The sequence below is a fragment of the Semicossyphus pulcher genome, unplaced genomic scaffold (assembly GCF_022749685.1).
Source record: "Semicossyphus pulcher isolate SPU_LCO1_2020_fin unplaced genomic scaffold, fSemPul1.0.p SCAF_11, whole genome shotgun sequence".
Taxonomy (NCBI): Eukaryota; Metazoa; Chordata; class Actinopteri; order Labriformes; family Labridae; genus Semicossyphus; species Semicossyphus pulcher.
The window spans coordinates 13,312,048-13,363,382 of record NW_027211615.1 but is presented as its reverse complement, the minus strand read 5'-3'; the positions used below and the strand labels follow the sequence as shown (position 1 = coordinate 13,363,382).

General features: G+C 41.0%; 1 protein-coding gene across 3 annotated transcripts; it reads right to left on the bottom strand.

Annotated features, from left to right (window-relative positions):
- Window positions 1–19,520: 19,520 nt before the first annotated feature.
- On the bottom strand, window positions 19,521–49,600 carry kcnk2b (potassium channel, subfamily K, member 2b). Of its 3 annotated transcripts, none has more exons than XM_069657513.1 (6): window positions 49,397–49,600; window positions 38,096–38,213; window positions 32,605–32,765; window positions 26,432–26,645; window positions 23,592–23,734; window positions 19,521–19,877 (listed from the first exon to the last, which is right to left on the bottom strand). In XM_069657513.1, the coding sequence occupies exons 1-6, from the start codon at window positions 49,583–49,585 to the stop codon at window positions 19,521–19,523; spliced, it is 1,182 nt and encodes a 393-aa protein (XP_069513614.1). In that variant the 5' UTR covers window positions 49,586–49,600. The 3 variants fall into 3 exon arrangements, with proteins under 3 accessions (XP_069513614.1, XP_069513615.1, XP_069513616.1); XM_069657514.1 differs by having other exon boundaries at window positions 26,450–26,645; XM_069657515.1 differs by having other exon boundaries at window positions 26,459–26,645.
- Between the last annotated feature and the right edge of the window lie 1,735 nt (window positions 49,601–51,335).

Below are 51,335 nucleotides of genomic sequence, written 5' to 3'. Positions count from 1 at the left end.
TTTAATGCAGATTATTTTCACGCACCTTGATTGTACTTCATGATGAAAACTTTCTACATGACTCTTAGTAAATAAAAGTGCTCTAAAATCCTTATATAGCTGTGTTTGATTAATATCCCTCTCCGCCGTTGTATAAAAATTAAACCCCAAGTGTGAAACGATGCACATTTTTGTGCTGCTGTGGCCAAATCCCACATATAAGGTGTAAGGTAAGCAATACAAGTATTCCGATTCAAAGTGTGGGATAGCAATTCACCAGGGGAAATATTGTGCTTATGAAGATGTTATCAGAGATGAAAATAGCCTGGGACTGAGGTTTAATCTGATGTACTCCACAATGGCTGCAGCTGATTGTTTGTCTCTCTCGGGGCACAGCTTCCGCCATGGCAGCATGTTTTAACGCAGAAGGAAGGATTCCTTTTGTTTCTTCCTGTGACTTGCCAACTGAGACTCTTTTTTTCCCCCCACATTGGAAAAAAAAAACTGACATGAAAGCCATCATATCTTCCAAAGGGGAAACGATAGACTACCATATGTTTCCCTCTCGCAGAAAACACCTTGAAGTGTAGAATTTGATGCAGACAGCTTTGACAGCAGAGGCCCAGAGGATGTACAGTAAAGTACAAACTGATCTCTCCACAGCAGTGAGCTGTGGTTTCCTGCTCCGCTGCATGAAGGATCAACATTTATATGAGGACAAAATCAGTTGTTTTACCTGCAGCGTGTGAGACGTGACAGAAACATAATTACAGGGGAAATACTTTATTGTACAGTGTTCTTGGCCGCAACAAATCCCATGAAAACACACAAAAAACAACAACATTGTGTTCACATTTTTCCAACTTACCTCAGCGACCCTGTTAGTTCCTGCTGAAGCACCTGGGCACTGTAGTTATTTGCAATCATTGCTCAAAAAAAACAATTTGTACATTTGTTGGGGACTATTTTCAGCTGTGGATTAATGCGCATTTTATGTTTTTTTTGTGAAATTGAAGAAAAACTATTGCCTTACTTTGTGTATAACTTGCAGAATTCAAACAAGCAAAAGCATCTTCCTGATTAGGTGATGTAAACAGATACAAAAATTAGCTGAAAATAGATTAATAGGAGCATAAACAAAAATGTTTAAAGGTCTTGCAGCAATATTTTTATATTTTTCTTTTTGTGAGAACATTTAAAATCATCTATAATATCGTAAAGGTCACTTTTTTGTTAAAAATGTTGATGCATTCAGGTTGGTCACCTTGAATTATCAACTTTCACTCACACAAATAAACTTGATTTGCAGCAATTGGTGCGCTGCAGGTTCGTTTTGCCCTGGGGCTCGCCTCACAGGCTCGAACACCACGTGGTGACTGTCCTCCCCTGCAGCCACAACTCAAGTTGGGAAAAAAATACCTGATTAATTCAGTTGACTTGAATACATTTACATTTTCATTGGCATGTCACCATCAGCTTTAAGTTAGAATTCCAATGAATCAAAGATAAGGTAGTAAAAGTAGTTTTGAATACAGATGCAAATGCAAGATTTTGAACCAGAGAAGAGAAATCGGAAATTAATTAATTATAATTTTGCTGTATTTTTGTGCTTATATGGTCATTACAGCGGCTAAGCCTAAACTTAAAGCCACAGGGTGGCTGGGCTCAGCCTGAGAGCTCAGACATCCGGAGAGAGCTCGGAGTAGAGCCGCTACTCTTTCGCATCGAAAGGAGCCAGTTGAGGTGGCATCTGATTAGGATGCCTCCTGGGGGCCTCCCTGCGGAGGTTTTCTGGGCACCTCCAAATGGGAGTCGACCCCGGGGTAGACCCAGAGCTCACATTTTATGTTTCATTAAATTAATATTTGCTGACAGACACACGATAAAAAAGTATGGGTCACTAGAGGCAGAAACTTTTACTTGTTGGGCTACAATTGTAATGGAAAGCATAACCAGAGTAATTATATGTTATTTGAAAATCCCCAACATTATTACCCAGAATTCAATCCAAATGTAGCTGAGAGCAAGTTTTAACAACATATTCAGAAAGTCTGCAGAAGAAACCTCAGTTTTTATGGTTCACAATTCCCTGCTGCATACTGAATAACATTATCATGCAGCCCAACAGTGAATGGTTTCACCACACTGGAGTCAAACAAGTAAAATCAAACGTTCCTGCTCCTGACTCCCCTCTGTAAATATCTCCAGGTCTTTCTCCCTCTCTTTGTTGGATATTCCCGCTGAGCCCAGTGTGAGAGGATTGACAGCCTGAGGTTTAGTTTAGACCAGCAGGGACAGCGGATCCTTTGTGTCACAGAGGCAGGGCTTCTTCCTGTTTCTCTTGCTATTCATTTTGTCACTCGATGTTCTTTCAGGTTCACTTTCCTCTACTGAGCAGTCCTGAGTTAATTACACTCAGTGTAAACACCTGTGTTGATTAATTATGGGTTGCACTTGTGTTCAGTGTCGTTAAGCTCTGCTGTGTGCTCTCTGCTGCGCTCGCTCTTTAACATTTGACTGATCTGAGTGGGCATCTGTTTCTCTGTATGCTAGTCCTGATAAATTATTTGCTAGCCTGCAAACCGCTGTTGACTTTTAGCCCGCAGTTTCTGTCTTCTGCATCATTTTGTAAGAACGACATTTCTCAATAATCTCTCAGAATCTTCTTCTTCTCGTGTCATAATCTTCATAACACGTCTTACATCAACTCCTGCACATGCTTCTCATCGATGCCCAGCTCTGCGTCACATTGCTTGGATGTTTCATCCATGTGGATTGGCATTTTATAATCTGAGACTGCAGGGAACCTGATATGCAACAGGCGTGTTGGTTATGTAAGCTTCCGCACTGCAAACGTGTGCTAAAGTATCAGCACATTGCTCGGGATATGCAGCAAGCCTTTGTGTGTGTGTGTGTGTGTGTGTGCCTGTGACACCCTGGACTGATCGCCAGCCAATCACAGAGCTGACACATAAAGACTGACAACCTTTCACGCTCACACTCTCACCTATGGGCAATTTAGAGCCACCAATTAACCTGACAAGCATGTGTTTGGACTGTGGGAGGAAGCTGGAGTACCCGGTGGAAACCCACGCATGCACGGGGAGGACATGCAAACTCCACACAGGAAGGCCCTGAGGTTTGAACCAGGGACCTTCTAGCTGTAAGGCAACGATGCTAACCACCGCACCACCGTGCAGCCCCCCATTGGACACATTACTTGCAAAATATAATTTTTTTTCTACACAGGGATTGAGAACCCTTTGTAGATGCAAACTTGTTAGCAAACAGCTCTTCATGCAGTTCACGCGAGGCAATATTCGCAAAAAGCAGAGATAAATTCCTGAGGTCCCCAAACTGAAAACCCTCCTCCCCCTGGCTGCGCCTTGATAAACAGAGTCAATTTAGGTTGTTTTAAAGAGGAAATATTTGTTTCAGGTAACAATCCAAATACATGACAAAAAGTTCATTTAGGCTATTTTATGATGCTGCCACAAGCCTAGCATGCAGGGGTAGCCATCTTTGGACAATGTGCAAACACGTGTTTTCTGGTTCTTCGCTTTCTGCTAATATTGCATGAAAGCAACATATGTCCATTAATCAATCTAATTTTATCTATGTTTTTGGTCTCCACCAACTTCTAAAGGAAAGGCTCTGTATGTGCTAAATGCTCAAGCTAGTTCCTTGCTTTGTCTGTCTGATTTTGGTGTCAGCTAAGTAAGCTAAATTATGTTTATATCTTTCTCCCTTAGTAGTCCCTTTAGGTTTAGTTTAGACCAGCAGGGACAGCGGCTCCTTTGTGTCACAGAGGCAGGGCTTCTTCCTGTTTCTCTTGCTATTCATTTTGTCACTCGATGTTCTTTCCGGTTCGCTTTCCTCTACTGAGCAGTCTTGAGTTAATTACACTCAGTGTAAACACCTGTGTTGATTAATTATGGGTTGCACTTGTGTTCAGTGTCGTTAAGCTCTGCTGTGTGCTCTCTGCTGCGCTCGCTCTTTAACGTTTGACTGATCTGAGTGGGCATCTGTTTCTCTGTATGCTAGTCCTGATAAATTATTTGCTAGCCTGCAAACCGCTGTTGACTTTTAGCCCACAGTTTCTGTCTTCTGCATCATTTTGTAAGAACGACATTTCTCAATAATCTCTCAGAATCTTCTTCTTCTCGTGTCATAATCTTCATAACACGTCTTACATCAACTCCTGCACATGCTTCTCATAGACGCCCAGCTCTTCGTCACATTGCTTGGATGTTTCATCCATGTGGATTGGCATTTTATAATCTGAGACTGCAGGGAACCTGATATGCAACAGGCGTGTTGGTTATGTAAGCTTCCGCATTGCAAACGTGTGCTAAAGTATCAGCACATTGCGCAGGATATGCAGCAAGCCTTTGTGTGTGTGTGTGTGTGTGTGTGAGTGATGGAAATGCAAAAACATGTCAGTATGGAGCCTGTAAGTATGTATGTGCTTATGTAACCACTTAAATCAACACCTCAATCTTTATCTAAACTCCATTGGACACATCCATCCATCCATTCATCCATTATCTATACCGCTTATCCTGTTCAGCATTGCGGGGGGCTGGAGCCTATCCCAGCTATCATCGGGCGAGAGGCGGGTACACCCTGGACTGATCGCCAGCCAATCACAGAGCTGACACATAAAGACTGACAACTTTCATGCTCACACCCACACCTATGGGCAATTTAGAGCCACCAGTTAACCTGACGAGCATGTCTTTGGACTGTAGGAGGCAGTCGGAGTACCTGGTGGGAACCCACGCCTGCACTGGGAGGAGTTCCAAACTCCACACAGGAAGGTCCTGAGGTTTGAACTAGGGACCTTTTAGCTGTGTGGCAACGACGCTTACCACCGTGCAGCCCCCCATTGGACACATTACTTGCAAAATATATATTTTTTCTGTACAGGGATGGAGAACCCTTTGTAGATGCAAACACGTTCGCAAACAGCTATTCATGCATTTCACGTAAGGCAATATTGACATTCATTCATTAGCAACAGCTAATCTGTTTCTGACCACAAGGCAAATATAGTTCCACGTTCATGTTATGTTTGAACAACAAAGTCAAAAACATATAGCAATGATGTTGCCCTTGGTTGGAGGAATAATACGTTCCACTGCGATAAATGCTTGGTGTCAAGTACCAAAATTGGCTCCAAATTATCACTGCACATCTACACAAAATAAAATATTAAACAGAGTCCCATCCATCCATCCATCCATCCATCTATCCATTATCTTCCGCTTATCCGGGGCCAGGTCGCGGTGGCAGCCTACTCAGCAAGGTGACCCAGGGGTCCCTCTCCCCAACAACATTTTCCAGCTCCTCCTGGGGGATTCCGAGGCGTTCCTCTCATCCCAACCGCGTCACACTCGGCTGCAAACCGCCCCAATGCCTGCTGGAGGTCCCAGCTTGATGAAGCCAACAGTACAACATCATCTGCAAAAAGCAGAGATGAAATCCTGGGGTCCCCAAACTGAAAACCCTCCTCCCCCTGGCTGCGCCTTGATAAAATTTAGGTTGTTTTAAAGAGGAAACATTTGTATCAGGTAACAATACAAATATGCGACAAAAAGTCCATTTAGGCTATTTTATGATGTTGCCACAAGCCTAGCATGCAAGGGTAGCCATCTTTGGACAATGTGCGAACACGTGTTTTCTGGTTCTTCCCTTTCTATTAATATTGCGTGAAAGCAACATATATCCATTAATCAATCTACTTTTATCTATGTTTTTGGTCTCCACCAACTTCTAAAGGAAAGGCTCTGTATGTGCTAAATGCTCCAGCTAGTTCCTTGCTTTGTCTGTCTGATTTTGGTGTCAGCTAAGTAAGCTAAATTATGTTTATCAAAGCTTTGTTGCTTTAGACGAGGTAGATGACAGCGAATAGGAACGGATCTTTTGGCCAAAACAATGAGCGAATGCTAAATTACTCTGTTAAGCTGGGGAGGAGTCAGATCATTTGATCTTTGCTCATAAATGCAGCTTTATGTGAGAGAGCACTATGATCCACAAAGAAGACCCACCAGCTTCTCTCAACCTTTATTAACGAGTAGTGCCATTTGAGGTCACAGGAAAGTAAAATAAAAAATAGAACCTAAAGGCTAAAAGTTTATTGGATGCTCTTGCTTCTTGCTAACTTCCCTCCTGTGTTTTGAAGATGCAGGTTCCTGTTTACAGAGTAAGTACTCTCATCTCGCCTCGATTCTTGTGTGAGATTTCCTTTGAGATTTCCTTCTCTCTGTTCCTAGTCTCAGGCCTTTGGGTGTGAGCTGATCAGGCAGAAAGAATTGGCAACTATTATTTCATTGACCTTCTCCCCCCCCAACTGTTGCAGTGGGACTGAAATAGTGTGACTTTGTTCTTTGCAGATACTGCAACCTGCTAAACATGGACTCATTTATTTATTCACATCAGCAATACAGCATTTTCCCTATTGATTGTGAGTTTATACACAGGTCCCAATCGTGAAAAGGGGAGGTAGAGTAAATTATATCTGCTCTGCTGCCTGTAATTTACAACATTGGCTGTAGCTGCTTGTGTATGCACGGTGTCACTGCCTGCAGCATAAACATTATTTTGTATTCAGGGTCTTAACCCACAACATGCTTTGGATTCCTTCCAGTAATCACAGTGTTACAGTAATTAAAGCAATATTTTAATTGAGGAAATCTTAGTGTTGAATGAAACTACAGCTTTGTAAATGATCACGCTGGTTTATGTTTTGAATGAATGTCTCTGTTTGCTCTCCAGACAACGTTGTAGTTGCTCCTGGGTGTATGTTTTCTGCTTCAGTTTGCTGATTGACTTTCTTTTCCATTCATCATATCTCTGAAAGTCATTCACAATGACAAAACGAGCGATGACTACACTTTTTCAGGTTGACTTCACCTTCAACTCCCGTCTCTAACAACATGGAAATTTACATAAAAAATACAGCATGCAGGCAAAAGCTGAACGAATCTGTGCTCACATTTATAACTCTGTATGTTTAACACTGGCATTTTGCTTTAGATTTTTTCCTACAGGGCAAAAGTTATTTCAAATTTCCCAACAGGCAAAAGCTTTTTGCGCAGCAATCAAAGCTATCGGACTTTGGTCCTGCATGAATTTTCGTTTATGGCTATAAAGCTGCTCTCACATTTGGCCTTGGTGATTGGTTTCTCTTGTGCATGAATGCATTTGAATCCCTCGGGAACAGCTGCACTTGTAAATATTCTTAGCACCAACAGTTTGGGGATACATTTAAGGGCTGAGGGGCTGTAAATGGTTCATATCTCTGATTTGTACGTCTGAGGTACCTGCAGTAACTTTTCCGTGAAGGAAAGAAGTTTCAAGAACACGACACAGGAGCTCTTTCCATTGTTTCAGGCTTCAAAGGGCAACTGCACTTTAGTTTGAAAAGTATTTAGCACTAATCAAAACTGAATATCTGATAAATCATAAAGTGTCATGACATGTCGGCACAGAAAAGCAAAGGTGTAATTATCATTACTGAGGGCTGTAAGAGTTCAGTTTTCGGGCATGTGGCTGTCATGGCCTACCAGGGAATTTAAATGTAATGGAGCCTCTTTTATACTCCACATTATTTGTTATGTTACACTGTTACAGTTTCATTTAGCAGACGCTTTTTTTCCAAAGCGACGTACATCCGAGAGTTAATACAACACAAGCAACGATCAAGACAGGAGGGAACGAAGTCAGTAAGAGCCAACAAACACATCAACAAGTTCAGTATAGTCATCATCATCATTATGAAAATCCTAGTCAGCATAAACTACATCCTCTATATCATCTTCATCAATAGCAAACATATCATTAAGGGCAGATGTGTTCATAAAGAGCTGGGTCTTTAGCTTCTTCTTAAAGGTGAAAGGGACTCTGTGGACCGAATGGAGTTTGGTAGCTCGTTCCACCACCTGGGGACGACTGAGGAGAAGAGTCTAGTTAGAGACTTAGGGCCCTGTTGTGATGGGAGTACCAGGCGCCTTTCATTGGCAGAGCTTAGTGGGCGGGAGGGAGTGTAGACCTGGATGAGGGCGTTCAGGTAGGCAGAAGCCGTTTATCTTGCTGTTTTGTAAGCGAGCAACAGGGTTTTGAATTCAATGCGAGCGGCGACTTGGAGCCAGTGGAGGGATATGAGCAGCGGAGTGACGTGCTGTTTCGGGTTGACTGAAGACCAGTCACGCTGCTGCGTTCTGGATCATCTGCAGAGGTTTGAATGTGCATGCAGGAAGGCCTGCCGGTAGGGAGTTGCAGTAATCAATGCGTGTTATGCGAACTCATCCTAGCTTATCTTTGGGGGTTTGGGAAGAATCTGAAGGAAACTGCTGTGAACACACACGACAGCAGATATTGACTGTTATTTCATGAATATGAACCTTTGAGAGGACTTTGGAAACATGCTGTGCACATAATAACACACAAAGTTACAGTCAGAACAAAAAGAAAATCCCTATCCCAGTGTCTAGATGTAGACTCTCTGCCTTCCCATCCATATCATGGACGATATGGCTGTACCCCAGGAGCAGGAATAAGAAGGAATTATCCAGACTGGTGGCAGAAATAGAGGCACAGAAAGATTAACGGGCAAAATCTTCAGGTGCATCGAGGCATCAATACTACACCTTTCATACAAAAGACATCTGTCAAACTACAGCAGGTGGCTGATGTGGTAGGTGAAATGGATTTATGAAAAAATTGTGACAACTTTTGTGACTCCAGTGACTGGCAGGCTCATTTCGACAACTCTGCTTAGACAGACTGAACTGTGCAGATAGAGCGAGAAGATACAAATTGAAGTTTGTAGCCTGGGAATGATAAAACTCAGTGAGCTTGTTTTTTATTTCTTTAGGCCCTGGCTGATGCATCTCACTGTCATTGTCCAAGAGTGTTACGTGTATAAACACAAATGTCGGAATTCGATCACCCTGACTTTAAGCTGACTTTTTCCTGCCAGTCGCCAGGTTACAGTCTGGAACATTCACACAGTGAGAGGGCGGGTTTATGCCGTTGGTCACATTGAGCAAGTATATGATATGAAACTAGACGAAAAGAAACGATACGATACGATACGAAAAGAAACAATACAATACAATATACGATGCAATATATGATACGATATACAATGTCATACACGATGCAATATACGATATGATACACAATGCGATATACGGTGCGATACACGATGCGATACACGATGCGATACACGATGCGATACACGATGCGATACAAGATATGATACACGATGCGATACACAATGTCATACACGATGCAATATACGATATGATACACAATGCGATATATGGTGCAATACACGGTGCAATACACGATGCGATAGATACACTGAACAAAAATATAAACGCAACACTTTTGTTTTTGCTCCCATTTTTCATGAGCTGAACTCAAAGATCTAAGACTTTTTCTATGTACACAAAAGGCCTATTTCTCTCAAATATTGTTCACACATTTGTCTAAATCTGTGTTAGTGAGCACTTCTCCTTTGCCGAGATAATCCATCCACCTCACAGGTGTGGCATATCAAGATGCTGATTAGACAGCATGATTATTGCACAGGTGTGCCTTAGGCTGGCCACAATAAGAGGCCACTCTAAAATGTGCAGTTTTACTGTATTGGGGGGGGGGGTCAGAAAACCAGTCAGTATCTGGTGTAACCACCGTTTGCCTAATGCAGTGCAACACATCTCCTTCGCATAGAGTTGATCAGGTTGTTGATTGTGGCCTGTGGGATGTTGGTCCACTCCTCTTCAATGGCATGGCGAAGTTGCTGGATATTGGCAGGAACTGGAACACGCTGTCGTATAATTTAGAATAAGAATTGTGTACAGATCCTTGCAACATGGGGCCGTGCAAGTGTTGCATTTATATTTTTGTTCAGTGTATGATGCGATATACGATGCGATATACTATATCCGATACGAAATATGATACGATATATACGATACGATGTACGATACGATGTTACGGTATACAGTATACAGTATACGGTATACAGTATATGATATACGATACGATGTACGTTACGATATACAATACGACATGCGTTACGATATATGATATGATACGATATATGATTGCGATAACGATGCGATATACGATATGATATGAAATATCGATGCCATACGATATGATACAATATATGATACGATAAGATATACTTCATTGTCCCTGTGGGGAAATTTGTCTTAGACTTTAAAGCTGCATAGCATACATTTAGCTTCCTCCACAGAATTATTAATAAATAAAAACAGTAAAAACAGAAAACAATCAACAAGTAAACTCAGTAGCACAACTACATATGACATATATTGCCCATTACTTAAATTGCACATTTTCCACATGATATAATAATAATAAATGAAAGAGACAAGAACACCATGAAGCTATTGCACAACCTGTACAACCTCAGGGAACATTATTAAAAATGTTTGATGGACGTGGGCACAAAAGAGTTTTTAAAACGGTTGATTTTGCTTTTAGGTACACTGTACGCAGTTTATCCAGTCTTTACTGCTTGCCTCAATTGTCTGTACATTGATTTGTACTACTGTGTTTGTGCTGCCGAAACATGCTTATGCATTTTGTACTGATATTAACCCAGATCCCTGCCACCCACCTGAATTGTCAATTCCAACTGACTATTGTTGGCAAGCTTTGTGCCTCATGAACTGATATCCAATTTCATTCAGCGAAGTCGTGACCACTTTCTGACCAGTTTCTTCCACTTTAGAGTCCAACCGAAGCCAAATACCTGGAATAAAGACCTGTCTGGTGCACTTTTAAAAATTGCTTATAGAAGGCAGAACTGGGACAACCTGTTCCTTCAGCCTATTTCAGAGAGAAAGCTGTAGCGGCGAATAGTAGCAGCAAGTTTCCCAAAAGATTCAAGGGCACAGTGAAAGCACTGTGAAATGCTGTCAAATCACTAATGTGTCTAATGGAATAGCAATTTGTACTGACCTGAGGTTTAGGAGTCAGATTTATGCCTCAGGCAAGGACTTCCTGCTGCAGAGAGAGAGGCTTCAAACACTTACAAGAGTTTGAGAACAAATCAATGAGACACTCTGACGTAATGCATTTGTATTTGTATGTTAAAAGAATAAGAATATGATTAAGATATTTCCTAAAATCACGTATGAAGAGAGATAAAATGAGAGCGCACATGAGCTACAACACTCATCATCAAGGTTTGTTAAAAGCCACATCGTTGGGTTGATCTCATCACTATTTATCAAGGACACCTTCTCTCACTATAAGCTCCACGGGGAGTATTGAAGCAGTAAAGGTCAGGAAGTCATTCATCCTCTCAGCGTGAGAGGATATCCTATCTGCAGCAGACCGGACACGACAGGAAAATTCAGGGAAAGGTCAAAGTTCAAATCGTTCCCCTCTGGATTAAAGAGTTGCTCTTTATTTTCAGGTTGACTTCTGACTTGGTTTTTGTGGTGATCTGATTCAAAAGGTCACTTACAATAATGGGCTCTCATCTCATCTTGTTGAATACAGGTTTTCCTTTCAGAGTGGAGCAGAGCTGAATACCCAACCTCGCAATACGTCCACTGGTTTACTGTTTGCACGGTATCTGTGTTTTTAGAGTAAAACAATTAATGGAGTTACTAATGTCTGAAAACAATTTCACCAGTACTTGATTGAACTATTTGATTTTGATGGATCAATACAGCTCTCGTGTCTGCGCATGGAGTGTGGAGCTGAAACCAGCAGAGGATTAGCCTAGCTTAGCAAAAACACCACAAGCACAGTGACCTAGTTAACCTTGCTCTGTGAAATGTTTGTCTTTGTTTATCTATATCATTTAATCTCATTAACTGATATAATATATAGCCTTAAACAAATATTTTAAAGCTTTAAGCTACAATTAACTTTGTTAGTAACAAAGTTTAGGGTTTAAGCTAGGATTGGTTCAAGGACAGAAATATTGCTTAATCACTAGGCCAAACACGTCATGACAGGCTCTTGGTTTACTTTGTTTGGAGCCAAGTTAGCTGTTTTCTTCTGCTTCTAGTGTTTATGCTAAGCTAAGCTAAGCTATTTGTCTCCAGCAGCTTTGTTTGCGCCACAGATGAAAGAGTCGGTCTTGTAATAGTATCTAAGAATGACAAAGACAGATATTGGTTCATTGATTGAATTTCAAAGACCCTCTGATGCCCATTCTTCCTGTTGTATCAACAGTGACACGTCCTATTCAGCTCTGGTCAATAAAGTAGCAGGGCGCTGCAAGCTAACAAAGGAGTAAATAGGTTGAACATTGGGAGTCTCACAATGGAGACAATTGCACGCTATTTCCAAACTCTCTTCTTTTCAATAACATGTGTGTAAAGCAACCTGTTCTCAGAGCCGCACAGCTGAATGTAAAAAAGGAGAGAGATCAAAAAGACGATTATGAAGCCAATTATAAAAATAATACCGTAATTAGGATACGTCACACAAAGTCATTTCATGCACACACACACACACACACAGCTCCAGCTCCCTCTTAATGTGTGAGGTAACCACCTTTCTCACGATGTACCTCTCCAGCATGAGAAGGCAGTAGTTGGCGGCTGAGTCACAGTGTTTCTCTGATGTCACAGCAGACAGAATCGCTAATGAACCAGCCAAGCTCCAACCGGGCTGGCTCTGCGGTGGCAAAATACTGTCTTTTTGCGCCTCTCAAGCAGACGTTTGAGTGCTTTAAGTGACTGCATGGGTTCTCTAATACAGGTTAAGATAGTGCAGTCTACTCCATACTCCGAAACCACCATCCCTGTGCCAACTAAGAGCTCAAATCTGATGTTTTTGTGTCTATAAAAAGCCGCTCAGTAAGCACCTCAGCAGTGAATCATCCTGGCTGCTGTTTGAAGGTCACAAAGTCGAGGGTTGTGTCCTCTCCGTGTAAAGCAGCATATGAGGATGTGCTTATGGTCCTGTCTGCCTGCTGACAGGGCAGAGGCTGGAAGGTGACGCGCAATGTCACTCTTTGTTTGCCATCGTTAAGTAACCTGTCAGATCACATTAAGGAGAACCGTCACAGACCCTGATCGGATTGGGTTTTGTCTTTATGTTGCAGACTGCATATTAGAAAGTAGAAGAAGTTGTCCTGTTAAACAACAAACACAGAAACATCCTGACAGGTAGAGAAACACAAATGACATGACAGGTGTGAATGCAGCGACCGGAGAGTGACAGCTTTCTCGATCCATGCTGTGCTTGTGAGCCATGAGGAACATTTTGTAACTTGTGACTCAGATCAGTTTGTCAGCGCTGCTCCATTATCAGCCAGTGACTGTCATTGTGTGCATGTGTTTACAACACCATTGTGTGCCTGATTTTTGAGCTGCAACAGGCAGCCGGCTGCAGGTTGTTTATTTGGGACAATTGCGCTATAATTCTGAGAGAAATAATGGTCAACATGAAAAACAGACAGTGTAGGTATGCAATTTGCTCAAATAAAACAAAACAGGAGTCATTTTTGTGTATTTTTTTGTACCTTTTGGACACACTGTTCTGATGAAGTAGTCCTACAAGGATAAGAGGTGTGATTTTGGAGAGCTTTTCATGTCAACAAACTCCACAAGGGACAAATGGACAATGGACCATAAACTTTAAAAATAAACACCTAACTGTAGCATGTACTAATGCCTTGCTATATATACTATATTATTATCGTGAATATAGGCTTTGTAGTTTTCAGACAATCCCCAAAAACCTGCTGCTGAAAATACTCACAAGAGAAACAAAATTGCAGCTGCAAATAGTCCCTTAAGGAATACACTATTTACTCCTAGTTTAAGAGACATAATACTACAGAGCCTTTCTTCTCTACCTATTTGAAAAGTGAAACTGTTTTAAAGGAAAAAGCCACTGTCAGTCAAAGCTGGTGTTCTCTGTAATCGATAGAAGCAATAATATCTGAAATTGACGCCATAGCTGTGGAGAAAGTTGTAAAAACAGCTTGTAGTTTCGCCCATTCTACATTCCTACAACACCCTGCGTGCATTGCGCCCCTGCCTCTTAAAGGAATGGCCCAGCGAGAGACACTGGAGTGAGATACTACCGTTTTCGCTGCAGGCAAAGGCTCAGAGCGGTACAGAATCAGAAATACATCGAGAATATACTGACAGAAAAAACTTCAGGTCTGCAGTTTACATTTCAAACCTGACGATTTTGAACGAGACATGACATCGGAGGCGGGCATCCTAGATTAAGGAAGTGTAGTTTAGCAAGCTCCCTGGCCTCCAGATGACGCATTTTACGTAGTCTGGTGGAGGTTTTCCAGGGCCCATTGGAGAAGTGGATAGCGTCCTCCAAAGGCACAGAGCGAAATTGCATTTTTTTCTCCTACCATAATGGCATTAGCTCCCCATAATAGCGTGATAGGACTGAGGTTGAAAATCGGCGAACTGGCCCTTTAAAAGGGGAGACATTTTTAAGAGATTTATTCTCAATAGGAACCTGTGGGTTGGCAGCTTACTACCACAGACATTTTGGTGAAGTCAGACTGACTCACACACTTATCCATTTTTCCATGACTAACAATTTAACAAAAGGTGAAAGAAAAGATTGAAACCAGTTTTTCATATAAAATATTTTATTCTAAACCTTCTGAAAACTTTGTCATGATTTGAGGTGACATACCCACATAAACATATTAACATACTGGAAACACACAGTTGCCATACTGTTATCAAAATCAAAGCAAAGCCTGCGTTTATTAAAGACACATCTGATCTATAAACACTGTGGAAGTAACACTTAAAGTAGCATGCAACACTTGTTGAAATCATTTCGATTTTGTAGAATGTGCATGTGTGTGCATGACGCCTCACATGTGTATTGGCACATTTTTACAGATGGGTTTATTAGAGATCAAAACTTTAAAAATAAGCTGTTAATTCCTGACACATTGGGTCTCATTTAAAAATATTTTCATGCATAAATTATTTGAAATTGTCCAAATCCAAACCAAAGATGTGGTTAATGAAAAATGGATTTTAATGTCACTGATACAAATTTTTATTACAAATTTGCTAAACCACGTTTTCTTCTGTTGTGATCATTGTTTTTATGGCATCAGGTTAAAGCCTTTAATTGTTTTCACGGCATTCCCACTGAGCTAACTGAACTTCATTGCATCCATAAATCCCAATGTGAATCATGTGCTTACATTCATAATGAGGCTCATCTCTGCCGTCATGAATGGATGGATACATTCAACATGCTTGAGCTGGGATTTTGATGCATTCACAGACTTAATTAAAAAGTGTTACCCTGGGAGAAGAAGAGGATGCCATGTGAAAATGCTGTGGGTGGAAAGCAAATGAGGTTCCTCAAACCCCAATGCACACGCGCATTCACACGTTCACACACACACACTTTCTGTAAACACAATCATGCTTACGAATCCTCACATGTGGTCATACATGGCCTGACATATTACGTAACCCTCCATCGACAGAACTCCTCGACTTGCCTCCCAGTGGCTGTCAATCACACGGCCGCCTGGGAGAATGGATAAAACGACTTTCAGGGGATTTCGCTTTGAGCATCTGCGCTAGGACCGTTCCCCCCCCCAGGCGATTTAACATTAATGTACTATTAGCCTCCCTTCCAGTGTTTTGAAAGTCACTACAACAAACAACAAGTGTTTCGATGCCATCGATTGCTTTTAGGAACACAAAAAGAACATGATGTTATTTCAAGAAACTGAACCAGAGTCTCTCTGCGACTCTGTGTACACAAACACTTACATTTCAGTCAGTCAGTCTCTGCACAAACCAGTGTTCATATAAACATCATTTCAAGAAAACCAGGAAATTCAGAACAGAAAAAGACGGTACATTTATAACCTACACTGGGCTGAACCATGTATTTGTAAATACCTTTATGTTTGTGCCATTGCTGCTTGCTAGTTTCACGGTTGAGTGACGAGTTAAACTTAAGAGGTCTCTGTAAACACTTATGATTAAATAACAATTGGAGAAATGTCCAATATGCTGCTGTTATGTTATTTAGCCAAAACATTTTTGAAGCCAAGTTAGGTCAGGTCATTTTTGTGAAATATGATGACAACTCAATATACAGCTGACCTTACTTCCTTACCCGTTTTATTCTTCGTTTAACACAAGTAATACAGTTAATGTATGTTTTCTCAATCGGCTAGGCAACACTACCAATTAGAAGTTACCGGAAAAATAGGATTCACTAATCTTTCTTTTGTCACACATTAGCCATTTTCCTCTGACGTCAGGCTCAGGGTGGAAGCTTAAACGCTATAATACCAAACTGCTGTGTTCTAGGTTGTATGTTGTATTAGCATAGAGAATCTGAAATTATGATTTCACTTCTTCTGGATTAATGAACAACTGCAAAGACATTGGATAGTGAAAGTGTGAAGGATATTGGGTTATATTTTAAACTAACTAACATGACTTGTTAGGGACCGTTCGACAACAGCTAAGGCTAGCAGCTAGACACTTCCTAGCTAACGTGTTAGCTAACAAAATGTTAGCTAGGAATTTACTTTCTTGTGTTAGCCGACGTATTTTTTCAAACATTTTACGCGAGCTAGGATTTTACATCTTCATCTACATCATTTGTATCATTTAACAGTACGAAAAGTAAAATTAGCTTCCAGCCACTTTTTAGCTAACGTTAGCTGTGTCCCAGATGCAAATTTGCGTCAAATGCGTCCTCCTTTTCCCGGGCCGCGAAGGAGGCCCCCGATGGATCCTTTGCGGCCCAATATATCCCAAGATGCAATGCGCGCCAGTTCAAACAAAATGGCCGAGGAATACACTTTTGTAAAAGTTTATGGTTTCAACTCAGACTAATACTTAGCGTTACACGTATAAATAAACAAAAGTGCCTTTGAAACAAATTATCTTTAAAATAATAGCTTAACTTGCTCTACGTTAGTTATGTCAGCTAGTTAGCCCGCTAGCTACCTGTTCCAAGCGACAGGAGCGGCGTTTGGTGATGCAAGAGTAAGGGCTGGAACAGCTGGTGATGCAAACAGGAAATCCTCCGTAGACCAGACCGTGTCATTTAAGTTTGGCTTTAACTTTCTATGCAGGCTACGAATGACGCAAAATCTGTGGACCGCCTCCTTCAAAGGCTGCAGCCCCTGGACTGGGATACAGTTGCAAATTTTATTAAGAAGTGGCTGAATGCTAACTTTAGGTATTGTCTAACAGTAGCTAAGGGGTTATCAAATATGTTGCTAAAAATAGCCTGATGTCCCTCCAGACTTTCACTAACCATTTTCCATAAATGGAGAAGCAGTAAAATAACAACATTTCAGATCACATACGTTTATACAACCCACAACCTAGAACGCACTGATTAACGAACAGCGTTTTAACAGTTTCTGAGCTTCCCAGCCCGAGCACCAACTCTAAAAGGAAAATGGCTACCATATAAATTTGGTCAGACCGAGTGTGTTCTGTTTAAATGTAGTGACGTATAAAGCTAAATTGGCTACATGTTAGCGTACAAAGATCTGAATCAACCATTGCCTGCTATTTAGTGAAGGAATAAAAATATAGAAGATATTAAGTTAACCTGAATGTTCTGTGACAAAAAACAACCACTTCATAAACCATAAATTATAGACATTAGGTATAGGAGACGAGTAGACTTGATTAGCCACACATGCACATACTGTGTTGTACAGTAAGTCACACTGCGTTGTGAATGTGTTCTGATGCTACAAACTGTAAATAGCATTATGTATTGACGATATGACAGCATATTTTGCTGGATAAAAGCACTGAATAAGACCATAAGACACAATGCAGACACCACAACCTTACATGTCCTCGTCATCAAAGGCATCCATTCTCATTCTTGCAAAACATTTCCTGATTTCAGTACAACTAAAAAAGCAGGCTTAAAGTGTGAACTCAGAATGTGTTAAGAATCAAAGTGAGATATTATCTGTGCCACAATCCAACCATTCTTATCATCTTTAACCGACTCCAAGGCGTTTCTTTAAATAATTCTGTCATTATACTATCAGAGTTTTATAGGCGGGAATATGTAGTCGCTATATAACCTACTTTAAATAGAGGTTTCTGATGGTGTACATTCAGTATTGGCATCTTCGTCAGCTGGGAACATGTCCAAATGTTATATCTGACAGTTGAGAGCTGTGTGAAAACCAGTAAGGTAAAGACACAGATGCAGCAGAGCCCCAGAGCTTTCATCTCTGCAGTACCATACATGTCGTGATTCATTTCAAATTGGATAAAAATAGACAGTGCCGGCTCTCCAAGCTCTACTCCACCATAATGAAAAGACATGACAGTGGGTTTCAATTTTTAGGAACCAGCAGATTCAGAAATAACCGAACGCACTCCTGATCCTTTGATCATACCGAGGGCCTCTGTGATCCCTCTGGCAGAAAAACAGGAGCATTACTTTGGTATAGGGGGAGAATGGGGTCTGATTGCGGAGTCTGGCACTGCGTGGTTAATGTAACTCTCGGTACAAAAAGACACTAGCAGACAGAAAGATGAGATTTCCAAGTTATTTCAAGAAACCGTTTCTCCACCCTGTTGCCATGCATGCTGTGGATTCCTCTTAGAGTTACTTAAATAAAAACGTCTGTGTCCTTTCCTTCCATTTCCGAGTTGCCTCATGCGTCTTTAGTGCTGTGCTCGTATGTAACAAATATGAGTGGACAGAAAGCGTTGCCTAGTCTTTCATGCGTCACCATCCTCACATGTTCAGTGTGGTTTTCAGTAAGGCACAAGTGGATTATTCCTTAGGGTGAAAAGCTGAAAGTCAATCATGGAGGAACAGAAATGTCAACATTCGTCTCTTTAGTGAGGGCAGACTGACAGGCGAATGCAAGGCATACAAATTCATACTGGAAGAAGTGTAAACGAAAAGAGAGAAAAAGCCACATTCCTTTGTGTTAGCACGGGACCGTTGTGTTCGTTGTTGAAATGTGAGGATCCTCTTTATCTGATGCAGATTTCAGGGCCTCTGGTTCGACAAGAGATGAGCACAGATACATCTATTGCTTTCTAAAATTCTAAGTACTTATTTCTGTGTGTTCACAGACTTTTATGTGGGTATGTAAGAAAAAGATGTTGAAACCTCAATATGGGCTTTCATTTTTCTTCCTGCTCCTTAGAGAAGTTTGTCTGATACAATCATTCGTTCCAGTCTGGAGCAGGCTTCTGGTTCGGCTTGATCACTAGCAAAGCTGTCGACATTATGTAAAGAGGTCTGACTCCTTGATTGAATGACTGGAACCTGGGAGCAATGATGGCGTATGTTTTTGTGATTTTTAAGCACGCCCATGAGATTACAGAGCTCGATGATTGATCTGTGTTTTGTCACTCAACGTCTCCGTCAATGATTGGAGCATAATCCTCTTTATGGATTCACATGGCGTCCTCATCTAAGATGCTCCTTCAGAAAGCACAGAAGTGTATATGTGTCTTTAAACTCTGCCTGCTATTAGATTGTTTCAGTCTCATCAGTAAATCTCATTTTAGATTTTCAATGATTGCAATCTCCCGCCGGTCAGCGTAGTCCGGGCTGAGGCCGTTCAGGTAGAGGCTGCCGTTCCTGGCCAGGCCCCCCGAGACGGGAGTGAGGGAGAGAGTCAAGCTGGTGTAAGCATCTCTGTCCTCACACAGGTTGGCTGACAGCGTCCTCTTGCCGGGGGTCATTTCCTGATTGATGGACGTGTTGATACCCAGCTCGGACGACAGCTTGCGCTTGATGGATGCAGCTCGCTGGAACTTGTCATAGATGTCAACGCTGAGTCGCCGACGGGTCTCTTTGAACTCTGCTGAGACGTTTGCTGTCCACTCGGCCGCGTGAGCACGAAACTCCCCGACCTGTAGAGAGGGACCCAAGATTGCAGGTGGTCACGCACAGCATGTTTCGTCAGAAGAACGACAAACAAAATATGTATTTCAGGGCTTAAAATGCTGGAATGCTCCTTTAAATTGCAAACATTTGCATTCTTGAAATCTTTACAGATGCTTGGTAGCATGAAAACAAGACAATGAGACCACATTTTAAACACACAGGTGCATTCACAGCCTTGCATTTCAATGAGTCCTGTAAGTCCTGTCATCCATTTGTGTGGCGTTTAAATGTCTATGTCGAATAAAGGAATTGGGAATGAGCCAGCAGTGCCGACACCTTTTGTAACTGTAAAATAATGACCTATCATACATGCACAAAAAACCCTTGTCCATTTTGAAAGTATTCTTTGGTGCGAGACAGAATAAGCTAATAGAACTGACCACCTAAATGTGAAGAGCACACTAATAATTAATGGAGTTCACGCTTGTGAACATACAGTAAATGCCACTTCCATTAATCTGTTCAGACTGCTGTTTAAAGGCTCTCGCCTCGAGCCTTCTTTCACATGACTTGGCTGCTCTCCAATTAGAGATGCACATGAAAGAACGGCTGTAACCTTCATCTATTATTTGCAGTAAATGTTCATTTGTCTTTGAGTGTTACTGCAGATATGGAAGGTTAAAAGTGTAAAGAACAAACTGAGGAACAGATGTGCGGAGGTAAAAATAGTTAGCTGTTAGCCGCTATTAGCTTCTGGGTTGTTTAAGAAGCATACTTTTAAGGTTTAGTTCCACATTTTGGGACACAAACGTATTCACTCTCTTGCTAAGATTTCAATGAGAACATCCCTTCTAGTATCCTTCCATGACACTACGCTATCAGCCTGTTAGCTTAGCTCAACAAAGAAATACAGCAAAACCGGGCGAAAATTAGCCTAGCTACATCTGTAGGTAGCAAAATCCGTCTACTAGCATCTGTTATGCTTACTAATCGCACATTATGTCTTGTTTGTTCAATTCGTAAAACAAATTCCAGCAAGCAGTGACTTTAGATAACTGCTTTTGACCAAAACATAGTTCAGCACATAACCCTGTGAAAAAAACAACCTGTTTTGAATAGTTAGCGTTAGCGGTGCAGACACATTTTTATAAAGCTAGTCTTTTTCCCCCCCCGTTTCCTTTTTGCTAAGCTAAGCCAGGCTAAGCTAAGCTAAGCTAACAAGCCGCTGACTGACCATGCATACATTTACCAGACAAAAAGAGATTAGCATCAATCTTCTTAGCTAACTCTTGGCAAGAAAGCAGATAAGAGTATTCCTCACATTTTCAATCTGCGAAACATTCAGATTCTGTTCTTAAGTCACGAGTCTTACTTTAGGAACCTCCAGCAATAAAAATGACAAGTCCGTCTTGTATGACCAGCATGCAAAATGCCCCAGGTTACAGGAGACTATGTACTGTGTCTGGTTGGCAGAGTGTGTATGTTTATGGTCCTTGAGAGGCAGCGCGGGGAGCGGAGTGCACACATCATTGATCCTCCCTTCATAATATATAAGGCCTTTTTCTCAAAGCTGTTCTATAATTCATTAGACTCTGAGGTGTGCTCGTTTAAAGCGGACTTCTGAGCGCATATGTGAGAATTTATGGTGTGTGCGTGCATGTGTGCGCACATCAGACACACACAGTAGAGCACAAACACTGGAGTACGTGATTTCTCCTGCTTCTTCTCACTTTCTCTGCCTGATCATCCTCATCCCCCTCCCCCAACCCCCGACCTCGCACCGAAACATCCTCTCTCACTAATGTATTTCTCTGTAGAGCTCAGAGCCTCCGCCGCTGCTCTCCTAATTATGCCTGTGCAAGGATTCCCACTGCAGACTAGTCTCCTCTTTTTATGTTATATGGAATCAAGAAATGTGTCTGGTTTATGCCTGAGAGTGGGTGTTTGCGGGATGGTGGTTCTCTCCATCCTTTTTACATGTAAATAATGAGACTGCCAGAACAGCAAGGTGTGTTATTACTCGACTGGAGGCACAACAAATATTTAATCCTACTCCTGTACGAGGTGGTATTTTCTCCGCAGGAAGGAGATTTATCACTTCAGATTAATGCACAGCGAACAGGAAAACACTGAGATATTACTGTCACAATGAAGTGAGACGGATGTGATCGTACCTGTGAGCTTACCTGTGAGCCGACGAAGAGTTTAACTGGCATTAGCCTTTAAATATGAAAGAAAATAGCCTGCAGTTTGAGCTGAAAACACATTCTGAGCTGGTTTTTATGTCCTATAAACATCCATAATGCTGTTTGCCAGGCTGAAGTGCGACTTTAAGCGCCTCGGTATGCTAAACAAAGTGCTTGTCTAGCCTTCAAAGAGCTTTGGAACAACCTTTAGGTAACTTTTCGCTTTATGCTTTAAGGTTTGAACTTCCATCTTGAAATCTCTTCTTTCACTCTCCACACAACACTTTCTATTACTGCCAGAGACTGGAAGTGAAGTAAAAATCTGGCGCCTCTGTCAAGGCCTAAACTTTTTATCACTCTATTTTAGTTTATACTGTCCTCACTTGATGGATGTTCATAAAAAAAATGTGGTGGGTTCATTAAGGACATTTTTCTGGGAGGCCCTTAAAGTGAATCTGACCATGAGCTCTGAACATTTATGCATCAAAATTTAAATATACAGCTTCGGAAAAAGCTCCAAATCTCTCTCTACATGTCCAGCCCAATGCAGATCTGACCCCCATTGAAAACCTCCTATCTGTGATCAAGAAGAAGATGGATGTTTACAAGCCATCGAAAAAAGCAGAGCTGCTTGAATTTTTGCATCAAGAGTGGCCTAAGGCCCCGTATCCACATAGCGTCCTTTTCTGACAGACAGCGTCTTTTCTCAATTGTTTCCAATGAGGACAGAGCGTATGCGGCCGCCTTTTTCCGGAGCGCTCCGCCTTTTTTGTGCGACCTCTCCGAGCGCTTGGAGTAGAAAATCTCTGACCTTTTCAGAGAGGCGCTTTTTTTAAGCAACCTATCAGATGGGGCGCCACTCTTCACCTTGGTTACCAACAAACATGGAGGAGCAACTTGTTTTGGCCGTTTCTGTCTACCCGGAGCTGTACGATATGGCAAACACACAGTATCACAATAGAAAGCGATAAGCCTATCTGTGGGAGCAGATCGGCCGGACACTAAATGTTGCCGTTAAGTGTTGTGCTTTTATCGCCCTACGCGTTTTTAGCTTGTTGTTAGCTTGTTGTTAGCTTGTTGTTAATTTGTTGTCAGCTTGTTGTTAGCTGTGTAGTAAGTTAAACCTATTGTTGTCACAGAAACAAAACCTGCGTGCAGCATTTTTTCTCCCAATGCCTGCAGTGTTCTCTCTTTCACCACACAAGTCTTCATCACAGCGCTCTACCAGCTCCTTTCTGCCAGAAAAAGGCGCTATGTGGACGCAGGGCCTAACGTCACCCAACAGCAATGTGAAAGACTGTTGGAGAGCATGCTAAGATGCATGTAATCTTTTGTAGGTTTATTCCACCAAATATTGATTTCTGAACTCTTCCTAACTTAAAACATTAGTATGTTGTTGTTTAAAAATTAGCATGAACTTGTTTTCTTTGCATTTGCAACCAGAAATCTTCCTGCTGAAATTCAGTTTTTCCTCCTTTCCCAAAGAGAGGTTTCTAATCTCCTACTCGTGTCACCTCTAGAGGGATTAAAAACTCAAAGCACATCATCTCATACCTCCTCTTTAGTTTTCTTGGAGATGACCCGGAACCAGTCTCCAATCATACTGAGCACGGCGGCAAAGTACGCCAGGCCCACCAGGATCCAGAACCACACCACAGGTTTGTAGTAGTCCAGGTATTCCGGACTCTCTGACCCGGCTGTGGGACAAAAGACAACAGAAGCGGGTTACACAAGCCTGTTGCTTTATCCTGGGTTGAACGTGTTACTGAAAAAACTGTAATATTATTCTGAGAGGACGAACAAAACAGGGACCTGAAGCAGTCACTTAGAAAAAATAGGTAAAAATAAAAAATGAGACGGTGAATACAAACAAAGTCTGTCAACAGTCCCAATTCAGACACAGTAAGTGAACAGATGCCACCAACCAAAGAGTTGTTCTCCACCCATCGCCTGACACAGCCGGAGATATAAAGCAGCTGAGATAAAAAGCTCAATTTAGGGGTAAGGATCTGGCTAGCTTGCCATTCATCGATTTAATGGACAGTGGATAAAGGACGTAAAGGAGCTCTTAAAGCAATGAGCCTGCACTGCTGGAAGGTCTGATATGAGGAGTAAAATAATCTTTTGGAGAATTTCCTCAAAGCCAGTCTGCAGTGGAGGATGCCCCCCGACTCACATGATTGTCTTTTAGCTGTAAACTGAGGTTGCCAAACAGTATTTGACCCCTAGATTTCTAAAGGAATAAAGTCACCAGGTGCTCTATACTGTTACTGCATCATCAGTGCCTCTGATGTGTATGCAAACAGAGAGGGATCTAATGTGTGCCTACGTCCACCTGTAACGACCCTTGGTGTTTCCATTTTAGATAGTGTTCGTGTTTTCTGGCTGTGGTGTTTCCATTAATTGCTTCTCAGTTGTGAGTAGGACTATTTTGTAAGAATATATACAATTTAAGACTTATAAGCAAGAATAAAAGTATCTCTAATCGCTAATCGATGGTCCCCTTTGGTATGTTTGACCACGAGCAGCCCTGTTTTATGATGCTTCATGTTTTTTATGACTGGGACCCCGTTTGTATTTAATAGCGCAGGAAGATGCAGGCAGAGGGATTTAAATCCGCTTTTCCAGACAATTGCCAGCTGTAATAACCTTCCAACAAACATCATAAATCCTCTCCTCCTGCAAACACTACCATCAGTACTTTTAAGAACCGTTTTGGCCTCCGTCACGAGCTGCATCTTTGGAAGAGCCCTCAATAAATTAGCTGCTATGATGCAGAACAGCCAGCGTTTACAGCACCAGTTTAACGGCGAGCAGTGCAGGCTGATTAGTTTACTGTAACTCATGACGTTGGCTCAGGAGTGCTAATCGAATCTATAATCATTAGTTCTGCTCAGGGAACTTTAATCTAGCAGCTAAGTGTTTGTGATTTTTGCCATCTGCCTCTCCCTTGTTCTCTGTCAGGCAGGTCAAATCAATCTAAGGCCACCTGTGAACACACACACCAAACATGAAACACACAGACATGCTGACATTTTCTCTAACATTTAAATACTCTGTGTTATTTCAGTGTTTGCAATTAACCTTTCAGATATATGAACTTTCTTTTAAAGATGATATTTGACTAAATGTTGGTTTAGTCATTAAAGGAATACTTTGACATTGTGGCAAATATGCTTATTCATGTCTGTAGAGTAAAGTAGCTGCTTAGCCTAGCTTAGCATAAAGACTGATAAAAGGGGGAAACAGCTAGCCTGGTCTTGTCAAGGATAACCAAATCAGCCAAACAGTCTCCTAGCCCACTTACTGACACAGTGAGTCTCTTTGTTTAATCTGTGCGGACTGTTACATTTTACAGGAAGTTATGTGTCTGACTACTTCCTGTCTGGGAGCAGCAACATTATACAGTCTTTGCAGTTTGCCTTCAAATGCTAGTAGCAACAAAAAGTCTGACAGCATATTAATGTCTGTTCACCTCTGATTTTGTAAGTGATATACAATACAAGCAACATAAAGAATGTTAATAGGTTAACAATAGAGGTTTACCCTTGTTGCTAGTATGCTAAGCTAAGCTAAGCTAACCTAGTGCTGCCTCCAGCTCAATATAAACCATAAGGACAAAACACCTAATTCTCATTTAATCAAAAAAAAGTCAGTATTAAATGAATCTCTTTTTACGTCTGATGTTTTCCAGGATAAACGTTTAACTTAAAACAAATGTTCACGGGTAAAAAGTAGAGGCATGCTAAGCTAGCTGGGTGCTGCCTCCAGCTTGATATTTACCATGAAGACACAACACCTAGTTCCCATTTAGTTCAACAGTCAGTAAACAGCAAATGTATTGTATGTCTTTTTACCTCTGATTTTTTACGACATTAACAGATAACATAAATAATGTAAATTTTTTGTTTTTAAAATGCTAAGCTAGTTCTCCTAGTACTCATTTAGCTTAACTGTTAATTAAAATGTAAAGTGGTGGGTGACATGTTTTAGTTTGTTGGCACAGGATGGCTCTAAGAATTTTTATCTTTAATTTATACAACCTTCTATTAAACTAGTATCCACTTGAAGTGACTCTGGTTGTTAATAAACAGTTTCTGTCTGTTTTAATGTGCCATATTGATTTTTGAGAAGAAAAAAAAATCTAAACCGGTTTCATTTTTCTTTTAGTTTTCTGGTTTGACAGACAGGAGGACTAAACATATGGCAGGGAATTAGACGCATGGGAAAAACTGTCAGAATACACAGCACAGGATGTAATACCAAACACAGGGAGGCTTTTCACTGCGGTGCACATCTGTTCATTCAGACAGGCTGAGGAATAACTCATCTATAAATACACTGATTCCACACTGGGCGGCAGATATAAAAATGAAAGACAGTCTATAAATCACAAAGAAAAATCAAGTGACCTTTTTCACCAGCGACAAAGTCTCCAAAGCCGATCGTTGTGAGAGTGATGACAACGAAGTAGATTGACTCCAGCGTGCTCCAGCCCTCGATGTGCTTGAAGATGACGGCTGGCAGGGCAACGAAGATGAGGCACCCGAACAGGATGAAGAGGAGAGTGGAGAAGACGCGGATCTTCGTCTGGCTGACTTTCCACTTCTGAAGAGAGAGAAGGAAATATTGATACAGAGATTAGAGGATTTCCACTTACAGCAGATAAACATTTTAGGGGGGGTATTATGCTAATTTAACACTTCAAATTTCCCTCTGTGATACCTGTGGAGCATCATTTACAGTTAAAAAACAGTCAGTCAGCTCTGTCTCTTTAAGAAACCCCACCCCTGCCAACCCACTTTCTTCTGATTGGTCAGCCCTCCGAAGCCCTCCGAAGCCCGCCGAGGCTGCACTTTGTGATGTCACAAAGTGCAGCGTGTAGAAAAAACAGTGTGAAACCTGGCATTCACAGCAGCCTGAGCTGAGGAGCCTGGGGATTACTCCAACATACTTTTACCTACAGATTTGAAACTTCACCCACGTTTAGTATAAACATCCAACATTGTTACATTATATATGTCTTAAAATGTGAAACAGCATAATACCCCCTCTTTAATGAAACTAATGTGTAGTGCAAAATCTGTGAATGCAAGAAAAAGCCTGACTTTTAAAGGGTTTAACATGCAATTTGATTTGTGGTGTTATGCATCTGTTAAATAGCCATCTCTAATATCTTTAGACAAAGAATCACTTTAGACAAATATCCGGGATTTATGTGGCACAAGACCTTTCACTAAACGACTGTAAAGGAAATGAACACTTGACACCATTAAGCCCATTTCCCCTCCCCGAGGCTTTTATTTTTTTTGCTCACTTCACATGGTGATGAGTCACTTGGTTCGACCTCCTTCCAGGAATACATTTGCTGTTTTCTAACATCTCAAACGTCAGGCTGCCAAGCTCATGTGACATAACGTTCACTGTCAGATGGCACACCCACCCCCGAGCCAGAGGGACGTGGGAATCCACATGATGTGCCTCAAATCTGCTGTAACATCAAATATTTCACATGCGGCCCTATTAGCAGATATTATAATGGATTCATTACAGTTACAGCCTGTGCGATTGAATGTAATTATGAGAATTTGATTAAATCTGCAGTCCCTCAGTTACAGCACATTAGAGTATATTCCTCTGTTTTCTCTGCTGCTTTAGTGCTGGAGGTGGCTGTTTTCAGCTGGTTCCCTGTGCATGCTGCCCTTTTCCCTCCCAGTTATATAAGCCCAGAGCACAGAGCCTCTGGGGGGCAGCATGAAGAGCAGTCAGACCTCAAAATACAGAGTCTGTGACGCCTAATGTCCCCGCTGCTCTCCACTCCAGTAGCATGCAGTTCAAAGACCCCTACAGTGAGCCTTTCAGGGACAAATTAGACGAAGCCTAATAAAGCCAAATAAACCAATATATTCCATAGGGACTCGTATAGCTGCGGTGTTTTCTCAGCCACTTTAGCAGATGCTACAGTCCATCTATTCCCATTGTTTGAACCAGCTGCCATCCTCTCCCCTCTCTCCTGGGAGAAAAGCCAGTGAGCCAGCAACGAATCAAAGTCATAATCAACCTGTTGCGGCCGAGTATCATGGCTCCTGGAAAATGTGCGGTTGATGGAGCTTTTATTCTGAAAATAAAGGCTCTTATGAGATCAGAGACTGTTTCAGTAGACTCTCAATGTATCTGACTTTTATCAGAGCATTACAGGATGTTGTGGAGCCTTTCATGACTACAATTAGATAACACAGAAGATTAGCTCTGGTAGAAAAATGTGAATGAAGAGGTGAAGTGTCTGCAAAACTGTTTGTATATAAGTTAATTTAAAAAAAGCCACCAAGGTTGTGTTTCTCTCAATCTTGGAACCCACCGGCCGTCATCTGACGACGATATATCCTCTGAGTGAGTGTGAACCCTTGGGGATTCCAGTGTAGCCAATGTTTAGCAATAAGGACTGCCACCCTAGACTTCCTTTCCCGTGTTGTTTACAGGCCAATTAGCAACTTGAGAAGCGACCGTGTTCAGATCAAAAGTGAAGCGACATTCCCCCCTTCAGATATGTCAGCGAAATAAACGGTGTAATTTCATGGTTCATTAAATCCCCCGGAGGAGCGCCCGTTCATCTGTTTCTGGTGAGTCTCAGTTTCACTGTAATAATAGTTACACACAGGCTGCACTCTGGCTTACTACAGCGAAAGAACCTGAAAAAGAAACAGATTTTTCTTGTGATTTACTCGCAATTAACAGGTCTTAAGTTTGCTGAAATTTCAACATCATGATGCTGATTAGTAAAAAGTAAAAATGCAAGTTTTGTCAGGTCTGTCCTCAAGAGGAGACATACAACAAAGCCTGCTGATACGTGATTGGTCAATACTACTCGGACTACAAGCGTACAACAAACAAAAACCAGAACACTTTCCGTACTAAAATCTGGTTGCAACCGGATAAATTTTTTTAAGTCCAATAAATAGAGATCTTTCTTTCTTTCTCACATGACAAGTGGTTAAATACTGAACCTATGGTATCAGTAACAGGTCACTTCATCTGATAAGTATCTGCCATTGTAAACTGATACCTGTGTTAAGAAGCAAAAGCATTTTTAGGTCATTTCACTGCACTTTGGCTAAAGACATCAACAGCTACTTAAAACACATTATAGGATGTGTTAACTTTATTGACACGTTGTTCATTATGGACTTAATTATTGGGAACATAAAGACACCTGAAACAAAGTATGTAAAGAATGTAACAACAACGTTAATTGAAGAGCCTGATTAACGTGAAAGTGTTAGATAGTAATGATAGTAATACAGGCATTCAGCCTACTATTTTCAGGCCAGGAGGTCCGTGTCCGACTGTGTTTTTTTTACACAGTAAAAAAATATATAAATTTGCCATGAGGTAATTAGATTACTCGAATATTGAGATTACTGGATATGCCCATCCCTGGTTCCCGTTAAGTGTGTGAGTGATAAGTGCTGTCCCACTGTCAAATCAATAAGTGTGTGAGAGCTCTGATGTGGACTTTTCAACGGCAAATTACTGACTTTCCGTGAGTCCGCATATCTGCAGACTTTCCTGTGGGAGTTTATAGCATACTTTGTGACGTATACAAACGTGATTGTCCAGCCTCCCACTAAATGTAAACAAATGTTCGTACATTGAGGTAGTATTCAATAAAGTTTGAAAAAAACACTTTTTATAGTTATACAGTAAACACTGTAAGACACACAAATACATGCTGGAGGTCGGCATTTTGCGTGTGATGTGTGATGCCATGATAGCGTGTCCCATTCCTCATTTTTATGCAGTTTTTAAACCCTCACGCACTGCACGCCCGACGTCATTAAAGTCCGAGAGGGTTCAGCGCTCAGGCTTTAGGGTCGAGATTGGGATTGGGCCTGTGTCTGTGTGTGTTTAACTGTGATTTCTCATCGTGCTCTCTCTGTGCCATAAGAATATCACTCTCCCCATCTGCCTCCCTGCCTGGCTGTCTGCCTTAACCTGCCCGCTGGATCCTCAACTCCTCACCTTGCCCCACTCCAGGAGCCACGCTCACAACCTCGGCTCGTCCCGGTCTGCCATATCACCTTTCCCTCTGCAACCTTCTGGACAACATCCAGAATAAACATCATTACCATCCCAAAACCTCAAGTCTGTGTTCTGCATCTTCACTCACTAGTCGTAACATCTTGTCCTGCTAGAAAATCCTCCAATGGTTACAGAAGCTGAAACTGGCCGGGATAATTATGAAGAACCCAAAAATGATTGTCTGGTTAATTTGATCTAACCTGATTTACGCCTTCAGTCTGTGTCAGACGTCGAGTGAAGTGCAGTCTGATCATTAAAGGTACGCCTTGATGATCCTTAATGGATGTTACATTTTCAGCTTAAATCAGTTGCCACAAGATGCCACTAAGCAAGCTGCCATGGCTCTCCTCATCTCAGTTTTTAATAAAATACTTGTGATCTTGAAATGTAAAAAAAAAACTGTTGCAGGCAATTCCGCAATCGGCTTCTGTACATGTGAATCACAGATCTGGCAAGTTTTCATTACCAACAACACCACCCACCAGCAGTCTGAACAGTTTAAAATCACTAGAGGTTTCACTCCTCAGTCCCAGCCTCTGATTGGGCCGAGGTATAAGCCAGATTTTATATAGACTCTTTTACATGGCTGCAGTCACAGACCGACAGGGTGCACGGATGTTCACAGCTACTCAGCAGTGTTATTAAATCTTCACACAAATAAAAAAAATGTTGTGTAACTACGAGCATCTGTGCTGTTTGTCTTCATCATACAACACACTAATTTCTTCTTCTTTGAAAAAATGAAAACCTGATGAATTTCTAGTAAATGGCACCATATTCACACCACGTTCTGCTGACTTTTACGCTGCGTTCCAGACAACTGGGAACTTGAGTTTTTCCAACCTTCAACAAGAAAAATTGCTCTGGAACGCCATTCAAAGTCGGAGTTTCTACTCGTGAACTCTGAGCCGATTCATCTCTCCCGACTTCAACAAGAATCAGATTTCTGACGTCACACAACAATGGCCGCGCCCGTGGAGAGGCACATCGTTAATGGTAAAGTATCAACTGAAAAGCAACAAAATATATATTTGCCTGCATTTAACAGAAATAACAACTACTATCATATAGTTACACAAGTTCTGCATGAACATTTGTGATAAGGAAGCTGGTTACTATGAATAATCTCTGAAAGTGATCTCTCCACAAAAGCTGCTGACTGTTAAATTAGCTTAAGACTTGTCAAAGAAACATCAGTTCGTCACGGTCCGCCATGTTTGTTATTTACGTTTGGCGTCGTGCACCTGGAACGCTCTGAGTTCAGAAGTTGGAAATTTCCCAGTTGCCTCGAACGCAGCATTCTGTTACTGTAATAGCTGCTCACTTCAGGACAAAGCATTACTATCACGATGCAATTATGTCATATTGGTTAAGTGTTAATTTCTTACATACATCTTATATTACAGTAAAAAAAAAAAAACTCTGAGGTGCTCTGCGCAGGCCCTCGTACAGCCTCTGCCTGAAACGACTCAGTCAGCTCTGTCCCTTTAAGAAACCCCGCCCCTACAAGCACACTTTCTTCTGATTGGCCTGCTAAGGCTGCACTTTGTGATGTCACAAAGTGCAGCATGTAGAAAAAAATTTGTGAAACCTGGCGTTCACAGCAGCCTGCAGACGGAGCTGAGAAGCCTGAGGATTACTCCAACATACTTTTACCTACAGATTTGAAACTTCACCCACATTTAGTCTGAAAATCCAACATTGTCAACATTATATGTCTTAAAATGTGAAACATTTCCTCTATGATTTTTGTTTTGCTTCATAAAAAGAACGTGATTCTGGTACACATAAGAAAAAAAACTGAACAACAGATATAAGTGTGTACTAAATGTGTGGATTTAACCTGATTTAGTCAGTCATTGCCCTTACTGGCCTGTACACTGAGCAGCTGTTTGATTGCTTTGGTCTTTCAGTTTCCAGGAGAAACTTAATGACTAACCATCATCCAGCCCGTCCACATGCTCCATTTATATTCTGTATGTCCAACATGAGTAATGGTGCTTTCTAACCGCTCTGCCAGAACTGTGACGCGTGTTTTTGTGTGTTTGCTGTATGAGCTTTGGAGAGCAGTCAATGTGTGACTTGCGCTGTGAAAAATGGGCCTGGCATCATTATTTCAGAGGGATGTATCGATCTGTGTGTGCTGCGGGTTTATCCCACTGCCACAAACAGAGAAACAAGAAGAATACAGTTCAGTGAGTTTAGCACGGAAGACGACAAACAGACAGAAAATGTTTTCGTTGCAGAATTTTGAAGATAATTGCAATGTACTGACCTAATTCACTTGCACAATCTTCAGCTGCAGTGTTTATTGATTCAGCTTTAACTCTGAGCTTTAACCATATAGAAACAACGCAGCAATATAACTTTACAGCTACCATCAGCTTCCTGTATCATTATGTGCTTTCCACATTAGAATGGCTGATTGCACACAGGTAAACATCCACAAAAGAGCAAATAGAAGAGACGTAGACAAGCTCGAGCTCACCACAATCATCTTCTCTACTTTGGCGATGCCCTTCCCAAAAATGGTCCCCAGCTGGTCCCCGACACCGGCCAATAGGAATCCGAACAGGGGAATCCCGAGCAGAGCGTAGATGATGCAGAAGATTCGCCCAAATTCTGTGTGCGGAGAGATGTTCCCAAATCCTGACAGAGAGGAGACATGGAGAGTTAATCAGCTCATCGGGCAGCGTCTCATTCAAAATGTCAGAGAGAATTACCTGCAACACAGTGAGGTAGTCGTGTACAGGTGTATACTGCTGTGTCATATTTCCTTACTGATCTACACTTTCTATTTTAGGAGTTAACTGTTTTACTTTTATACAACTGTAAATAAGTTAACTTTTATGCGCACATCTTTTAATTTTAAGACCAAGCTGTCGAGTCGTCAGAGTGGCAGCTTGCAGTGCTACAGAGTGTACTGTTAAATCTCTTTGCTTTTGTAACTCTGCTCATTGTGCTGCATAAACACAGAAAGCAGAAAAGTGACCCTGTAGCTGCTTTGAGTTTCCACACTTGAAGGCTTGTGGATTGATGCATTGCAATTATTTTGTTCTCTATTATTTCTCAGACTGTTTTAGTTGTTTAAGGTGAGAATTTTATTCATCTTTTTAGTAATACAAGTGTGCATATTGTGCTCTTTCATGTGTCGACTTGTTTGCATTTATGCAGAAAAGACCCTCATCACTATCGCCGAGTGAGGTAACACAATGGCGATTGAGCCTATGGCCCACTGATGAAAGCCTTTGCATTTGCAGTATATAGTATTATTACAGACTGGGTGTCTGTGGAGACATTTGCGGAAAAAAAATCACAAGCGGCGCCCAGTTAGTGACGCGTTTTCCATCACCCAGCAGTGGTTGGTCTGCAAGAGAGGGTAGGCCGGAGCTAAGCAGCTGCTTTTCCGGTCTCTGCAAGTGTTGCAAGTAAACAGTAATCTACTATGGCTGAACAAACAAAGAAAAGATCGATGACTACAGATACAACTTCAACAATAAGTGAAAATCCAAAGAAAAAGAAACAAACTCGACGCTCAGATGAAGCAAACAGTCTAAAAAGGAAAGCGACCGTCAGCGAGGAAAATCAAGAGTTACAACCGGAGCCAACCGTGGACGGTTAAATTGGGAAGTGTACTCCTGCAATTACCATATAATTACCAAGAGATCAAAACTGAAATCTTCAAGAATGTTACCAGTGTTTGTTGCACATTCTGTATTTCATAAGAACACATCATATTTTCATCTAAATAGGAAAATCTGTTTTTAAAGAGCAGCTCCAGTCATGTTTTAAGACATAACTGCTCTGCTTGAAATAATAAATTGAGGTCTCAAACCTGCCAATCTGAAAACGTGTTGTTCAGCCTGTCCTTGGTACACTGCAGTTTAAAAGCAGACAGGCCCAGCCATGGAGATGACTGCTCATGTTGTCCCTGATATGTCTTGTAGCACATGAAGAACACCACATGGAGATGTTTACAAGGTTAAACACTTGCTGTTCACTGGTGGGGGTCTTTAACTAAACTTGGTGTACAAGAAAACTTCCCACAAAGCTTCACCGTGCTGTAACGTCACAGCAGACGAGCAGAATGGCTTTGAGAGGTGTCAACTATAGAGATGGAGGACTTTATGATGTGTCCTCTGGCAACTGTGAATTAAATGTAAAAAGAACTGAACAGAAATAAAAAAGATGCATTGTGCTGTATATAAACCTCTGTATGAATGCACACACACAAAGACACACACGATTATGAGTCCGTCACAGGGTCGCTTCCTCTCTGTGCATTGATTAGCAGGTGGGCCTTATAGAAGTCCATACCTGTGTCTTATGTAAACCCGACCAGACCCCAACAACACCGACGTTTCATAAGAGGTCTGCTCTGCATAATGAACTATACGCACCTCTCTTTAATGGACTCATCCGTCTCAGGAAAGAGCCGCAGGGTGCCTTTAATAACTTCCCAGCCTCACACTGCAGTAGGGTGACGCCGAATGTGAGGAAAACTGTCAATCAAGTCGCACTAATATCATGATTAGTTCGATGGGAGACAGGGCGCAGGATTAGTTTTTAACACCTCTGGGTGCCTCTGCAGAACAAAACGGGGGACAGCGGCTCTCCAATTTGTAGCTGCACTCACTCCTGTTTTTTTTTCTTCTTCAGACTGAATTAAACAGATTAAATCTTGTTTATACTCTCAACTCATCACTGAATGCTATCAGAGTATCAGGCAGGAAGAGCAAGTCACGCTGGGCCGGCTTAAAGACGACTTCACTCAGAGGGATAAGAGGGAGCGTTCACAGACAATAAACCGTCCTTGTGTTGTAATAAGATAAAAATTGCTAAATTAGTTTAAATAAAGACATTTTGAAACTGAATTTATATCTTAAATGGTTTAATATGGAAACACTTCATGGATTCATATGCAATAAGTATTAAAATATGGACATCAGCATATAGATATAGAAAAAAGGACTTTAGGACATTACATTAAGTGTTAATTGCCAAGTTTCACTTAGATACCAGTAAGTAATTCTACTATTTCCAACCTTGACTACAATATTGCCTTCATGAATAAAACACAAACCTTCAAATTTCCACTTTACAGTGACCTAAAGCCTTTAAATAGACAAACCCATTAGTCCCCTTTCACCACACTACTGATGCGGTGACATAATAATCACACGCAGTAACGTGTCACACTTTGTACTGTCTCTTTAAGGAACAAACGCGATAGCAGTGGACAATAAAAGCTTAATGGCTTCCTCCTACACTGACTAAGCGATGCTAGGTGAGAACACGGCAGCACAACATTGAGCGACTTCATTAGCTTCTCTTAAAGACACAGGGTTGTTTTTCTGGTTGCTTTTTGGGATTGAAAATGACAATGAAACCATGTCATGGTGGGTATTAAGGAAAGCTATGTCCTCTAATTAGACACATAAGAATGTTGCCCTGGATTGACTCACATTATGAAGAGAGAAAAATATGAATGAGAGTATAGAAAAGCACATGGTGATGTACTTTAAATGCAATTTTAAAACATTTTAGATAATGTATCTGGGATCAGGACACGTGTACGCCACTGAAAACATCTGAACAACAAAGTCAAAAGGAGGTAAATAAAGAATTAAAGCTTTTTTATTGTAATTATGAGCAACAATGGATTCTAGATTCCTCTTGATACACGAAGGGAAATGTGAATTAGAGTAAAAATGAAGCTGTAAGAGACACTCGACTGGGGAATCCCACAGGGAGGAAGACGTGTGGGATCAATCGCCGCTGCACCTGTTTCACTCCCTGGAGAGCAGAGGAGGAGAGGGAGCAGATACGCCAGATATTTCAGTAGATGGGAATACTTTGCCTCAATCCTGCTCGTCCAATTATAACTCTCTGCACAAACAGATCCGTCTGTGATACAAGTTTCTTATCCACCACCTCCAGCTGAGTCATGTAAACGCAGAAGAATAAAGACACAAAGTCACTGACTAAAAATTCAATGTAAACAATGGCTGTCTGTGATATGAGCATTTCTTTGCATGGCAGCTGTGGTGGCAGAAGCATTTTGTACCAAACACGCACAATTATAATGATTACCAACAGGCAACACAGTAATTATGTGCTGTTTACACCAACAAGCGCGTGAAGGTGAGACATACAAAACACTATCTGGGAGTGAGAAGCACAAGCACTTTGCTGCAGACTGTTCTTTGTACGTTTTATTTTGCAACCTTCTCTGGTTGAAAGAAAAAATCTATGCAGTTAAACTAAATCAAAGCCAGAGCTTCTCTTTCTCTTTGCTTCAGCACTCAACCTGCTGAGGTACATTTCACGGGATAACTTCACTTTCTACATCAGTAAATCTGCCTTTGGTAAAAACTGAAGTGAATAACTGCTCCAACTGACTGCTGAAAGTCAACACACTCTATCTAAGGTGAGCAAAGGGACCTTCAATCTGATACCAAAGCACATATTTTCTAACCAGAGGGCAAAGTCAAGTTACTGCAGCGCTGTTACATTTTCTGACAGGATCCTGGAGACGTGAAATGAAGCCCAAGAGCCGACCGAGCGGAGAAGCGGATATGTGGCACGAGCCAGATCAGAAGCCCGGTGCAGTCCGGCAAATTCTGGCAAAATGCTTGAGCGGGGCCCGGGTTTCCAAGCGTAATTTCATGCCAAAATCTTCATCCAGATTGTGTTCTGAATACAAATGATGTCCGACTTAACTACCACTCAAAAGGTATTACATTTTGTGATTACAGAATGAGTCGTACAGAATGCTAGAGGAGTGAGACGGAGCCCAGCAGCTCGCTGAACAGAAACAGTGATCTATCAAGGTCTAATTGGAAGAGCCAGATAATCACTTAGCCTATGTAGGTGTGTGTGGGAGAGGTGTTCAATATTCCTGATTAGTGAGCTCTTACAGCTGGAGGTAACATACTGAGCCAGCAGTGTTGCAGACAGGCGTGATGGATAGGGGGAGGGTGGTGGAGTCTCCTGCAGTATGGATGTGCTAACGCCTGAGACATGCCAGCTCCTTGATTGCACAGCACAGTTTGTGAGAGAAATTATCTCCTATAGAACACTTCCACTTTCTGATACTTTGTATTGCAGCTTGCTATTATCATTTCTTTTTAGGTTGCTGACCTAATATCTGTTGTTGTAAACTAATAGGAGATTGAATTTATGCAAAGAAAAGAACCCACCCTTGTCAACATACCCAAAACATTTCGTATAGGCCTAACAACCATGTCGTTCTTTGCCCAATCATTAACAAAGTGTTGGAAGCAAACAAAACAGACTATCATGTGTCTCTGAATGATACGCAACAGGCCTTGTGTGTGGTATTATATGCCAAAGGGGTGTGACAAAGTGTCCTCATTTGACGACCTGTGTTAAGAAGTGGTTGGACACGGATTACTTATATGGTGACTTTCGCAAGGCTAGAGCAAGAGCCTGCACTAGCAATCAAAGGCTCTGCTGTTCAGTAATGTTTTTCGGCCTCTCCTGTTTTCATGAGTTGGTACAACTTTGCAATGTGTTGGATATTTGGACCCTGTTACACCTGCATGCATGTTCAGTTACTTTGCCGCTAATAGCCCTCATTTCTGTTCTAAGTCTCTATTAAAAAAAACCAACCTGTATGTGTATGAAACTGAGAGCAAGTGCGAATATGGGTTGCAAGTAAGTGTGGCTGACTAAATCTGACATTTTTGTCGACCCCAAGTCAAAGCGCAGTCCCGGCACAATCTGTGAAATGAGCCGATGCAGGCCAGTGTAATTTAATTCCAAAACGATCATCAAAACTGCATTGTGCGTCTGCTGCTTTGATGAATACAGAAAAATGATAATGGCCTGTTTGAAAGCCCTTTACAATATTCAAAGAGAACATTTTGAATGCATTGTTAAAGCAAAGCGTGTAACTAGTGTGAGAGGCATCTAAAGAGCAATGCATTCTTAGAGTGAGAAACATCTCTTCTTACCGATGGTGGTGATAACAGTCCCGGCAAAGAAAAAGGAGGAACTGATGTCCCAAAGGCTCGTCTGATTGGATACATTTCCTGAAGGGTTCACGCCGGCTCGGACTGCTGAAACCACTTGCTGGAGCGAAGAGAGAGAAAGTTGGAAAAAGTTAGCACGTAATGCACCATATTCCTGTGGGAGTGTGGTTTGAGATGGGCTGAGGAGCATAAGAAAATCAGTGGTGTGCATCAGGTTTCTTGGGGAATAGAAGACAGACGAGATAAACATCCAACCACAGCCAATTAAGAGTTGTGAGAAACAATGTAGGGCATCTTTAAGACTCAAAAAATGCATATGAGGTTGAAATGTTAAATGCATTTCATACTTAAATCCCTTTGGGCCAGACAGACACATCTGCATATTACTAACCGAGCATGGTCACACACAGCAGTAAGGCAACACACAGTTATTATGGAGTGTCATACAGTCTGCATCAATTACATGGAGCCTTTGAACATTTGATTTAATGTTATAACCCAGCATGATTTATACATTTTGTATATAAACATCATATCAAAAATGTATAGCACATTCACTTTGCACACAAAATGCATGCTGGGTAAATAAGGCACAACACAAACACTACAGATGGTGTATGCCTTTTTCCACGTCTCATTAAAAACACTGTAATGTCCCTTTTGTTCAATCAAAAACAGCAAAACAAAATGTGTGTGAACATGTAGGGAATCACTAAATGTAGCTTAGTGACATTTAGCCAGCTAGCAGCCGAAATGTGATTAAAAGTTAAATTGAAACTAGACAGGGCGCTAATGTTTGTGCCGCTGATTTGTCGGACTGAAAAACAACAATGTTCCTCTAGCTTAAGTAAGATTGCAATTTGTTGATACTTTTAATCAAGAGAAGAATAAAGAAGCTGGTTTTCAGGTCTCACTTGAGGCGAGCATGACTGTGGCTCAGCTTTGCTACCAGTTGGGTCAGTATTGTGTGGATTAGTCTTGCTCAGGTGACTATGAGTGTGTGTGTAGCGAGAGAGCAGTGAGTGTGACCGGAGTCTCATCTGAGTGTGACCCTCGTAAATGTATGCTCTCACGATAGGAGACAAGAGGCGAGTGAAGCCACTAGCTGGAGGGAAAACACTAAGCACTACTTCTCACACCCATAATCACCTAAACATAAATGACAAGGAGCTCAGAGACACACAGACTGAAAGATATGCAGCCATTCTGTAATACAGAAGGGTTTATATAAAAATACACATAGACTGTAGGCAATAAAATATTATATAAAGTCAGAAGTTTGACCCTGAGTATCCTAAAGCTTTAGCTCCAAACAATAACTGTCCAATCCTGGCATATAGCAACTTAAGCTAGGTATCCATTAGCCACAAGCGTTTTACATGTTAACCAGAGCTGCTAATGTTAGCCTGGCTAACTAAAGTGTTAATTCCAAAGCCAAAGGCTACACAAAGTACAAAATACTATGGGGTTACAAGTTGTGTTCAACCCTTTTCAAGACAAAGCATTCCCCCACTATATAGGTCCTGGATGCTACTATATCAGTGTTTATCAGCTAACATTGGCTGCTCTTTCCTGCTCTCTTAGCAGGAGACCTGCAAAATTATGCCAAAATAGCTAAATGTTGCCAACACAACTGGTTAGTCCTTACCTTAAAAACAGTTTGAAGTAACAACACATCATTTTTGTCTGGGACACATAGCTCTATCCCCAGTCTTGTTAAATAATGTATGCAACCATCAAGCATATTTTAAACCCCTTTCATAGATTTTTTTGTTGGAAAGTTATCTGCTAGAAACTTTAAAAAGCATGTCCTAGACTGTTTTCAACCAACTCTTTAAGCTAATATTAGCATTAGCTTCATTAGCTGGCTAGCTACAGCTGATAAATTCTTTAGCAACACTTTTAGCTAGCAAAATCAATAGCTGCTAGCCACAAACGTTACCCTGCTTATACCTTCCTCTGACTTACAACAAGCCATTGTTTCAAACTTAAGTATGACATTTCATAGGGAAGACCCCATTTTGCTTGTAAGCTAAATGTGCTGTGTATGCTAAATGCTAAGCTTGACAGGCATACAAACAACAGCTATAGGATTTGGGGCTAAGTAAATGGTCCATTCCTCTCAACCCAAATAGGGTTGTTGTTTTTTTTAATTGGCAAAAAACAAAAGGTGTCTTTGCCTAAGTCGAGACAAATGCAAAACTTCTAGGACCTCAGGGGCAAAGCAGGCACGAAAGAGTCGATAGTAATAAATTGCAGAAGGAAACTTAATTAAACTAAAGCTTTTATTCCCTTATGTGTACGGGCTCTTTTTCCCCCTCAATCGTGAGCAATAAAAATGATCTTATTCTTGTGCGGTTAATAAATGTTAGACTTGCTGCAGAGGAGGGGTAGCTCTTTATGATCATCTACATTATTGTATGCAATATCAATAAACCTTCAGGAACAATGAGGTAATGCTACAGTAATGATGCACAGCCTATGCAAGCACTGCCCGCAGTCCTCCTGAACTAGCACCGTCAGCTTTTTCACAGCCTGGACATGAACACACACACACAGTTTCGGGTCACTGCAATGTCAGGGTGTTTTCTGCGTCTTTTTGTCATCCTTAGTGAAACCCAGAGCTTTCATTAACCTGCAACTGTTCAGTGTGATGAGGCAAAAACGATCTGGGCTATGATCGCTGAAGTGAATGAATAATAGATTGGAAACTGAGGGAACACGCACTAATGGAACGACAGTTAACGTGAATTTTTAGGTCATAAAGTGAAGAGATATGGGCTGATGACAGGCAGAGTTGTTGTAATGAAGCTTATGAGGAACTGCGTGTTGTTGTTGTTCTCTATTAAAGCCAACAAACAAAAAGGCACAAAAACAGCTATAAGAATTTGTTACCTTAAACAAGCACATTTTCTTATCTCTTCAGCACAGCCTCCAGAGAATTACATTCACACTGAGAGTTTTTGCAATTCACATTAGCCAACATTAGGTTCCATTGAAAGAAACAATGATTCTTATACCGTTTGTAGCAACTTGGTGAGTGTTCAGTTTGCATCCAGTCGCAGATCTTTAACTAACCCTCATCTATTGAATTACCATAAACATGATCTTTCCCTAATCCCCCATACAATCGTTAACACACACATATTGTACAAAGTTCAGTTTAAAAATATTGGCATTGGACAGACCAAATGTCATCACATTGAACTGGATTATCCAGGGCTTTGCAGAAACATCAAATATCAACGTGTGGAAATAACTACCCCTACTGATACCCTAAAGGCCCAGGTTTTGAGATAGCCATCCATCACCTTTACCCTTTTGAGGGTCATGTTATTATAAGGACTTTTTCCTGGGTAGAAAGTATTTGAAAGCTGGACCAAAAAAGTCCAAGAAAAAAAACATACTATAGTCCAAAGGAAGTATAATTCTTCTGAGACACACATAACATTAATTTTGTAACCAACTTGTTGATCCAACACTGAGAAAAATACATTTCTTCACTGTACTTAATAAACCAAATCTCATATTTTCTATGCAAATGTAGGGATTTGTTCACCCTATAACTGGGTGAAATTCCCTTTTTTCCCGCAATTTTTTTTATTTCCTTGTGCTAAAGAAAAATGACACTGCCAAATCAACATGGTTGTTATAATCCATACAAGAAACACACAAGCAAACATGGCTGACCTATACCTGTGTACGTTTGTTTACAGCAGACTGTGACAGAGCTAGGGCAGTTAGAACAACCTTTATTAAAAAGAAAAGGCATAAACACGAGGCTTACGGTATATGATGATGCCAAATGTAGAAACTGGGAAGTAAGTCCAAGAAGACAAAAATTGGCAAGGTCATGGGTAACAAATAGAAAGGTTGGAAAAATAAGACTCAAGTGGTGTCAAGGTTCAGAGTTTCAAACAAGAAAGGGAGAGGACCTAGGTGCAGACTTTGGATTTATTAAAAACAAACAAACAAACAAAAAAGACAAAACCTAAAGGGCTTACTTAAAGAGTCCATGGTGACAAAATCCAACAAAAAGGTCCAACTAATAATCCAAACTCACAGGAGACTCCAAGAGGGTTTCACAAAAGGTTTCACCACAAGGTATCACTGGGAAAAATGACAGCGAGCTAGCGCACAGGGTAGGAGACTAAATACATACAGGGTAATCATGGACAGGTGAGACTAATCAACACAGATGAAAACAATGAGGGCAGATTACACAATCTAAAAGGCGGGAAAACACACAAAGGCAGGAAGTAAAAGACATGACACACATGGGGCCAGGACACTAAAACCAAACTCAGGACTGTGACAGTAACAAAACAGGAAATGAAGACTCTGAACATGGAAAAAAGTTAAAAACAATTGAAAAACAAAACTAAACAACCAAATCAAAACAAGGATCAGACATAACAAGTGAGGCTAATCAGGCACAGGTGAGACCAAACAGGACGGGCCATACAATAGGCTTGTTCAACATGAGCGAGGCCTGCGCAGAATCGATCGCTGCCTAGCCAAGCACATTGCATGACGGTTAGATTGTTGTACATAAAAGCACAGAAAAGTTGCACAACTGCTTGTTTTATTAACACTGATTGTTAAAAGAACTCTGTATCATACATACTTATTAGCTAAATTGGTAAAACTAGCTAATTTGACAGCCAACCCAATGACACAACTCTCTAATCTAATGTTACACGCCAATTCGACCGCCAGCACATGAACACAACTCTCTTGAGTCGAGCGATGCATGCGTGGAACAGATCGGGCAGTGTCGTAAAACAGGTTCAGCGCATGCGCAGAACGGATCGGGCAGTCATCTCGAACAAGCCTAATCCCACAAGGCAGGAAGTGAGGTATTAGAAATAAGGAGAGGTGGGTTGTGATAAACAGGAAGTGATAACAGAACATTGAAATGAATTAACCACCAGAAATTAACACTTTGAATCCTTTTAGCTTCTTTGAGCTCATGGGTTTGGTATTACGTTGTGCATTTTTACTGTTTTGTTTCACCTTTGCTGCCATCATAAACATGTTTTTTACTGCACTTGGAAGTAGTTTTCAAACAAATTTACTTATAATTTGATTAAGTTTGCACAGCATCAAGCAGCAGACCGACTAAGTTAACGGCTCCAGTGGAGCATTTAGCAGCTGAAGAGCCAGATGTTAACATAAGGACTTTGGGGGGATTCAATCAGAGACTCTAATCTCTATTTACAGATCATGCATGAAAATACAGAATCTGTAGGCGCGGGACTGGATTTTGGGTTCTTGTTTCTGTTTGTAGATGCGTTTGTAGTCCAAGTTCTATTGACCAATCACATATCAGCTAAAAAAATAGCCAGTGTCAATATCACTGATGGGTTCTGAGATTGGATAAATGCTGTCACTCTGCAGTTGCTGGATGTGTTCATGGGCATATAAGTTCACCATATCAATTTTAAAAAGATAGGCTACTGTAGTTTATTAACCTGATTGTTTTAAGCTCTGTATGTTGCAAACAGACAAAAGAAAAAACTACAAACCCCTGAGGAATATAAATCAAACACGATGTACACAATGTGAACACATAAATACTTAAGTGTTCATGTCCAAGTAGAACAAAGGACACGGCTCAGAGATAAAACCCTGAAACCCATCATCCACTGTGCCTCCTAAAACACCATTCAGCTAATCACACAATCAGAGCAGCCCGGCTCAGTCAATCCCTTTGTGTCGCAGCCAAAGCGGCCATACTAAGTGACTGTCTTGGCACTCAGCTGTATGCATACTAACTATGGCCACGGGAAATAATAAGACAGGATCATTTGTAGACCACACTGGCTGTCTCGGAGCAGAGCCAAACAGCCACCAGAGATTGAATCGTCTCAAGCTCACTTTTTTAATTACTCCCTTTGAGAGCACATCTCTCCTCAATCCTCTTCTGACTGCCTTTTGATCAGTGGGAGCCTACAGAGGTGGATGTGTGTATACATAATTAATTAAAAGTGAGTGGGGGGACACCTGTATTGAAGCTGTTTATCAATAAATCATCAGAAGAGGGAGAGTTGCTTGAAAGGGTACTGAAGTCACGGGGCTGCAGTCTGATGGATGATGGGCAGAGCTGTTTGGTCCGACTGCTGTCTCGTATAAACACAAAAACAAATTTGAGGAGATTTGCTGTAGAAAATGGTTCAAAAGTAGCCTAATAGCATCAGGAAAACATTAAAGTACCTTTAAAAGCCTCCTGCAGGCAAACTGTTATTTTTTCAAGCTTAAAATCTTAAGCCTATAATTAATTCAGTCTACGGTTTGTTTTTGAGGTCCGGCGCCGTTTTTTTTTTAACTGAAATGAGTCCAGACAGACTCTGAGAGGTTTCTGAGTCATTTCTCTGAAACAAACATTCAGTAAGCTACAAAGATATTTGTAATGACAGAGGACAGTTTGCCCTCAATTAACTTTTGGTATGACTGACAGAGAAAGCAGCTGAGAAAATAATGATACAGGAGAGGATTCATGGTTGTTGGCAAAGGTAAGGAGAAGCCTTAGGCTAATACACGATGACCAGACATCCTGGTTTGTGCCAGTTTTAAGCCGGGTATTATGAGTCCTGACATTTGTAAAATACGTACTGTACGTTTACAACACAAGCTGGTTTTTTTTTCAATTTTGCCTTGTATTTGATAGGACAACTGAAGAGAGACTGGACATATGGGGAGAAGAGAGTGGGGAGTGACGTGCAGCAAAGCGCCATGGGCGGGAGTCAATGCCACTGCATTGAGGACTGTAGCTTCAGTATATGGGGCGCCTGTACTGCTGACTGAGCTAACCTAGCGTCTTGAAAGTAAGTTCATTCTATAGAGCTTCAGAAGCTTGCTTCTTCTTGCTACTGCGGCCATTTTCGCTGAAGTCATGCTCGTGGTAGGTATCAAAAAAACAATGTTGATTAATCAGCTACTGAAAGACTGAAGTGGATAGTGAAAAATACAGAAAGACAACAGACATATTTTAAGGTAAAACAAGTCAGATCGCTAACGTTAGCATTCAACCAAGTCCTAGCTAATGCCAGCTTCACGCTGCACAAAGCACTCACTGTTAAAATGCTTGGGAGACAATTTTGTGTTGGATGTAATCTGTATGAAGATTGAAGACTGACTTAACCAAAACCCTTCTGAGGTTGGGTGAAGAGGCAAAACAAAAGTTTACCTAGCACTGTGATTTCACTTCAAGGCTGAATGTGACCAAGATGTACGTTGACATTTCAGAGAAATTCAACTTTCTCATCATATTTTGCGACACTATCAACAAGTAATGTTAGCTAGAAATTGGTTGAATGCGTACGTTAGCTGCTGCCTTCCCAATGTACCCAATGCATTATCATATCTGTTGTTTAACCATGAAATATGGCTTAATGTCTGCTCCTTGGCTGAGACTAAAGAACATACAACGCTTTAGTTCACCAACTTCTCAGAACTGACATAAGCTAGCACACATACAGTATTTCCCCCCTCCAGCTAGCATATTAGTGCCACAGTGAGACTGTATTTCAGCACAGTGCTTTGAGCAGAATGCTAACACTAGCACGGCAAAATGTCCCCCGGCAAATGACAATGCTAGCATCTGGTGTTAGGTATGTTTAATGTTGACCATGCATATCAAAGTGATGCATTTAGTGAATACAAAAAATATATTTATAGGTAACTCTGAAACAGGGAGACAGATTATGTGTTGGTGGATGGACTGACTGACGTTACCATCCCTGCTAGCCAAGTTGCTAGTGTGGCTAAAAAGTGGTGCAGTAAACAAAGATCACTATCAAATGCTTCTACTGTTCGAAGCCTATATTATTCCTAGGCGGCCTCAAACCTTTATATTACCTCTCAAGTCTGCAGAAAGACAGCTTTAATAATTACTAGGACTGATATGCCAATTAACAGGCTGCCATGGGTAAAGGGAAGCTGGTAGAGATAACTCAAAATGACAACCAGCTTGACAACACACTATTTGCTTTCAAGTATCGGTTCTTAATTTACAAGGTTGTTGTCACTTTACATGTATGTTCATGATAACATCAACCTCTTTGAACATTTACTCAGTATCTTTACGCCAAATACACCTTCATCTGTAACAACTGCATTAAAGTATACTGGGATGGCATTAAAGGTTATTAAAAAGAAGCGCCTTGTTAGCCTAGGTCAGTTGTAATATGGTCAGAGCCTGTACTGTAAATGTCACTGAATGTCAGCCCAGAGGACGATTCCAGAAGCAACGTTATAAAGTCTCAATTTCAAACCAGCTGTTTCATGACAATTTGTGACAAACTCAAAAAGAGTTTTTCATAGACACCTGCTTCATATTCAATTCAACCATGATGGAAAATCTACATCCGCAGGGGGGCTGGAGCCAATCACAGCTGTCATTGAGCAAGAGGCAGGAAACACCCTGGACTAATCACCAATCAATCACAGGGCTGACACATAGAGACGGACAACCTTTCACGCTCACATTTACACCTACAGCTAATATTTAGAGTCACCAATCAACCTAAGGAGCATGTCTTTGGACTGCGGGAGGAAGAACCAGGAACTTTCAGGCTGCGAGGCAACCATTGTTAACCACTGCCCTACCATGCAGCCATGGAAAAACTCATTCATAAATATTTTACCTACAACTACAGTAAATATTTCACTTACATACTTGCTTTTTCGCACCACTGCGTCCTTAATATCAAACCCAGAAGATGGAAAAGTTGATACATAAGTTAAAAATTATACATTTTATTCTGAATGTATTCAGATATTTCTGATGAATATGCATGAACTAGACCAGCCCAGCAAAATGTTTGACATATTGAGAAAAAAACGTTTTGTATTTCTTACTTCTGCAGTGAGCCTTGAGGACGTTTTACATAGGAGGCACCTTTCTGTGCTGAACAGAATCAGGAAAATGGTTCAGCAAGGGGCCAAAATTAGCAGCGGTGGACAAATCAGCTTCCCCCGGGATTTAAAGACCTTTCGGCTCTGGGACATTAGGGAAGTAGTCATCATCCACAACTCCAATACTGCAGCCAGATTCCCCAAGAGGAAATGCTTTTCATCAACCCTGACACGTTGGGGTGATGGTGAGGTCCACTAATCCATAAAGGACAAGTCATGAACTCAGTGGAAGGCTGCTCCCTCCATGCAGATATTTGCACTGTGTGTTTGTAACCATGGTGATTCTGTCTGCTTTAAGTTCTACCAAAATTCAGTCTTGGATTTTCTGGATGGATTTGTAGCAACATTATTAAACTGCTTTCAGCATGGTAGAAAATTACTAATTCAGCTGTCAATACATAAACGAAAGGGGTAAGTGGGCCTTAAACCAGATCCCTTTCATGAAGTGACTTAGTATTGTCGTTGTCTTGTATTTCTTCTACTACTTCAGCTTACTTTCAGCAGACTTCATTTAAGCTTTGCAATGTTCACAATACTTCAGCAGTCCAGGACCACACTGCAGGCAGACCAAGTTGGCAAGAAAAGCATGAACACTTGGCCAACATCCAACCCATCGCCACAAACCCAATTCTAAATAAATGCTAATTTTGCTATAGATCTGTTGGATGTATAAATAGGAAACTGACACACTCATTACATGCACTATTTCATTGTGTTAAGAGTTTGTTGTGCCGACACCGCTTTCAAGAAGATAAATTGCTGTAGGTTTAAAAATAAAAATGCTGGTATTAAACGTTTTGGTTCTATTCTCTTAACAAACCATTTTAGAAACACAGGGTGAAAGTCCTAAATATCCGGCTTCTTATCAAAGAAAAAAAGGTTTGACAAAAACAAATAAAATCTGTCAAATTAAAAGAGTTATTGGGCCCTTAAAAGTGATCAACATAACCCTCCTGAAAAAAGAATGCTATCAAAACCAGATGTAAACTCAACTACCAGACCTAAAAGAATGACAACTGAGGGAGATATCGATACCAGCTAAACAAATGAAAAATCACTTGCAGGGGAGGACAACTTTCAAAATAACTTTAACCTAACACTAAGAAACCCTGATCCCCCCCATTCTGTCAGAGAACTTGGTATAGTCCTTTGCTTGGCCTTCTCAATTGAGCTAGGCTCCGCCCTCAGTGACATCTTTTGCCAAACCAGGAAGGAAAGCACAGCAGCCAGGTAACTCGGACACAAAGAGAACTGAATAAATGTAACTTAATTAAACCAACAGGCAATATGACAAACTTAACTTAATGTATGTGCTTATTAAAGAAAATGTGTTATCAACGTGGCTAATAAACATTTTAAACCAAAGAAACTGTAGGGAGGGAGAGTAGGAAAGGAGAGTAGGGAAGTAGGGAGGGAGAGTATAGAGGGAGGGTAGGGAAGTAGGGAGGGAGAGTATAGGGGGAGGGTAGGGAGTGTAGGGTGGGAGAGTAGGGAGAGTAGGCTTCCTGAATTGTAATCTGAGTACTTGTAATTAGATTATGTTGTTGGAGGTGTATTCAGAGAAGGGTGGGTAGGGAGAGTAGGGAGGGGAGGGAGAGTAGCGAAGGAGAGATGGGAAAGTAGGGAGAGTAGGGAGGGATAGTAGGGAGGGGAGGGAGAGTAGGGAGGGATAGTGGGGAGGGGAGGGAGAGTAGGGAGGGAGAGATGGCAAAGTAGGTGCAGTAGGGAGGGAGAGTATAGTAGGGAGAGAGAGTAGGGAGGGAGAGAAGGGAGAGTAGGGAGAATAGGGAGGGAAAGTAGGGAGGGAGAGAAGGGAGAGTAGGGGGAGTAGGGAGGAAGAGTAGAGAGTGAGAGTAGGAAGAGTAGACTTCCTGTACTTGTAATTAGATTATGTTTGGAGGTGTATTCAGAGTACTCGTGATCAGATTACTTTATGAATTGTAATCCAAATACATGTAAGCACATTGGAGATTTCTTTAAATTCTCATCATGTAATGGAAAATAAATATACTTAAACAAGTAAGCCCTGCAGGGCAGCAGGTGGTTTAATGGTTAGTACCATTGACTTCTGTGTAGAAAGCTAACTGATAAAAATATCTCTTGCAGTGCTCACGATCATCTTGTCCAAAACAAGCCCCCCCAAGGCTCATTGCTACAGACAAAAATAGCTTCAAGATAACAATGTTAATCTTTAGTATATATTGTTTTTGCTTTTCTTCTCCAAGTAATATACAGGCTCCAAACTCAGTCCAAGAAAATCTGTACACACAGTGTGAAAAATGTTCAGACATTTTGTCAGTCAACAGCTGTTCCAGCTGAAGAGAAAAGATTTGAATTATTAAGACGATTCATGCTTCCACCTACCCTGACCAAATCCTCCAGCTCAGAAGAGTTGACGCATGCGTGCATGGCCAAGAAGGTCAGTTTGTTTTCAAGAATGGCAAACTTCTGCGTTGTCTCATGAGGCTGCTCCAGTGCTTTGAACACCGTGGCCCCAATAATGAGGTAAAGCACAACCAAGAAGAAGATTGCTGAAACAGTTTTCCACCTCATGACAGTAGTCCGGGTTTCACACTCATCATCATCATCTGGGGTTGTGAGCACAACTGGTTTGACCGAGAAGGACAGGCGAGGTTTGCAGTGCTGGGCGGCAGACTTCGGGTCAAGAAGGTCAGGTGCGGCCACTGCGAGGAAGGAAGCCACTCATGTGAATCAGTGTCAGACATCATACTTAACGTGTTTTATACAATATAAGAGGAGGGCTGCAACCAACAATTAATCAAATTATTTCTGCATATATTTCTCTATCTCTATCTCTCAATCATTTTGTCTATTACCTCTCATAAATCCATAAAAAATAACCAATCATCAAGTCTTTAAGTGTCCTAATTTTTTCAACCAACAATGCAAAACAAAGCACACCAGCAAATCCTCACAAAGGAGACGCTATAGCCAGAGAATGTTCTGCTTACCTTCTTAAATGTAATGTCTTTAATGGTGAATTAATGATCAAAAAATTTAACTGTCAGCTCCGTGTAAGAGAATAATTAATTCAACTAATTAGTAAAATTATAAAAATGTTGAGTGATTGCTGAACTTTATATTTGGCTTCACTTAAGCGTCAACTAATCGTAGATAATCAACTCACACACTGCTAAAGGACTTATCTAATACGTTTTAATAAAATGGGCTTTATCAGTATCTCCACCTCAGTCTCATCTCAGTTCTGTATCTGAAACAGTTTAGCTAACAGTCCTGTTTTATACACTGTTTAGTTAATAGTATTGTAGTAATAGTAGATTTGTATCTGACAGTTTGGCTAACAGTTAAATTTAGAATTTTAATTGTTGAGCTAACAGTTTAATTTAGTATCTGTAACTGTAAAGCTAATGCATCACTTTTGTATCTACATTGTCGAGCTAACAGTCTAAATTAGGTCTACACTAATTAGCTAACGGTTTGTTTTTGTATTTCAAAGAGTTAGCTAACAGTCCTGTTTGTAGCTACACTGCTTAGCTAACAGTCCTGTTTGTAGCTACACTGTTTAGCTAATAGTTCAGTTTTGTAACTGAAACCGGTTTGTCTCATAGGTCAGTTTTGTGTCTGAAACAATATAGCCAACAGTAAAGATGTTTATTTTAATTATATTGGAACTTTACCCACTTCTGTATCTTCACAAATGGAGGTAGGCCTACATCCAATCCAATTTCTCTTACGGTAGGCTACTCCTACTTCGCCCAATAATAAAACCAGTTGAACAGTGTCACTCCACACGATAAAAATCTGCATCAGTTGAAGCACTTTTCCTTCAATATACTGTCTGCTCATACCACCTGACCTTCTCCAACACTTACATTTAGCCTACAGATATATGAATTTACATGTTAAAAAAAAGCCTAAAAGTAACTGCATATTTTATCTTCCTCTTAAGTTGGATCGAATGAGAGGATTCATTGTTTATCTTCCTCAGGATCCTCACAATAAAGTTCTTATCAATGAACGTAGCCTATAAAAACACAATTAATTGGCCTATATAAAAATTGAGCGGACTTTATATAGTTATGACTAAAATGTGATGACCGTTTTCGTTTATTTGGGGGTTCTACAATACAAATGATACCAACGACAGAATAGCTCATTAAAAATTAAACACTCTTTGTCACAATCCCATTTCAGCTTGCTTCACTAGATGCAATTACATAACCACCCCATGAGGTCTTAATATTTAACAGTAAACTACTTATGGAGAGGATGAGCCGAAAGCATGAGAAATAAACCCAGAAGCAAAGTTTGCTTTACTATA

Coding starts and splice junctions, on each gene's coding strand:
- kcnk2b (XM_069657513.1), bottom strand. CDS start 49,585: ATGAGGTGGAAAACTGTTTCAGCAATCTTCTTCTTGGTTGTGCTTTAC. Junction 38,214..49,396: donor AGCTGGAGGATTTGGTCAGG/GTAGGTGGAAGC, acceptor TCTTCGCTCCAG/CAAGTGGTTTCAGCAGTCCG. Junction 23,735..26,431: donor AGGTCACTTGATTTTTCTTT/GTGATTTATAGA, acceptor TTTGTCCCACAG/CCGGGTCAGAGAGTCCGGAA.